This window comes from Primulina huaijiensis, chromosome 3, assembly GCF_012295235.1.
Source record: "Primulina huaijiensis isolate GDHJ02 chromosome 3, ASM1229523v2, whole genome shotgun sequence".
In the NCBI taxonomy this organism is placed as follows: domain Eukaryota; kingdom Viridiplantae; phylum Streptophyta; class Magnoliopsida; order Lamiales; family Gesneriaceae; genus Primulina; species Primulina huaijiensis.
Window position 1 is genome coordinate 20,642,280 of NC_133308.1, and position 69,747 is coordinate 20,712,026.

A 69,747-nucleotide genomic window follows, 5' to 3' on the forward strand; every position below is an offset into this window, starting at 1 on the left:
AAATTTGATGTATAAATGAGGTGTAAATTCTGAATGAGAGCTTCTCCTATTTATAGGAAGGTGGCTGCTATCTTGATCGTGTATTATCTTCGCGTTTGAACTTTGAATCAAACTTTAAATCTAGGATAATTATCATTCTTTATCCGTTATCTTGGATAATTTTTCGAAATCTAAATATTCATCCCTTGGATATTTCGAAATTTAGAGATCATATTATCCTCTGTTTAATCTCTATCCAGGTATATCAAATCTTAGATCTTTATCTGGTAAAAATCTTTCCAACTTTGAATTTTTATCTCCAACTTTATCTGCATATATCCAAATTCTTTATTTAATTATTGGATTGTGATAGACTTATTTATTATCTCAAGTTCAAAATATATGCACAATATTATCTTAAATCTTGAGCTTCAAAAATATTGTACACGATATAATTATCCCCCCAACTTTGGATAAACTGCAAATCTTACATCTCAAATAAAATAATGAGATAGATACTCAAATATTGACTAATCCTAGCACACTTAAATTACAAAAATATTATCACGATCACAAAAATCTTGGGTTTTACACAAACAGCCCACATTTTACTGGATCTAACAACGTGGTAATTGGCTAATGAAATGGTCAGACTCTACCTACATGTCCTAAATAATAGACGTTATTAACTGAATCAACTTTGACAACTTCAACAATAACTCTAATGACCCTAACAATTCCTTCCCTAAACTGATTGCAGTAATGCTTTCAGTTTATTCGTGGTACCACACATACACCCATTAACTCACGCAGCTTCAAGAACATATCCAGCTTAAGTGGTTTTGTCATGATGTCTGCAACTTGTTCTTGTGTGACACAGTGCTTCAGCTCAATAACTCCATCTCTGGTCAAATCACGCAAGAAATGAAACCTTACATCAATGTGTTTGCTGCGTCCATGCATAACTGGATTCTTGGATAGCTTAATGGTAGAATTGTTATCACATAACACAGTAGTACACTTGCCTTGAGAATGACCAAGCTTCTCCAATACTCTCCTCATCCACACCCCTTGACAAGCACAAGATTCAGCTGCCACAAACTCTGCTTCAGTAGTGGACAAAGTAACTACTGGTTGTTTTCTTGAGGACTAGGATACAGCTCTTTCACTGAGTAGAAACACATAACCAGATGTGCTTTTCCGGTCATCTACATCTCCTGCATAATCACTATCTGTATATGCCATCAATTCTCCACTACCTTCCTTTCGATAAAAGACTCCCAAGTCCATAGTACCTTTCAAGTATCTTAACACACTTTTTGCAGCTTGCAAATGCAACTCAGTTGGACTTGCCATGAATCTGCTAATGAGACACACCACATACATCAAGTCTGGCCTTGTCGCAGTTAGGTACATAAGACTTCCGACCAATTGTTTATACATGGTAGCATTCACCTTGGCTCCTTTTTCATTCTTCATTAGTCTAGCACCAGGAACAATGGGATTCTTCACACTGTTACTCTTCTCCATTTTAAACCTCTCCAAAACTTCTTTTGCATACTTTCTTTGACAGATATAAATGCCTTCAGGATTTTGTAACACTTCCACACCGAGAAAGTATTTCATCTTTCCCAAATCAGTCATATCAAATTCAAGTTTCATAGAATTCTTGAACTTAACAAACATGCTCTCATCATTACCAGTAAAAATTAGATCATCAACATATAAGCTAGCAATCAAAATTTTACCTTCATCTCCTGGTTTTATGAATAAGGTGTGTTCACAGCTGCACCTCTCAAATCCTTCTTTGACAAAGTATGCTTCAATCTGGCTGTACCATGCACGAGGGGCTTGTTTAAGGCCATACAATGCCTTTTTCAATTTGTACACCTTGTACTCTTCACCTTTCTTCTCATAACCATGTGGTTGCTCAACAAATAAAAGCTCATGTCTCTTTTTCAACAAGATTTTTGTAATTCTTGAAGATAGTAAAAGCTTCAAATTTTCCAGTAAGAAAATATATCCACACCTTACGACTGTAATCATCAATGAAGCTTATGAAATACCTCTTCTCACTATTGGAGACATGTTTGATGGGTCCGCATATGTCAGCATGTACCAACTGTAGTCTTTGTGATGCTCTCCATGAACTCCTCTTTGGAATTGCATCCCTGTGTTGCTTTCCCACCATGCAATCAGTGCATATTTTGGACGGTGCCTTCAACTGTGGTAACCCTCTCACCATTTGCTTATTTTGTAATGTTCTCAGACCCTTGAAACTTAGATGCCCATATCTGCAATGCCAAAGATGAGTGTTGTCTTCGAGAATTGTTTGAAAGCAAATGGGAGCTGTCGGTAGAATTCTTGCAAGCAGTATGAACATCCTATTTGCAGACATTGCTGTTTGCATAATAAGCCCTTTCTTGGGATGATAGATTCTACATACTCCATGTTGTATCAAAATAGCTACACATCTTTCTTGTAATTTTCCAATACTTAATAAGTTATTTTTCAACTTAAGTATATAGAAAACATCAGTGATTACTTGAATAACTCCAGCAATTTGCATTCTTATGTTACCCTTTCCCAACACAGCCATCTTGGAATTATTCCCGAGTGTTACAGATTGTTGAAATTCCTCATCAAGATCTGAGAACCACTGCTTATTTGCACACATATGATTGCTACACCCTGAGTCAAGGAACCAGATATATTCTCTCCTTGATTGATTAAGTTCCACATATGACGTCAACAACATTTCTTCTTTCTCCTCAAGCTCAGCATAATTCGCTTCCTTCTCCCATTTAGGACACTCATATTGAAAATGCCCTAATTGATGACACTTATAACACTCAACCATAGCCTTGTTGAATGCTTGTCTACCTCTTCCTCTGCCTCTTCCTCGAGAAGCTCCACGAGCTCGATCGCCACCTCTTCCACCAACTCTATTATCATATGTAACCTTTAATGCCTGCTCATCTCCTCCATGCCCGTTCATCCTCTGTTCATGTACTAGCAAGCTACTCTGCAACTCATCAATAGTTAAGATGTCTAAGTTATTAGACTCTTCAATTGAACACACAACATAGTCGAACCTTGATGTCATTGATCTTAGGATCTTTTCAATGATCACCACTTGCTCCATGTTTTAACCATGAATCTTCATCCTGTTTGCTATGATGAGTGTTCGAGAGAAGTACGCATCGACACTTTTACCCTTTTTCATCTGTAGAACCTCAAACTTCTTCCGAAGAGCTTGGAGCTGTGCTCTTTTGACTCTTGTAGAACCCTGGTACTTCTGCTTCATAGAGTCCCAATTAAATGTGCTTGGCAGTGTCTCTATTGAGGATCATCTCCATAATGGTTCGATCAATGGCTTGGAACAGATAGTTCTTGACCTTCAAGTCTTTCGGCTTCTGGTCTGTAATTGATTTTTGTTGTGCTTCAGTAAGTTCCACTCCTTTTGCTACAACAGGAATTCCAGTCTCCACCAAACTCCAATATTCCTTTGAGCGAAGAAAATTTTCCATAAGCATGGACCAATGATCGTAATGGCCATCAAACTTAGGAATTGCAGGTTGAACGAAGTTATTTTCAGCTGCAATGCTTGGATTCTCACTCTTTCTCTTCTCAAAAAACTGCGGTTTCTTTATAATCAGGCCCCACGATAGAGCTCTGATACCAGATTGTTGTAAACTCTAAGTACAAATCAATTCACAGAAGCATCTCACACAATTTATTAGACAAACAGTTTGCTTATATAAGCCTTACAATGAAACAAAATAGGAAACAAACAGCCCACATTTTACTGGATCTAACAACGTGGTAATTGGCTAATGAAATGGTCAGACTCTACCTACATGTCCTAAATAATAGGAGTTATTAACTGAATCAACTTTAACAACTTCAACAATAACTCTAATGACCCTAACAAAATTATTACTAAGTGCCGCAATAGCAAAGCTCTAATTTTGATTATCATGTATAATAAATCTAATATTCTATTAAAAATGGCGAGTTGAATTGTGTATTTTCCATATTGTTCTTGTATCCATATTGTGAGTTGTTATGTATTCACATTGTTGTGAATTATCTTTAATTTATTGTCCATTATTAGTTTTTATATAATTATTGTTATTATTATTATTTTTTAATAATCTATTCCATTATCTCCTATGCGAGGTCGGAAACGGTCATCGTTATCATGTGTTGATTGACAGTTTCCGTATGGACACAGTGATGTACTGTGAGGTTTAGGTTTGTGTTCAATTGTGTTTGATATATTTTATTTTAGATAATTAGAGTTGTCGAGGTTGATCTATTTTGAGTTGAATCAAATTTTTGTTTTATTACTCTCTGTGTTAAAATTATTGTTTTTTAATTTGTGAGTAGAATTGTGTATAATCCATTTCGTCTTTATAAGTGTTATTTAATTTATGCTATTGACGGAATGATATTCAGATCATTCGATACCAATCACGTAGCTAGGATTAATTATTACCAACTCGATGTCATTTTGATCTAATAATTATAAAGTAATTATATTTTTTGCACTATTAAAATGAAATGTCTAATAATATTCATAAAATAATTATTTATGTAAAATAAGTTAATAATATTACGATTAATGTTATAATATTTTTTTTATAAGTAATGCAAAAATAACTTTATTTAAAAATATATAAAATAAAAATTTGTAATTTATTTTTCGAGATTTTAAACTTAATTAAATGAAAAATAATTAATTATATAAAAATATTAATAAAATTACGACAATGTTATAAAATATTTTATTTAAAAATAAAAAAATATATTTATCAAAATATGTAAAAATTTAAAATTTAGTGGTGGACAGTAAAATTTATAAATAATCAGATACAAAATTATATTTTTTTACATTGTTCAAAATAAGACAAAATGTTATATAAGTAAATAAAACAACTAAAAAAGACAACTAATTTGTGAGATTTTTAACCAAAAAAGGGGGAAACGAGTTATTCATAAAAAAATGAACAGATACAAAACAACAAATGTTTACTACTATGAAGGAATATATTTTTTTTCCAGCGTGTCTATCCTCGTATATGACCACCAGACGTCTTTCACAATGGAATCCGATCAACTTTACTACATTCGGATGTTATCTGATCTCATGATCTCTCGATAGGTTGAGTTCATCCTGTGCATGATGAGAAAAAATAGTCAGAAATCAAAGATAACAGTCGAAAAAAGGTATCACATTAGAAGCCGACCATTTCATGCATGGATTCTCTATGTATGATGACTGACTTGATAATCGGAATAGACGGGGTAAAAATATTCTCATATTTTGACAAGCACGTCTTGAGATTCCGATTCTGTCTGGATGGTCCTTCGGTGCAGGATTCCAAACTAGGTATAGCACGTAAGGGTAGATTGGAAACCAGGAGCCATCTGCATTAACTCACCGAAGCTGAAATGCCTGATCCAGCCATCCAAATCCCGAGCTTGAACCATTGGAAAACTACATTTGTGCTAAAAATAAACATGAAGTCTACGTAGATGTTATAGTTATGATCAAACTTTCTTTTATTTTTAAGCACCAAATCAGTGGCGGAACCAAGAATATAGCTCTACCCGGGTTAGAATTTTAAATTCTAAAATATTTTAATATTTTAAATTGATATACCCGGACTAATATTATATTAATAAAAAATTTACATATAAATTTTTTTAAAAAATATTGGACCTCCCGGACAAGTCTTACTTACCACTAGAAAGCAATGTGATGGATCTCATTTGTTTCAGACCTGAAAAATCCATATCCCTAGTTCATTACAAATTTTATTTTCTTTAATATTTTATTAAGTATAATTATTTTTATATTATCTGAATAAAAACAAACCTAATTATATTGATAAAAGGAATAACAATAAAAATCATATGAAATAAACTAATAAAATAATGTTAATTTTTTAAAAAATTAACAAAATTAAAGCAACAACACTTTAAAAATTAGGGACAAATAAAATTTCGATTAAAACAAATGACCAAAAATATCTATTTAATTCGAAAATTAGGTTTGATTAATTCAGAAATCTTATTTTTATAAATTAGTTTTTTCGGTCTGATTTCTGTTAATTTTATAAAAAATATCTAATAAATCAAATAAATGGAGTTTTTAAATAAATTCGATTTTTTTAATTAAAATTTATAAGTTATATTTTAAAGTAAAATTATAATATTTTTATTTTTTTGAAAACGAAACAGAATGTTTTTACAAAACCGATACTTGCCAAAATTTTCCATAAGAAACCAAACAAACTAAAACAATTAAAATCAATTATTTCGGTTTATAGATTGAGTTATACAATTTCATCACATCCAATTGGAATGTCGGAAGGCTGGCTGCATAACAAAATTGTATATATATCTATTCGACTTTTAATAACGATGATGATGCTAAAAATATGATAATGATAATAATAATAATCAATCATAATAATAATTGTTTGAGCAAAGCTTTGGTTAAAAGGAAATATTGTCCACTTTTTATTGAAAACACTCCGTCTAAATTAAATAGAGAAGGTAAAATATACATATGATTATATATTATAATACAAAAAGTATGGACATAATTGACTTGTCTCACGAATAAAGATTTGTGAGACCGTCTCGCAAGAGACGTACTCTTATTATTATTAATAGATGAACCTGAAACAACGAAGTAATATATTTTTCGAAGCTATCAAATATTTTCGAAATAGAATATTGTTCATGGATTGAACAGCCATGTTTGGCACGTTTTGCTGAAGTGCCAAACTTGTGAAGTTAGTGTATCTATTTCATAACTCGTAGAAAAATATTATTTACATTCTATTTTTTGTTAAATATATTCAATATTATCTTTTTGTTACATAATATCTGTCGTACGTTATTATACTTAATTAGCTTCATAATTAATGTAATCAGAGTTCAAATATTGTTTTGGATTATATTCTCTTTATATAAATATATGCTAATATTAAAATTAATTTATTCATGCTTTGTTTTTAAATTGGTGGATATGTTTTGAAATTATGTTAAAAAAATTGATAATAACATTTTATTATAATTAACATTGTTGCTACTATTCATATTTCTATTCTAAGATATTGTGACTAATTTAAATTCTGACTAATTAAAGAAATTGAGTTTCTTTTTGAGTTAATTTTTTTTTTAAAAAAAATAGATAAATGACAGGAAAAAAAACGAAACATCATTCGACTTAATTTGAAAAACGTTGGAAATACAACATAAATAATAAATAAAAAAATCGAGAACTATTAATAAACATACTAAAAAACAATTGATAAAGATGAATATTGTGAATCTATACCCAAAAAAAAAATTTTAAATGGTGTATTTAACCAAATGTATGATACAAATAACGGTTGAGGACTTACTCTTGGAGTGCAACAATTATCAGTGCTGGTAGAGCGATGAAACTATGACGCTTGAGCTGTTGTACGGTTTAAAAGATTTGAGATGTACTATTACAATCGGTTATAACTTATGATAAAGCGGTATCCGCTTGGTCCTACATTTACAATAGTTAATAAAACAAATACTATATATATATATGTATACGTATATGCACAAAACATGTGAAGTCTTCTGTACATTTTTTGAAATCCATGCAAAGCTGAGTATTTAATATCTCTAACATTTTCATTAAAGTCCAATTCGGTTTGGTGATTCTTAGTTTGCTTTTTTGAAATGCATGCAAAGCTTCTAGGGAATATAAACAAATACACAAAGCCATTGCTCATCGTTAAGTATGAGTGAGCATGAACTGTGTTTTATTAGCACTCTCGAAAAGAAATATGTCTATCCAGTCACAACTAAGACGACTCAGAATCTTATATTTATTGCTCAATAAGAAAGTGAGTTGTCACATTGTGCTTTTTAGTTATAAAAATCTCAATATATACACTCACCCCCTCCTCTTATGTTTTCACCATTGCAAGAACTCGAATCGCAACAACTTGTGTCACAGTTTTACAACTCTCTCAAGCATTATTGGTATACATTTTTTCTGTAACCTAATTTACATTAATAAGAATGGCATCAGTTCTTTTGTGTAAAGATTCATTTTTTAAAAGTTCATTTTCAAGTGAAGCTGGATTGGAATTTTTAAGGAAATGGTGATCTTTGTTGTGTTCATAGATCATATAAAAAAATTTCAAATGGAGTAGAAATTAATGCTTACTCCGTTCCATTTATGCTTATGATCTATGCACGATCTATGGTTTTTTTCTTCTTTTTTTGGATGATTAGATTGAAGTATTGATCTCTATATTTTTGTTGTTGTTGTTGTCGCTCGAACCTTTATTGATCTGATATCGTCACCATTTTTTTTTGTCGATTTATGTCGGCCCTTGTTTTATCGATTTATTTTGTGTGTTTTTGTCGCTTTTTGTGTTATTATTTCTATCGTTATGCACAACGTGGTTAAAAGATTAGAAGAATATTTATTATTCAATTTTTTTTCCAATCTGATTTCATGATTCTTGGTTGCCATATCACTCATAGCATGATAACATTTTTTGAAGTATTTGTTCACAATAAATAAATAAATAACTTTAATTTTTTTATATATATTCTTCAAAACTTAGTAACCATGCATGTCAATTTAAAATTCATTTATCTGAATAAATTTAATTTGTATTCTTTATTTTAAGTAAAGTCAACACCAGAGTTATTTGCTACTCCAATTTTTTTTTCTGGGTGTATTTTTTACCTTTCCTTTTTTTTTTTTAACTGACCTTCATTTGAATAATCTCTATATATGCGTTGTCTTTGCTTGTTTTTAATACTTTTCTATTTGATTTCTATGTGGTACAATTTTGATATTCTCTCCATTAAAAAAATAAATAAATTCTCAACTGTTGTCACGTGTTTAATTGTTCTTGTCAATATTTCTAGTGTTATATTTTATTATTTTTTTTTAAAAAAATATTTCTTGTTTTATATATACGTTGTTGTGAACTGATATGTATCCTTAGAACATCAACCCAATAAATATATATTTATTTTCTTAAAATCTGATTTTATGATTTTTTTTGTGTATATATTTTTTATTGCTTCACATGATATTTTTACCCTTTATTTAATTTCTCTTAAAAATTTAAATTTCACAATCGATTTTTTAAGTTATTCTTCTGAAAATTATTCGATTCCAAAAAAGATCATTTTAAGTGCAACTAATGTGCAAAAATAATGCATTCTAATTTTAATGCAGGCTATTTCTCAATCATAACTGGAAGCAATGGAAAACAACAACGAGGCAAATAACAACATTGATCTTACTTTGAGATTGAGTCTGCCTTTCTACGATCGGCTAAGAATAGAAGAAAATAATAGGAGACAACAAGGCCAGGTAATACATATATAATATTAATTCTGTTTTTTTTATATAATAACAATTATTACACATAATATTTTATTTACAAACAGAAATAAACTAAAACAATTGTGTTGTTTAAGTGCAATGGTCACATATTATTCTCAGTTTAAATGTTGTTTCAATTAGGGAAATTTCCCCATCCAATTCGGAGCTCCTGTTGGACGAGCAGACCTTGCTCCCAACCACGATCTTCCGGCGGCAGCACCACTCATGGATGGGGTGAAAAGGTGCCAACTATGTGCCCGCACGACCACCTCGCTATGGAGAAGAGGACCAAACGGCCCACAGGTACGTAAGTACCGAAGATGGATTTTATTTGAGAAGTACTATGTTGCATGCATGCATGCATTTGAGTTATATCATAATTACTTGTTAGACGGATAAAAAAAATAAATTTGAAATACCTCCTAATTAAATTCATCCAGACAAGACAAATGAATTTGAAATCCACGATTTTAATTTCTTCTACCACAAAACATTTTAGAAAAAATCAATTATTTGCATTAGAACTCTGACTTTTATCTCTTATTTTATTTTTGCAGACTCTGTGCAATGCCTGTGGGCTACGTTATTCAAGAAATATGAGGAGAAATGTACAAGGATAGAGAAGGCCTCTTTGTATTTGAATATTATAAAGAACTTTGTAGTTTTATTATAATGCTAGCTTGTCGAAATTGAATTAGCTAGAATGAAAAATTATTCCCTTGAGTAAATTTGTCGAATTTTATTTTATATTTGTTTTGATCATAAAATTGTTTTAACATTATCTTGTGGTAGACTTACAAAAATTAATTGAGGAAGCATTAATTCTTAAATTAACATGAATGCGGGACATAGATGATATTATTTTTTTGAATTTTTTAATCTAATGTAATTAATTGCACGTACCATGCACGTCACATTATCATTAATATGATTGATGATATCATGAGGGAAAAGACCTCAGAGGGAGCTCATTTACGGGAGAAGGTCTAGAGGGAGCCTGTCTATGGGAGAAGGCCCCCGAGGGAGCCCGACGATCTTATTTCCATATAATGATGATAGGCCAAGGCTCAATTGACGGGTGAAAGTGTCGCTGATGTCCCCGCCGCCCAATACTGTGGTTACATGATAGATGGATCCATCGATCTTATGATGATACGAAAGTCACAATTAACGATCCAAATTCAATAAAAGGAGAATGTATATGCTTATGATATAATGAAAAAGGGAAAAGGGAAATGTTTATGATAAAATGATGAATAACATGGATTGATGAAAAGGAAAAATGTTATGTTATACATGATCATGGAAACGTTATTTTGAGTAAAAGTTTATGAAAATGTTTACGAAAATGTTTATGAAAATGTTTATGAAAAGTTTATGGAAATGTTTACGTTTAAAGTTGATTCATCATTATGAAAATGTTTTTGTTTAAAGTTATGCATAATTATGAAAATGATATTTTAAGTACAAGTATGTTCACTGTTGTATGTGATCTGTATATGTAGTACTTGTTATCAAGATTATGGTGTGTTGAGTCTTTAGACTCACTAGGTGTGATTGATGTAGGAGATTATGATAATAAAGATAATCGAGCTCTTGATAGTTGATCTGACTGGACTGAAGGTGCACATAACCTGAAGAGCAGCGCTAGTTTTCTGCACTAGTTATTATTTATGATTTTAAGTTATGTAAAAAAGATTTTTACGACTATGATTATGTTTAAGTGGTTTTTGATAGGTGGTTAGTTTTAGCAGTTTTGCTAATTTAATATATGCAAACGTTTAACGATTTTATGATGCAAACAGTTTCCTTTGATTTTTAAATGTTAGTTGGTTGTTTTATTTTAAAAATNATACATTTTAAGAAAACGAGTAGTGGAGGTTTCAATCTTTTTTCTTAAGCATGATTGGTCAAAAAGATCTTTTGATATAATCGAGTTGACAAATAAGATAGCTTTGGACTTATTGAAATCTGGCTCTAAAACCAAATGCATTGAAACGTGTAGAGTTCGGTTGCACTAGAAAATGTCTAGTTGTAGTACATAAGTGATTCGGTCCGATGATAGAATTGCAAGCAATGCGATTAGACTATTTGAACTCTGGTTCCAACACCTGTAAATACATTAAATGACGGTTGGAAATCATATAACAATTAGATGCAATTTATCATCACCAAAACTAAGAGATTATAGTTTAACATTGTTTGATTATTGGATTTGAAAGAGAACGGAAGTTTATTCCCTTGAGCTAAACAAATGGTTTGCTTGTAGTTTTATTTTTAAATCAGAAAATTGTTTAAAAACTTTTTTTTGGTAGATTTAAGAAAATAACCGATGAATAATTCTTAAGTAACAAAAATATTGAGGGCCAATATATATATAAAAATAGAACAATGTAGCTAACTAACCAAAAACGAAGCAACTGTAAAAGGCAGACACACAAAGCAAGAACAAAAAAAGAACAAACCCAAGATTGTAAGATAAGCTAAAAAAAAAAAGGTGGGAAACCAACGCTATAGAGGTGACACCGAGAAGCTGGAAGAAAAAGGACACGAACAACACACCAAGAAAACCTTTTATTGGGTTTTGGTCGCTGTAATGGAAGGAAGACAAAAAACAAGGCGACAAAGGAAGACGAGGGAAACGGAGAGACGAAGAAGCCTCAGTGCAACCGGCAGCTACATGATGCGGTGGAGAGAAGAGCACATCCCACGTGAGATTGTCCCTGAGCTATGATGTGGTGGAAGAGACACGTGTTGAGGATGTCACCTGACCCAGACTAAACTGGCCATTTAACCCATATTTACACTTTAAATATTATTAAAGATGAAATTAATTTGAGAGTTTTTGATTTAGTATAATTTGCACGCATCATGCACGCCACATTATCATTTAATATTATTATTTATTCTTACTTACTATTATTATTGTCAATATTATCATTCTTAATTTATTTTTCATTTCTTAATTAAAATAATTTTAATTTATTTGTTTGTCGGAATTGAATTATAATGAAATTTATTCCCCTGAGCAAAAAATTATTATGTTTGTCGAATTTTTTTATCACAAAATTGTTTAAAAAAAATATATTTTTGGTAGGTTTGAAATTATTAATTGACGAAGCATTCAATTAACACAATCCAGGGGCATATATGTATTTGAAAATCACGAAATTAAAGTTGTAATTATTTCGAGGATTTTTTTAATTTAGTCTTTTTTGCACGCTAAATTAATAAAAATAATAACTAACAACGAATACCCCAATTCATTGTTAAGAAAGGCAAGTATAATTTATTTTGTTATATTGAAAAAATAATAATAAATTATTTTCTAAACCTTCCACTCCCACCCCGAGTTATGCCAATTAAGTCCATGTGGCAGCTGCTATCCAAGCCATGAACATGTACAAACTGTGAACCAATGGATGGCTTGAATAAGTGAACTTGAAAGCAAAGACACTACAAAATTTTGGAAATACTGAAAGTAGAATTCAAGGCACTGATTTTGTTTGTTCTCAATTTCGTTTTAGGGGAGAAATTACATTTATGTTTTGTATACGCGTTTGTTTTAATCAAATATAATTCAATATTTAATATGTGTTTACAGATCTTCACCTCCAAGAATGACATAAAGAGAGCAAGTGCACGCTCGGGCTGGTAGCTCGGGACAAAATGTGTGTCTCCCGTCATAGTAACAAACGTCATGTTTTGATATTCAGCCACATAACCTGCAACCGTTCGTTAAAAACTGGTTAGAAATACGAAGTTTTGGGAAAAAACTAAATCGACTAGTATTAAACAGATCGACTTTCTTACCTTGCCTTGAGAGTACCAAGGATGCCATGTTGTCTTAACAGGTGAACTAAGTGTAGCCATCGAATACCCGGTTGCTTTGGCCGGTACGATGCTGTCTATCCGCTGCAGTCATTTTTCCTTGATCTTAAGAAATAAATGTACGCTGAATAAAGGGATTTAAACAATGGTGTAGTTTTAGTTACCTAAAGATCCAAATGCGAATGCCAGTGGTCATAAGTTCTTTTATGAGAGGCAGTACCGTATCAGGGTCTTGCCAACGCCAATTGCTATATAACACATTGCTGCATGAATATATAATATAGATTAGTTAATCAGAATGTATCTTGCAGAAAAAAATGGAAATATAATGTGCTAATTTGTGTGGAAATTGGAACAAAAGAACGTTTCTTGGATCCTATTACCTGCAGCTTCCATAGGGTCCAGGAGCTCTGGTGACATTGGTATGAAGAGCCTTTTGTACTTCAGGATAGTTCAAGTAGTTGAAGACAGATCTAACATGGATCAAAACCAAAGAACTGAATAGAACGAGTAAAAATTTTATCGAAAAAGGAGAATGATATGAATGTTATTGAGGTGTACATACCTACCGAGGGAGAATTTGAAGTGGAAAGGCAAAAGGGAGCATAAATTTCTTAAGAAAATATGTCACCTAAAGCTGAATATGCTTGATCAATGTATGCCTCACAAGTGTCTGATTCCAATGATCGCGATGAAAAGTCGCAGTTTCAGACTATTCCCTCATGTAATTCATCTGATATGAGGGCTCTTGTCCATAGGTAATTATATATTATTTTTCTCTGATCCGTGAAGTCTATGTAAGCATTTCCAATCTAGAATTCATGTAGAGATGAAGAATTTAAAGTTCATACATGTTAAAATATTTTTCTGTTTGTGTAGCATATTTTAACCGAATGAAAAACAAATGTATTTAAATATAAATATACCACTGTCAATTGTTAATTTCTATGTTTGTCATTTTCTATGTATTTAGCTTAGCAAGTTGTTTTCTCATACGAGTTAATTAATTATCTATCCGCTTACATGTCGAGGGGCGGAGCCACCCTTGGGCTAGGGTGGGCTCCAGCCCCACAATGCATGCTTATCTAGTTACCTCACTAAAATATACTGATACGAGAAAATCAACCAGAGATCTTATGTAGTTTGTTTGGCGGGCAGTACAACATCAAATCCTTTAACCCCCCTAACAATGCACTGCATATTTGGTTGCTCATCCGAATCGACTTTCAAACAATTTATTGCCAACTGATTGATTCCCATGGCAATGTACTCGTCGATATAAAAAGTGTCATCCACAGCTGGTTTGTTGTGAATCGCTAAGCTTGCTGTTAAAAAATTCTTCTCTCAACAATGTGGACATCTTAAACTTAGCATCCACGTTTTTGTTGATGAGCTCCAGAAGTAGAATACTATAAGCAAAAATGTCATTTATGTATCATCGACCAAGGAGGGCCTACAACAATTCCAAAAAATATTGCAATTGAAACAACATGATTGTTCATAAAATATCATTTCATTACTTTAAAAAGCTTCGAGAGATGTGGACAAATGTGAGACATAGATTATTTTCTTTGTCAAGAATTATTCAACTTCAGTATGTGGAGGGAGTGAAGATTACTCTAATAGTCATAAAAACATAAATGAGCAGGAAAAATGCTTCGTGCCCAACCACATCAAATTCTCTTAACATGCTATAGTGTTGAGGATATAATTATTGGATAAGACGAGCCAAGAAAACTCGAGGTTGAAACATAGAAGAAGACGTTCATGATCAATTTTAAGAATTTTGAATATAACAAACAAAATGTTAAGAGTTGACAATAAGGATGAATAATCAAACAGATAACACAGAGTTTCAACTACTTATGTTTCTTTTTAAGGCCAGCTTGACCATATTTACATTCCAAAATTTCTTGGATATGCAAGGAATATCAACAGAAGATAATCAGCAAGATTCATATATAACAAGCAAAGAACACAAAAAATGGATGCATAACATCCAGATGTTTGAATGAATATGGTAAAGCTTCGTAACATACTGTTCATACTCCTCCCGGTTTCGCAATATGAGAATAACCTAAAGTCAAACACCACCGGTCATTTCTCCTACCAAAAGACAAAAATGAGAAGGATCATAACAAACTCACTAAAAGAGCATTTGTAGAGGAAAAAAGAAATGATAAAAGCAATACAACCTTATCCACCATGATATATTTAGAATTGACACCACCGTGGACAAGTCCCTTGTCATGAAATACTCCCAACATTCTTGCAATATCGGTCAGCACCTTCATTATATCATCCCGACTAAAGGTATCTGGTAGAAAGCCATGGGGAAACGAGTTATTCATAAAAAATGAACAGATACAAAACTACACATGTTAACTACTATGAAGGATTAGCTAGCAGATCGGTAGGAATATTTTTTTCCAGCGTGTCTATCCTCATATATGACCGCTAGACATCTTTCACAGTGGAATCCGATCAACTTTGCTCCATTCGGATGTGATATGATCTCATGATCCCTCGATAGGTTGAGTTCATCCTGTGATGAGAAGCAATAGTCAAAAATCAAAGACAAAAGTCGAAAAAAGGTATCACATCAGAAGCCGACTATTTCACGCATGGATTTGCTGTGTATGATGACTGACTTGATAATCGGAATAGACGGGGTAAAAATATTCCCATATTTTGACAACCACGTCCTGAGATCCCGATTCTGTCTGGATGGTCCTTCGGTGCAGGGTTCCAAACTTGGTAAAGCATATAAGGGTAGACCGGAAACCAGGAGCCATCTTCATTAACTCATGGAAGCTGAAATGTCTCACCCAGCCATCCAAATCCCGAGCTTGAACCATTGGAAAACTACATTTGTGCTAAAAATAAACATGAAGTCTACAGTAGATGTTATAGTTAAGATCAAACTTTCTTTTTATTTTTAAGCACCAACTTAGTGGCGGAGTCAGAAATATAGCTCTACTTGAGTTAGAATTTTAAAATCTAGAATCTTTTAGTATTTTAAATTGATCCACCCAGACAAATATCATATTAATCCAAAATTTACATATAAATTTTTTTTAAAAAAATTGGGCCACCCGGACTTGTCTTACCATGTGGCTCCGCCACTAGCAAGCAATGTTATGGATCTCATTTGTTTCAGACCTGAAAAATCCATATCCCTAGAAACAGTTATGCAGTAGTTGTACACAGAAACAGGTAAGAGAAAAGATCAATGGGTATCGACAAGTCTAACCTTTGGTTTCCGTAGGAATCGGTACATCTTGTAAACAATATCACGACGGGCGAAAGGCGGTCGACATCGGATCATATCTTTCTGAAAGCAATAGCTAGCGCTTCCAATCAGCGGAATGCAACTTCTTCATAAACGACAATTCGTCTTCATTCTCTTCGCTTTTGGTCCTGATATTGTCGTACATCCAGCCACCGCCGCCGGCCGTCAAGTCATCTGCATTAATGGTATCCATTCATGCATGTGTTTACCCTTTTCATTTTTCGATCCTATTATGAAATTTTTCATTTTGATTCAGGAAGTTTAAAATCCGGCTCCTACAATGGCCCCTTGATTTCATTACAATATTTTATTATTATTTTTATATTATCTGAATAAAAACAAACCTACTTATATTGATAAAAGGAATAACAATAAAAACATATGAAATAAACTAATAAAATAATGTTAAATTTTTTAAAAATTAACAAAATTAAAGCAACAACACTTTAAAAATTAGGGACGGATAAAATTTCGATTAATATACTCCGTCTAAATTAAATAGAGAAGGTAATAATATTGTCTACTTTTTATTGAAACACACCGTCTAAATTTAATAGAGAACGTAAAATATACATATGATTATATATTATAATACAAAAAGTATTGACATAATTGGCTCGTCTCACGAATAAAGATCCATGAGACTGTCTCACAAGAGACAGTCTCTTATTATTATTAATAGATGACCCTAAAACAACAAAGTAATATATTTTTCGAAGCTATCAAATATTTTCGAAATAGAATGTTGTTCATGGATTGAACAACCATGTTTTGCTGAAGTGCCAAACATGTGAAGTTAGTGTATCTATTTCATAACTCGTAGAAAATTATTATTTATATTCTATTTTTTGTTAAATATATTCGATATTATCTTTTTATTACATAATATATGTCGTACGTTATTATGGTTAATTAGCTTCATAATTAATGTAATCAGAGTTCATATATTGTTTTGAATTATATTCTCTTTATATAAATATATGCTAACATTAAAATTAATTTATGCGTGCTTTGTTTTTCGAAGAATATTTATTATTCATTTTTTTTTTTCAAATCTGATTTCATGATTCTTGGTTGTCATATCACTCATAGCATGATAACATTTTTTGAAGTATTTGTTCACAAAAATAAATAAATAAATAACTTTAATTTTTTTATATATATTCTTCAAAACTAATTAGTAACCATGCATGTCAATTTAAAATTCATTTATCTGAATAAATTTAATTTGTATTCTTTATTTTAAGTAAAGTCAACACCAGAGTTATTTGCTACTCTAAATTTTTTTTTTTGGGTGTATTTTTTTACCTTTCCTTATTATTATTATTTTTTTTGCTGACCTTCATTTGAATAATCTCTATATATGCGTTGTCTTTGCTTGTTTTTAATACTTTTCTATTTAATTTCTATGTGGTACAATTTTGATATTCTCTCCATTAAAAAAATAAATAAGTTCTCAACTGTAATTGTCACTTGTTTAATTGTTTTTGTCAATATTTCTAGTGTTATATTTTATTTTATTTTTTTTAAAAAAATATTTCTTGTGTTATATATACGTTGCTGTGAACTGATATGTATCCTTAGAACATCAACCCAATAAATTTATATTTATTTTCTTGAAATCTGATTTTATGATTTTTTTTGTGTCTATATTTTTTATTGCTTCACATGATATTTTTACCCTTTATTTAATTTCTCTTAAAAATTTAAATTTCACAATCAATGTTTCAAGTGATCATTCTTATAAAAATTATTCGATTCCAAAGAAGATCATTTTAAGTGCAACTAATGTGCAAAAATAATGCATTCTAATTTTAATGCAGGCTATTTCTCAATCTTAACTGGAAGCAATGGAAAACAACAACGAGGCAAATAACAACGTTGATCTTACTTTGAGATTGGGTCTGCCTTTCTATGATCGGCTAAGAATAGAAGAAAATAATAGGAGACAACAAGGCCTGCAGGTACTACATATATAATATTAATTCTGTTTTTTTTACAAACAGAAATAAGCTAAAATAATTGTGTTGTTTCAGTGCAATTGTCACATATTATTCTCAGTTGAAATGTTGTTTCAATTAGGGAAATTTCCCCATCCAATTAGGAACTTCTGTTGGACCAGCAGACCTTGCTCCCAACCACGATCCTCCGGTGGCGGCACCACTCATGGATGGGGTGAAAAGGTGCCAAGTATGTGCCCGCACGACCACCTCGCTATGGAGAAGAGGACCAAACGGCCCACAGGTACGTAAGTACCGAAGATGGATTTTATTTGAGAAGTACTATGTTGCATGCATGCATGCATGCATTTGAGTTATATGATAATTACTTGTTAGACGGATAAAAAAAATAAATTTGAAATACCTCCGAATTAAATTCATCCAAACAAGACAAATGAATTTGAAATCCACGATTTTAATTTCTTCTACCACAAAACATTTTAGAAAAAATAAATTATTTGCATTAGAATTTTGACTTATCTTATTTTATTTTTGCAGACTCTGTGCAATGCCTGTGGGCTACGTTATGCAAGAAATATGAGGAGAAATGTACAGGGATAGAGAAGGCCTCTTTGTATTTTAATATTATAAAGAACTTACTAGTTTTATTATGCTAGCTTGTCGAAATTGAATTAAAATGAAAAATTGTTCCCTTAAGTAAAAAAAATTGTTTAGTTTGTCGAATTTTATTTTATATTTGTTTTGATATATAAAATTGTTTTAACAAATATTTTGTGGTTTAATTGAGGAAGAATTAATTCATAAATTAACATGAATGCGGGGCCATAGATGATATTATTTTTCCAATTTTTTTTAATCTAGTCTAATTAATTTGACGTACCATGCACGTCACATTATCATTAATATTGTTATTTATTTATTTCTTAATTACTATTATTTTTGTCGATATTATTATTCTTAATTTATTAATATTATTATTTTTATTTTGGATAATAATATTATTTCATTATTTCATATTATTTTGTATTATTCTTATTATTTAATTTAATTATTATCATTTTATTATTTATATAATAAAAAAATCTAAAAATTGGTAACATTGAATTCGCCAGTTCACTATTTTTTAAGAAAGGTAAGTATAATTTCTTTCGGTTATATTTCGATAAATGAAATTACTTTTGTAATATTTAAAAAATAAAAAAATAAATCTTATTTGGAAGTGATGGATAACAATGGACACCAAAATCCCGACAACAGTGAGGCAAATAACAACATTGACCTTACTTTTAGATTGGGTTTGCCTTTCTACATATATAATATTAATCATGTTTTTTAATATAATTATTATTTCATTATTTCGATAAATGAAATTATTTTTGTATTATTATTTGATATATTTAATCAAAAAAACTAAAATAATTGTGATGTTTCAGTTCATTGGCCACATATTACTCTCAGTTTAAATGTTGTTTCAGTTAGCTGAATTTCCCAATCCAGTTCAGAGCTGCTGTTGGAATGAGAAACGTTGGTGTGCACATGGACTCGACCCAACAAACCTTGCGCACCACCACGGTTATCTGGTGGATGGGGTGAAAAGGTGCCAAGTATGTGCACGAACGAGTAACAACCACCTCGCTATGGTTGGGAGGACCAAACGGTCCACGAATAAGTATCGAAGATTAATTAGGTTGCATGTATTTAGATGGATGAATTTGATAATTTCAAATGACGACTATGTGACTTGCATTTGAATTATCATAATAATAATTACTTGTTCAACTGCTTAAGTTGATAAAAGAGTGAATTTTAAATACATTTGAATTAAATTTATCCGAACAAGACAAATAAATTTGAAATCCACAATTTTAAATTCCTTTCTCAAACCTTTTAATTATATTTTTTTCTAATTACCATCAAATTATTTTCCCTTTCAACGTTAAAACAAACTAAATTTGCATTATAATTCTGACTTTTTGTCTTTTATTAATACTATTAGAGGGTATAACTTTGATTTTTCTATTATTTCTTATTTTGTATAGAATTTTATTTGTGCAGACACTGTGCATTTCATGTGGGCTACACCAGGCAAGAAATATGGGAAGAAATGTACGAGGATAGAGAAGGACAATTTGTATTTAATTTATTATAAAGAACTTATAGTTTTAATTTATTATGTTTCTTTGTTAGGATCGAGTTTGGAGTTTTGAAGAAGTGAATAAAATTAAAACTCTTTTTTCCGAAATATTTAAGTTTGAGATTATTATCAAACCGGATTCAACAGGACGTATGCGGATGGACCATTTAAAAACGATTTTCAACGTGCGGAAAGGTCCTGAAGATCTAGCTAATGATATAAACAAATGAATAAACTTTTAACAAAGTAAAAGAGACAATAGTAAATTCGGTAATGAAAGTAACACAATATATTTTGATGGAAGTTTGAAGGTTAAATCTTCCATGTCTTTTTTTCCTTTAGAAAAAAATTCACTATAAGACTTTAGTTTTACAATGTTTTTTACGAACTTACTTCAATTTAAGGTTTATCACTTGCCTAAATTGAAATGTTTAGTTTTGCTTAAACAACAATACAACAACTGTAAATGCAAATTAATCCTCAGATTCAAACAACTCTAGACATTGATTAAACAACAGTTTGAGAAATTGTGAGAACTCCAAGTTGATCCTCGATAATATGTAATAAACTTGAACGTGTGGGGGCCCATGCTCCTGATTAGCGTTTAATGACCAAACAACCAGGATTCGTTAATGTAAACAGCGAAAGCGATTAAAAATTTTGTTTTTGGGCCAATAGAAATTTCGGTATGACCTCCTCGTAAGTAGGACATCCCAAAAATTTCCAAACAACACAAACAACATTTATATACTCGAAATAAAGTCATAACATAAATTCACCAACCTACAGCCGCACTGGCCAGGACTAACACATACAAAGCTGACAAGGCTCGATCACACAAATATCAATCAAAAACATCGTAAAAATAACAGTACAGCTACACATGGCATTCCCTGGCACAAGTATGACCCGATGATATAATACACACACAGACACACACACATATATATATGGGAACTCTAAATCAACAACCCAACTACTGGGCACCGTTACCCGACAATTCACTAGACGCGTGAAAGCCTTCTGGATAACCTGCTATGACATAAAAAACATCCACAACATAAAAAGAAAAGAGGGTCAGGCCCCAGTACGACGAACAAGTGAAATTATGATAAATATAACTGACATGAAATAAAATCAAGTAAAATACAATGCAATGCGTGTCGGTAACAACGAAATAACGGATACCAAAACGGAGTCCAAATGAAACGCATTAGCAATAGGAACAGTGGCCACCCGTGTCAGGAATTGCAGCAACGAAACATCAAGCCGCCCCTCATCCATGCACATAGCATCGAGGGTCCGGTAGCGACCTGGTCAGTCATCGTGCAGTCATCAGGAGTGCGCTAATCCTATCACTCGCTCCATCGATGAGATGTCAGGAGTGATATAATCCTACCACTCGCTCAATAGATGACTCAACATCTCAATAGATCAATAATGATAACAATCAACAGAGTCAAGGCTCGAAATACTTTGCACTAATAGTATCAAATCAAATAAATGTGTGGATGCAATCACGTTATTCACATAAGCACATAAGGCACGCCATAACTTATTACAAAATACTTAACATTATTCCACATCATTATAGACGTCATAATAAAACAGTTCATGCGTACCTCAATTGATACTTAATTTACCATTGAAATATCCTAAGAATTTCTCGAAGAATCCAATCATGTGACAAATAATACATTTCATATCAAGTTCAAGTTATTTTTCCAATATTCACTAATTTAGGCTAAAATTCCAAAAATCCATAATTTAAGCTTTAATATTTCTAAATGATTGAACACTAAATTCGAAAACCCAATTATAAAATTCTGAATTTTTGAAATTATGTCTAAATAAATTCTGAAATTTTGTTAATATCTCCAGTTAGCTCCGATATAACACCTACAATCAATAATACACTATATATTAATTGTTGGAACTCAAATGAATTAAAATACCCAATATTCGAAATCCTAAAATCTGAATTATACCTTCGAAAGTTTCGAATCTTGTTCTAAGCTTCGAATTCAAGCTTCAAACTACCAAAACCAAGGTTTTCTCCTGATTTTCCGGCGAAAGTAGGTGGCGGTCTCCGATGGGTTTACGGGAGTAGCGATTTTTCCTGGCAAAAAAGGTATCACTGGATAGCCCTTGTCGAGAGGTTTCCGAAACTATGCTTACTTTCGAAAAATGATCACTGACGGCAAAGATACGGCTGATCAAAATTTGACAATCGTGTGGAATGTTTGAGACGGAGATTTACAGAAAGACGTGGAAAGGAAGATGGAATTGTTATTATTATTTTATTATTTTTATTTATATATATATATATTTTAAAACTTACTTAAAATTGGGCTGTCCTTGGGGAATTTGTTTGGGCTTTGGAGAAATAGGCTCTCATAGCTTGTGAGTAGTTGAATAATCATTTCAATAAGTGTGTTTGGAAATCTTGAGAAAATTGAGAGCTTGTAGACTTGTAAGTTGTTCGAGTGACCTCAAATTAATGGAGAGACTCTCAATTTATAATTACTTTTGATTCCAGCATTCGAATCCTTTTTGTTTTTTGAATGCAAAAACAACTTTATATTCATCATCTCTTAAATCATAGTACGTTGTATTTAATGATTTATTGACGCCTTACAAGAAATGGTAACCAATAGTTCTGAAAAGTTGATACTGATAAGAGAGAATGCCGCAACAACTTTCTATCCCATTGAGATGCATCATGATTTTCTGATGATCTTGTTTCTTATACATGATTGGTCAAAAAGATATTCTGATAGAATAGAGTTGACATGTAAGATAGCTTTGGACTTTTTAAAATCTGGCTCTAAAACCAAATTCATTGAAACATGCAGAGTTCGGTTGCGCTAGAAAATGTCTGGATGTAGTAAACAAATAGTTCGGTCCAATGAATGTACCCTTTGATCCAGCCTAGAAAAATAGGATTGCAAGCAATGCGATTAGACTACTTGAACTCTGGTTCCAACACCTGTAAATATATAAATGGCGGTTGGAAATCATATAACAATTAGGTGCTATTTATCATCACCAAAACTAAGAGATTATAGTTTAACATTGTTTGTTTGTCGGAATTGAAAAAGAACGGAAGTTTATTCCCTTGAGCTAAACAAATGGTTTGTTTGTAGTTTTTTTTTTAAATCAGAAAATTGTTTAAAAACATTTTTTTGGTAGATTTAAAAAAATAACTGATGAACAATTCTTAAAGTAACAAAAATATTGAGGTTCATTCAATTAACATAATCCAAGGTCATTTATATATTTGAAATCACGAAATTAAAGCTGTAATTATCTTGAGGATATTTTTTAAAAAAAAAAATTCAGTCTCTTTTGCACGCTAAATTAATAATAATAATAATAATAATAATAACTAACAATGAATACCCCAATTCATTATTAAGAAAGGCAAGCATAATAATAAATTATTTTCTAAACCCTCCACCTCCATCCCGAGTTATGCCAAGTCCATGTGGCAGCTGCTATCCAAGCCATGAATATGTACACACTATGAACCAATGGATGGTTTGAAGAAGTGAACTTGAGAGCAAAGACACTACAAGATTTTGGAAATACTGAAAGTAGAATCCAAGGCACTGATTTTGTTTGTTTTCAATTTCATGGAAAAATCGAGTTTTCGTTTTAGGGCCGAAACTACATTTATGTTTTGAATATGTGTTTATTTTAATCAAATATAATTCAATTCAATATTTAATTTGTGTTTACTATGGATCTTTCCCTCCAAGAACGACGTAAAGAGAGCAAGTGAATGCTCAGGCTGGTAGCTCGGGACAAAATGTCCAGCTCCCCTCACAGTAACAAACGTCATGTTTTGATATTCAGCCACATAACCTCCAACCTTTAAAAAAAACCGGTTAGAAATACGATGTTTTGGGAAGAAACTAAATCGAATAGTATTAAACATATCGACTTTCTTACCTCACCTTGAGAGTACCAAGGATGCTATGGAGTCTTAACAGGTGAACCAAGTGTAGCCATCGAATACCTGGTTTCTTTTGCCGGTACGACGCTGTCTAAGTCTCCGCTGCAGTCATTTTTCCTTGATCTTAAGAAATAAATGTATGCTAAATAAAGGGATTTAAACAATGATGTAGTAGTTACCTAAAGATCCAAATGCGAATGCTGGTGGTCATCAGTTCTTTAATGATAGTTAGTACCGTATCGGGGTCCTGCCAATGCCAACTGCTATGTTCCACATTGCTGCATGAATATATAACATAGATTAGTTAATCAGAATGGATCCTGCAGCAAAAAATTGAAATAAAAATGTACTAATTTGTGTGGAAATTGGAACAAAAGAACGTTTCTTGGATCATATTACATGCAGCTTCCCCAAGGTCCAGGAGCTTTGGTGACATTGGCATGAAGGGCCTTTTGTACTTTAGGATGTTGAAAGATAAGCAGCAGCAAAAAATGCAATATAAGTGGAGAGAATATATTTTATTTTGGATGAATCAATAGTTGGAAATGCTCTGTCTTTTATAGGCATACAATGAGAATCACGTAGCTTAATTTTCTCAACAGATTCCTAAAAACTAAGAAATAATCAAACACTAACCAAGTATTAGCTACAGACTTTGACCCACTAACATTTGACTTGCTAATAACCAAACTAATTACCATTTATTATGACTGAATAATTAAATAAATTTATTTAACAATCGATAATGCTGATGTTGTATTTTAATACTCTCCCTCAACATCAGCTTTCTTTCTTTATTTTATTCCAAGCTGCTGGCGAAATCTTTCAAACTTGTTTCCACTCAAGCCTTTGGTGAACAAATCTGCAACTTGATTTTCTGTGTTGATATGGTTCAAAACAATTTCCTCTTGCAGAACTTTTTCTCTGATAAAATGATAATGCACCTCCACATGTTTAGTTCTTGCATGAAAGATTGGATTTTCTGCCAAACGTATTGCCGACTGGTTGTCGCAATATAGCGGGATTGCATAATCTGTTGGTTGATGTAGATCCTTCAATAATTGCAGTAGCCAAGAGCTCTCTTGAGTTGCCATAGCTGCAGCTCGATACTCTGCTTCTATTGTTGATAAAGATACAATGGCTTGCTTTTTGCTACACCAAGAAATTGGTCATGTTCCAAGCATAAAAACATACTCGATCTGTAGTTGAACGCCGAGTGTCATGGTCACCGCCATAGTCGACATCACAGTAACCAACTAATTTGCAACTTTCATCTTTCTTGTACAGTACACTGTAGCCAATTGTATTCTTCACATATCTCAAAATTTGCCGAATTGCATCCAAGTGAGGCTTCTTTGGAATTTTCATGTATCGACTCATTACTCCAATTGCATAAGAAATATCAGGTCTACTTATAGTTAAATAAATCAAACTACCCACCAATTTTCTGTTCATCTTTGCATCTTCCAAATCTCTCCCTTCATGAGCACATATTTTTGTATTTGGATCTATCGGAGACGAAATTGATTTGCACTCGAGCATTCCAAATTTCTTCAACAAGTCTCTTGAATATTTTTGTTGACAAAGAAATATTCTCTCTTGAGTACGATCAATTTCTAGACCAAGGAAATGTTTGAGGTGTCCAAGTTCTTTCATTTGAAAACGAACGGATAAATTCTTCTTTGTTTCAAGAATTTCGTCTTTCCAATTTTCTGTTATATTTAAATCATCCACATATACTAGCACAATAGCTAGCTGCCTTCCATCATATTTGACAAACAAACTAGAGTCTGCAGATGTCATTGAATAACCATTATGAACAAAAAATTCTCCAATCTTATTGTACCAAGCCCTCGGTGCTTGCTTTAACCCATAAAGTGCCTTTTGTAGCTTACACACATATTCGGGATAAACTTGACTCTGAAAACCCAAAGGTTGATTCATGTAGATCTCTCGATCCAACTCACCATGTAAGAACGCATTCTTTACATCCATTTGCCACAAGTTTCAAACTTGACTTGCTGCAAGTGCAAGTAAAACTCGAACAATTGTAAGATTTGCAACTGGGCTAAATGTTTCATCGTAATCTAATCCATATTGCTGTGAAAACCCTCGAGCAACAAGTCGAGCCTTTTGCCTTTCAATTGAACCATCTGAGCGACACTTTATTTTAAACACCCATTTGCAAGAAATAGGATTCACATCTTTAGGATTTGGTACAAGCTGCCAAGTTTGATTTTGTCTTAATGTTACAATCTCCTCGTCCATTGCTTTTTGCCATTCCAGATTTGATGATGCTTCTTCAAACGTCTCTGGTTCTTTTTTATTTACTTCTATTATTGTAGCATTGGCATATTTAGCATTTGGTTTTATGACTCCTGTCGATCTTCTGAGAGAAGTTGATTCTTCTACTCCACTAGATTCACCTTCTATGCTTGGTTGTTCATACACACCTGTCCTCCAAGAATTTTGTCTTATGTCTTCATGGATATTATCTCCAAAATCTATTTCATCATTTTTATCTAATCCAAGTTGGATTTGAGTATGTGGCAGTTTATCTATAATAATATTGTCATTTTCTAACAACCACCATGAAGATGTTTCATCAAACACCACATTTCGAGATGTATAGCACTTTCCAGTTGTAGGATCACAACACCTCCACCCCTTTCTTTGATTGTCATATCCTACAAAGATACACGTAACATATTTCTTGTCCATTTTGCTACGTAAATGATCAGTTATAAAAACATAGCAGACACAACCAAAAACTCGAAAATAGCTGACTATAGGCTTCTTATTCCATAATAATTCAAAAGGTGAATGAAAACATAACTTTGTTGAGGAAGCCGATTGATTACAAGGGATGCAGTTCTCATTGCTTCTGCCCACAATCATTTAGGTACATTTCTTGCATGAAGCATACTTCGACATATTTCAGCTAGATGTCTATTCATCCTCTCTGCTACTCAGTTTTGCTATGGAGTGTTTGGACATGTGAATTGATGATATATTCGACATTATCGAAGGAAATTCCAGAACTCGTTTGAGGTAAATTCACCTCCATTGTCGGTGCGAAGACAATGAATTCTTTTACCAATTTCTGCTTCTGCATCCTTTTTGAACTCTTTCAACTTTGAAAAAGTTTCAGATTTTTCTTTCATAAAATAAACCCACAAGTACCTGGAGAAATCATCAATGAAAGTTACAATAAATTTCATCCCACCAATAGAGGCTTGCTTGATAGGTCCAAACACATCCGAGTGGATTAATTGTAACATCTTCTTTGCTTTGAATTTGGATTCTTCATATGGCAATTGATGTGCTTTTCCATATTGACACCCAGCACATATTGTTTTCGCTTTTACTTCAAGTTAGGGCAGCCCCTTCACCAACGATTTTTCCGTCATCTCATTTAGTTTGGAGTAACTAACGTGACTTAACCGCATATGCCATAAATCTGCTGTCTCATTTTTTCAACTTTTGTCAACGTATGCAGTTTCTGTAGACATCACATAAACTGAATCCAATTGTCTTCCCTTCATCACTTGCTCTTCAGTAATATCAAGATCACGATAAACCTTTACATCTTGTGGACCAAACAACACACAATGACCTGAAGATGTTAATTGTGATACTGAAATGAGATTCTTTTTCATATCTGGAACGTGATAAACATTTTGAAGTGGCAGTTCACTTGCATTATTTTGAGGAGCGACTATCGTATTACCGATATTGGCTATCGGTAATTTTGAATTGTTTTCTATCACCACCACTCGGCTTCCCTTATATTCTGATAAGTCTTGCAACTTTTCTTTATCACCGGTCATGTGATTTGACACCCCGAGTCAACAATCCAATCATTGTCATAATCAATTTGTTCCGAGGTTGTTGTTGTGAGACCTAGCTCATCTTATTCTACAACATATAACGCCTCATCATCCCATTCATCTTCACTTTTGGAAGCAGCAGCATTACTCTCCACCAGTTTTTTCTTCAAAGGACAAGCTTTTTCCATATGACCTTTCTTACCGCAATTGTAACACTTCCCTTCAAACTTCTTGCCATAACCGTGATTTTTTGAAGCTCCCCATGAGCATGTACTTCCTTTGCCTTGATGATCTTTTACTTTATCATCACTCTTTTTAGACCAACCGGCTGTGTGTTTCCTGGAGTTCTTTTTGCTTTTACCGGCGAAGAGTGCTTCCTCATCACCTTTATGCGAAACTCCTCCCATTTGCTTAGCTAGTGCTTCTTGTCCAGCAAGCAAATTTTCGAACTCTACTAGTGATGGCTGATTTTGCCATCCTTGTACAGCAGCAACAAAGCCCCTATATTCAGGTCTCAAACCATGGATAATTATTCTCTTCATCCTGGTTTCCCCAATTGAATCACTTGAATCCAACTCGGTAATTTCACGGCATAGAGTTTTCACCTCGTGGAAGTACCGAGAGATCGTCATGATGCGTTGAGCTATCGACAAAAGTTCACTCTCTAGAAGTTGATGCCTCGTGTCATTTTTCTTTGAGAATAGGGTGGCAAATGTATCCCAAGATTCTTTGGGAGTTTTGACATCCTTTATGTGCTCTAGCACATCTTCTTTGACCGTAGTCTTTAAAACAAACATTGCTTTGCATGCTTTTATCTTCCACTTTTTCAATGTACCCTGTACATCTTCTGCCTTCGGTTGAGTAACTTCACTTCCATTGACAACCTCCCACAAGTCTTGGCCTTGCATATAAGACAACATACATGTAGACCAAGTATTGTAATTTTGATTGTTAAGCTTCTTGATTCCACCAACAACTTGAAGATCGCTCATCTTGTCAACAGGAAGAGAAGAAGAAAAATAATATATTTTGTCGTCAGCAACCATCGGGCTCTGATACCACAATGTTGAAAGATAAGCAGCAGCAAAAAATGCAGTATAAGTGGAGAGAATATATTTTATTTGGGATGAATCAATAGTTGGAAATGCTTTGCCTTTTATAGGCATACAACGAGAATCACGTAGCTTAATTTTCTCAACAGATTCCTAACAAACTAAGAAATAATCAAACACTAACTAAGTATTAGCTTCAGACTTTGACCCACTAACATTGGACTTGGTTATAACCAAACTAGTTACCATTTATTATGACTGAAGAATTAAATAAATTTATTTAACAATCAATAATGTTGATGTTGTATTTTAATACAGGAGAGTTCAATTAGTTGAAAACATATCTAACATCGATCAAAACCAAAGAACTGAATAGAACGAGTAAATATTTTATCGAAAAAGAGTATGATATGAATGTTATTGAGGTGTATATATCTACCGAGGGAGAATTTTAGGTGGAAAGGCAAAAGGGAGCATAAATTTCGTAAGGGAATATGCATCTAAAGCTGTATATTCTTGATCAATGTATGCCTTATAAGTATCTGATTCCAATGATCGTGATGAGAAGTCCCAGTTTCAGACTATTCCCTCATGTAATTCATCTGATATGAGGGCGCTTGTCCATAGGTAATTATATATTCTTTTTCTCTGATCCGTGAAGTCTATGTAGGCATTTCCAATCTAGAATTCATGTAGAGAGGAAGAATTTAAATTTTATACATGTTAAAATAATTTTCTGTTTGTGTAGCATATTTTAACTGAATGAGAAGCAAATCTACTTGCATATAAATATACAACTTTCAATTGTTAATTTCTATGTTTGTCATTTTCTATTTATTTAGCTTAGCAAGTTGTTTTCTCATACGAGTTAATTAATTATCTATCTGCTTACATATCCAAGGGCGGAGCCACCCTTGGGCTAGGGTGGGCTCCAGCCCCACAATGCATGCTTACCTAGTTACCTCACTAAAATATACTGATACGAGAAAATAAACCAGAGATCTTCTGTAGTTTGTTTGGCGGGTAGTACAACATCAAGTCCTTTAACCCCCCTAACAATGCATTGCATATTTGTTGCTCATCCGAATCGACTTTCAAACAATTTATAGCCAACTGATTGATTCCCATGGCATTGTACTCGTCGATATAAAAAGAGTCATCCACAGTTGGTTTGTTGCAATGAATCGCAAAGCTTGCTGTTAAAAAATTCCTCTCTCGACAATGTGGGCATCTTAAACTTAGCGTCCACGTTTTTGTTGATGAGCTCCAGAAGTAGAATACTATAAGCAAAAATGTCATGTATCATCGACCAAGGAGGGCCTACAACAATGCCAAAAAATATTGCAATTGAAACAACATGATTGTGCATAAAATATCATTTCATTACTTTAAAAAACTGCGAGTGATGTGGAAAAATGTGACACAGAGATTAACATGATTTTCCTTGTCAAGAATTATTCAACTTAAGTGTGTGGAGGGAGTGAAGATTACTCTAATAGTTATAAAAAAAATTAAATGAGTAGGAAAAATGCTTCGTGCCCAACCTCATCAAATTCTCTTTACATGCGTTAGTGTTGAGGCCAAATATAATTATTGAATAAGGCGAGCCAAGAAAACTCGAGGTTGAAATATAGAAGAAGACGTTCATGATCAGTTAAGAATTTGGAATATAACAAACAAAATGTTAAGAGTTGACAATAGGGATGAATAATCAAAGACACATAACACAAAGTTTCAACTACTTATGTTTCTTTTTAAGGCCAGCTTGACCATATTTACATTCCAAAATTTCTTGGATATGCAAGGAATATCAACAGAAGATAATCAGCAAGATTCATATATAACAAGCAAAGAACACAAAAAATGGATGCATAACATCCAGATGTTTGAATGAATATGGTAAAGCTTCGTAACATACTGTTCATACTCCTCCCGGTTTCGCAATATGAGAATAACCTAAAGTCAAACACCACTGATCATTTTTCCTACCAAAAGACAAAGATAAGAAGGATCATAACAAGACTCACTAAAAGAGCATTTGTAGAGGAAAAAAGAAATGATAAAAGCAATACAACCTTATCCACCATGATTTATTTAGAATTGACACCACCATGGACAAGTCCTTTGTCATGAAATACTCCCAACATTCTTGCAATATCGGTCGACACCTTCATTATATCATCCCGACTAAAGGTATCTGGTAGAAAGCCATGGGAAAACGAGTTATTCATAAAAAATGAACAGATATAAAACAACACATGTTAACTACTATGAAGGATTAGCTAGCAGACCAGTAGGAATATTTTTTTCCCAGCGTGTCTATCCTCATATATGACAGCCAGACGTCTTTCACAATGGAATCCGATCAACTTTACTACATTCGGATGTGATCTGATCTCATGATCACTAGATAGGTTGAGTTCATCCTGTGATGAGAAACAATAGTCAGAAATCAAAGACAAAAGTCGAAAAAAGATATCACATCAGAAGCCGACCATTTCATGCATGGATTCTCTATGTATGATGACTGACTTGATAATCGGAATAGACAGGGTAAAAATATTCCCATATTTTGACAAGCACGTCCTGAGATCCCGATTCTGTCTTGATGGTCCTTCGATAAAGGGTTCCAAACTGGATATAGCATATAAGGGTAGACCAAAAACCAGGAGTCATCTACATTAACTCATCGAAGCTGAAATGTCTGACCCAGCCATCCAAATCCCGAGCACCATTGGAAAACTACATTTGTGCTAAAAATAAACATGAAGTCTACAGTAGATGTTATAGTTATGATCAAACTTTCTTTTATTTTTAAGCAACAACTCAGTGACGGAGCTAGGAGTATAGCTCTACCCACCCTTGATTTCATTACAAATTTTATTCTTTTTAATATTTTATTAAGTATAAATATTTTTATATTATCTGAATAAAAACAAACCTAATTATATTGATAAAAGGAATAACAATAAAAATCATATGAAATAAACTAAAAAAATAATGTTACATTTTTTAAAAATTAACAAAATTAAAGCAACACTACTTTAAAAATTAGGGACGAATAAAATTTCGATTAAAACAAATGACCAAAAATATCTATTTACTTCGAAAAATTCCGAAATTTTATTTTTCTAAATTAGTTTGTTCGGTCTGATTTCGATTAATTTTATAAAATATCTAATAAATCAAATAAATCGAGTTTCTAAATAAAGTCGATTTTTTTAATTCAAATTTATAAGTTATTTAAAATAAAATTATAGTAATTTTAATTTTTCTGAAAATGAAACATAATGTTTTTACAAAACCGATACTTGCCAAAATTTTTCCATTAGAAACCAAACAAACTAAACACAATTAAAATCAATTATTTTGGTTTATAGATTGAGTTAATCGAATTTTTAGGGATTTTTTTTAGAAGTATATATTAGTTTTGTATGTATATATATATATATATATATTAGTTTTGTTATGCTAGCTGCACACTTTCGGTGAGTACCGATGAGGTGATACATATCTATTGAATATACACTTTAAAATTTAAAAATGCCATGATTTGTTTTTTTTAANGTGATACATATCTATTGAATATACACTTTAAAATTTAAAAATGCCATGATTTGTTTTTTTTAAAAAAAAAATCAATCTAAGCTTATAATTTGGTGCCAATTCAAATTTCCTTTTTTTTTTTCTACACTTAATATCACCACATTTTACATATAGCATATCATTATATATTTATCCCTTGTTTATATATATACTGGAAAATTTTTGTTTGTGTATTTGTTTATATTCCCTAGAAGCATACTCACGAGTGGTCAAAAAGCAAACTAAGAATCACCAAACCAAATTGGACTTTAATGAAAATGTTAGAGATATATTAAATACACAGCTTTGCATGCATTTCAAAAAATGTACCGAAGACTTCACATGTTTTGTGCAATATATCACCAAAGCCATTGCTCATCGTTAAGTATGAGTGAGCATGAAATGTGTTTTATTAGTACTCTCAATATTCTCGAAAGGAAATATATCTATCTTGTCACAACTAAGACTCAGAATCTTATATTTATTGCTCAATAAGAAAGTGAGTTGTCACAGTGTGCTTTTTAGTTATAAAAATCTCAATATATACACTCACCTGCTCCTCATGTTTTCACCATTGCAAGAACTCGAATCGCAACAACTTCTGTCTCAGTTTTACAACACCTTGTGTCACAGTCTTACAACTCTCCACAAATTTCAAGCATTATTGGTAAACATTTTTTCTGTAACCTAATTTACATTAATAAGAATGGCATCAGTTCTTTTGTGTAAAGATTCATTTTTTAAAATTTCATTTTCAAGTGAAGGATTGGAATTTTTTTTGAAGGAAATGGTGATCTTGGTTGTGTTCATAGATCATATAAAAAAATTTCAAGTGGAGTAGAAATTAATGCTTACTCCGTTCCATTTATGCTCATGATCTATGCAAGATCTATGGTTTTTTTTTCTTTTTTTGGATGATTAGATTGAAGTATTGATCTCTATATTGTTTTGTTGTTGTCGTCGCTCGAAGCTATATTGATCTGATATCGTCACCATTTTTTTGTCGATTTATGTCGGCCCTTGTTTTATCGATTTATTATGTTAATTTTTTGTGTTTTCGTCGATTTTCGTGTTATTATTTCTATCGTTATGTACAACGCGTGGTTAAAAGATTCCAAGAATGTTTATTATTCATTTTTTTTCAAATCTGATTTTATGATTCTTGGTTGCCATATCACTCATAGCATGATAACATTTTTTTAAGTATCTGTTTACAAAAACAAATAAATAAATAACTTTAATTTTTTATATATATATATATTCTTCAAAACTTAGTAACCATGCATGTCAATTTAAAATTTATTCATCTGAATAAATTAATTTATATTCCTTATTTTAAATAAAGTCCACCAGAGTTATTTGCTACTATAAATTTTTTTTTTGGGGGTGTATTTTTTGTCTTTTCTTAATTTTTTTTTTGCTGACCTTCATTTGAATAATCTCTATATATGCGTTGTCTTTGCTTGTTTTTAATACTTTTCTATTTAATTTCTATGTGGTACGATTTTGATATTCTCTCCATTAAAAAAATAAATAAATTCTCAACTGTTGTCACTTGTTTAATTGTTATTGTCAATATTTCTAGTGTTATATTTTATTTTATTTTTTTTAAAAAAATATTTCTTGTGTTATAAATACGTTGCTGTGAACTGATATGTATCCTTAGAACATCAACCTAATAAATATATATTTATTTTCTTAAAATCCGATTTTATGATTTTTTTTTGTGCTATATTTTTTATTGCTTCACATTATATTTTTACCCTTTATTTAATTTCTCTTAAAAATTTAAATTTCACAATCGATTTTTCAAGTGATCATTCTTCTGAAAATTATTCGATTTCAAAGAAGATCATTTTAAGTGCAACTAATGTGCAAAAATAATGCATTCTAATTTTAATGCAGGCTATTTCTCAATCTTAACTGGAAGCAATGGAAAACAACAACGAGGCAAATAACAACGTTGATCTTACTTTGAGATTGGGTCTGCCTTTCTACGATCGGCTAAGAATAGAAGAAAATAATAGGAGACAACAAGGCCTGCAGGTACTACATATATAATATTAATTCTGTTTTTTTTTTTTACAAACAGAAATAAGCTAAAATAATTGTGCTGTTTCAGTGCAATGGTCACATATTATTCTTAGTTTAAATGTTGTTTCAATTAGGGAAATTTCCCCATCCAATTCGGAGCTCCTGTTGGACCAGCTGACCTTGCTCCCAACCATGATCCTCCGGCGGCGGCACCACTCATTGATGGGGTGAAAAGGTGCCAAGTATGTGCCCGCACGACCACCTCGCTATGGAGAAGAGGACCAAACGGCCCACAGGTACGTAAGTACCGAAGATGGATTTTATTTGAGAAGTACTATGTTGCATGCATGCATTTGAGTTATATGATAATTACTTGTTAGACGGATAAAAAAAATAAATTTGAAATACCTCCGAATTAAATTCATCCAAACAAGACAAATGAATTTGAAATCCACGATTTTAATTTCTTCTACCACAAAACATTTTAGAAAAAATAAATTATTTGCATTAGAACTCTGACTTTTATCTCTTATTTTATTTTTGCAGACTCTGTGCAATGCCTGTGGGCTACGTTATGCAAGAAATATGAGGAGAAATGTACAAGGATAGAGAAGGCTTCTTTGTATTTTAATAATATAAAGAACTTAATAGTTTTATTATGCTAGCTTGTCGAAATTGAATTAGCTAGAATGAAAAATTATTCCCTTGAGTAAGTTTGTCGAATTTTATTTTATATTTGTTTTGATCATAAAATTTTTTTAACAAATATTTTGTGGTAGACTTACAAAAATTAATTGAGGAAGCATTAATTCTTAAATTAACATGAATGCGGGACACAAATGATATTATTTTTTTCAATTTTTTAATCTAGTCTAATTAATTGCACGTATCATGCACGTCACATTATCATTAATATTGTTATTTATTTATTTCATAATTATTATTATTTTTGTTATTTAATTTAATTTAATTATTATCATTTTATTATTTATATAATACAAAATTTAAAAATTGGTAACATTGAATTCGCCAGTTCACTATTTTTTAAGAAAGGTAAGTATAATTTCTTTCGGTTATGTTTCGATAAATGAAATTATTTTTGTAATAATAAAAAAACAAAAAATTAAATCTTATTTGGAAGTGATGGATAACAATGGACACCAAATTCCCGACAACAGTTAGGCAAATAACAACATTGATCTTACTTTTAGATTGAGTTTGCCTTTCTACATATATAATATTAATCATGTTTTTTTTTATATATATAATTATTACACGTATTATTATTTGATATATTTAATCAAATAAACTAAAATAATTGTGCTGTTTCAGTGCATTGGCCACATATTATTCTCAGTTTAAATGCTGTTTCATTTAGGTTAATTTCCCCATACAGTTTAGAGCTCCTGTTGGGATGGGAAACGTTGGTGTCTACATAAACTCGACAAACCAAACCTTGCGCCCCACCACGGTTATCCGGTGGACGGGGTGAAAAGATGCCAAATATGTGCACGAACGAGTAACGACCACCTCGCTGTGGTTGGGAGGACCAAACTGTCCACGGGCAAGTACCGAATATTAATTAGGTTGTATGCATTTAGATGGATGAATTCGATTTCATGAGAACTGATTTAAGATATATACGCGTTTGAATTATCATAATAATAATTACTTGTTCAACTGCTTAATCTGATAAAGAGGGAATTTTAAACACAGTTGAATTAAATTTATTCAAACAAGACAAATAAATTTGAAATCCACAATTTTAAATTCCTCTTCCTCGAACCTTTTAATTATATACTCTCTTTTTTCTAATTACAAACAAATTATTTTCCCTTTAAACAGCTTTAAAACAAACTAAATTTGCATTAGAATTGTGACTTCTTGGATCTTTTATTAATACTATTAGAGGGTATAATTTTGATTTTTATATTATTTCTTATTTTGTATAGAATTTTATTTGTGCAGACACTGTGCAATTCATGCGGGCTACACTATGCAAGAAATATGGGGAGAAATGTACGAGGATAGAGAAGGCCAACTTGTATTTAATTAATTTATTATAAAGAACTTATACTTTTAATTTATCATGTTTGTTTGTTAAGATCGGGTTTGAAGTTTAGACGAAGTGAATAAACTTAGAACTTTTTCCGAAATATTTAAGTTTGAGATGATTCTCAAATCTGATTCAACAGCTGTTAACTGTGAAAGTTCTTTTCTCGATAAGACATATACGGATGGACCACTTAAAAGTGATTTTCAACGTGAAAATGTCCGGAAGATCTAGCTAATGATATAATCAAATGACTAAATTTTTAACAAAGTAAAATGGACAATAATAAATTTGGTAATGAAACTAACACAATATATTTTGTGGAAGTTTGAAAGTTAAATCTTTTATGTCATCTTTTTCACTTAGAAAGAATTCATTTTAAGACTTTAGTTTTACAATGTTTTTTTACAAACTTACTTCAATATAAGGTTGATCTCTTTCCCAAATTGAAACTTTTAGTTTTACTTAAACAACAATACAACAATAAAACAACTGTAAATGCAAATGAATCTTCGTATTCAAACAACTCTCGGCAGTGATTAAACAACGACTTGAGAAATTGTAGAAGTCCTAGTTGATCCTCGATAATATGTAATAAACTTGAATGTGTGGGCTTGTAAGCGGTTGAATAATCATTTCAATAAGTGTGCTCAGAAATCTTGAGAAAATTGAGAGTTTGTAGACTTGTAAGTTGTTCGAGTGACCTCAAATTAATGGAGACACTCTCAATTTATTATTACTTTTGATTCCATCATTCGAATCCTTGATATGTTTGACTTTTGTTTTTCTACCGCAAAAACAACTTTATATTCATCATCTCTTGAATCATAATATGCTCCATTTAATGATTTGCTGGCACCTTACCAGAAATGGTAATACTGATAAGAGAGAATGCCGCAACAACTTTCTATATCATTGACAGACTTTTTGGTTTTCTAATGATTTTGTTTCTTGAGTATGATTGATCAAAAAAAAAATTTATAATATAGTCGAGTTGACATGTGAGATAGCTTTAGACTATGTGAAATCTGGCTCTAAAACCAAATGCATAGAAACATGAAGAGTCCGGTTGGGCTGAATAATTTCTGGTTGTAGTACTTAAGTAGTTCGGTCCGTTAGAAGAAAAATCCGATTGCAAGCAATGCGGTTGAACTACTTGATATATGGTACCAACACCTGTAAATACATTAAATGACGGTTGGAAATCATATAACAATTAATTGCTATTTATCATCACCAAAACTAAGAGACTGTAGTTTAAGATTGTTTGTCGGAATTGAAAAAGAATTGAAAGTTTATGCCCTTGAGCTAAATAAATGGTTTGTTTGTAGTTTTTTTTAAAAAAATCAGAAAATTATTTAAAAACCTTTTTTTGGTAGATTTATAAAATAACCGAAGAATATAATATATGTTATGACGCTCAATATTCCTCAGTTATTTTTTAAAATCTACCAAAAAAGGTTTTTAGACAATTTTCTGATTTAAAAAAAACTACAAACACACCATTTTTATATATAAATTAAATATTATAAAAAAAAGATATTAAATTTAAGAATTTTTTAATCTAGTCTAATTTGCACGAATCATGCACGCCACACTATCATTAATGTTATTATTTATTTATTTATTCTTACTTACTATTATTATTGTCAATATTATCATTCTTAATTTATTTTTCATTACTTAATTAAAATATTTTTTAATTTGTTTGTTTGTTGGAATTGAATTAGAATAAAATTTATTCCCTTGAGCAAAAAATTATTATGTTTGTCGAATTTTTTTTATCACAAAATTGTTTAAAAAATATATATATTTGGCAGGTTTCAAATTATTAATTGACGAAGCATTCAATTAACATAATCCAGGGGCATATATATATTTGAAAATCACGAAATTAAATATGTAATTATTTCGAGGATTTTTTTCAAAATGCAGTCTTTTTTGCACGCTAAATTAATAGTAATAATAACTAACAATGAATTCGTGTTTATTTTAATCAAATATAATTCAATTCAATATTTAATGTGTGTTTACTATTTTATGTAAATTGGTTGCTAATCATGTGGGAACGTACGACTCGGACTCGGACTCGCATCCGATTATACTAATAACTGGACTAGTATTACTTGCTAGTCCAGTTGGTAATACTAGTCCAGTTGTTTTAAGTCAATCATCTATTGAGAGACTGAAACCCAACTTTTCGAGCAATGAAGTTTCAAGGTTGATGCATTTGCTTATAGAAAATACAATCTTGGCAACAGTCAGCATCAAGGAAATGGACATTCACTTCCAAAAAGATCAAACTTGATGCTCGAAATCATTCTTCAAATTCACCTTCGATCATCTCCATTTTCAGCTGCGGCCGGGCGGCAGCTTTCCCTCCAAGAACGACGTAAAGGGAGCAAGTGCACGTTCAGGCTGGTAGCTCGGGACAAAATGTCCATCTCCCCTCACAGTAGCAAACGTCATGTTTTGATATTCAGACACATAACCTTCAACCTTTCATTAAAAACCGGTTAGAAATACTAAGTTTTGGGAAGAAACTAAATCGACTAGTATTAAACAGATCGACTTTCTTACTTCACCTTTAGAGTATCAAGGATGCCATGGAGTCTTAACAGGTGAACTAAGTTTAGCCATTGAATGCCTGGTTGCTTTCGCAGGTACGATGCTGTCTAGTCTCCGCTGCAGTCATTTTTCCTTGTTTTTTAAGAAATAAATGTATGCTAAATAAATGGATTTAAACAATGGTGTAGTTTTAGTTACCTAAAGATCCAAATGCGAATGCCAGTGGTCATCAGTTCTTTGATGAGAGGTAGTACCGTATTGGGGTCTTGCCAACGCCAATTGCTATATAACACATTGCTGCATGAATATATAATATAGATTAGTTAATCAGAATGAATCTTGCAGAAAAAAATGGAAATATAATGTGCTAATTTGTGAGGAAATTGGAACAAAAGAACGTTTCTTGGATCCTATTATCTGCAGCTTCCCCAGGGTCCAGGAGCTCTGGTGACATTGATATGAAGGGCCTTTTGTACTTCAGGAAAGTTCAAGTAGTTGAAGACATATCTACCAGAGCATGGATCAAAACCAAAGAACTGAATAGAACGAAACACGAGTAAAAATTTTACCGAAAAAAGAGTATGATATGAATGTTATTGAGGTGTATATACCTACCGAGGGAGAATTTGAAGTATAAAGGCAAAAGGGAGCATAAATTCCGTAAGGGAATATGTCACCTAAAGTTGTATATTCTTGATCAATGTATGCCTTGCAAGTATCTGATTCCAATGATCGTGATGAGAAGTTGCAGTTTCGGACTATTGCCTCGTGTAATTCATCTGATACGAGGGCGCTTGTCCATAGGTAATTATATATTCCTTCTCTCTGATCCGTGAAGTCTATGTAGGCATTTCCAATCTAGAATTCATGTAGTGATGAAGAATTTAAAGTTCATACATGTTAAAATATTTTTCCGTTTGTATAGCATATTTTAACCGAATGAAAAGCAAAATCAAGAAAATGTATCATTCACGGCAATCCCTTTTAAGTTTATGACAGTTTGATTACTGATCTTGTTGTTTCCAAGGATTAGATCAGCAAGCTGAGGCGCGTAATGACCCGCGTAACTCTCTCCCGCTATGTAGACATCTCTAGTTTTGTACTCTAGAAATATCTCCAACCAGTAAAAAGGTGTAGGAATCCGCTGCAGTGCTTTTGTCATCAGTAATGTAATCTGATATTGTGTTTGAGTTTGAGTATGAAAATCCAACGCCTGCCGGGGATTCCAAGAAGAGGATATTCGCAACTGCAGCGATTTAAATTCGAACTTTAGTTAATGTTGTTCTTCAAAGTATAAATATGCCCTGTTTTAAGAATACTTGTTCCATTGATACTCACCAGTATTCCAATAATATTTGTTATACCAGAGTTTTACCGCTGGGATTCACCCGAAATGGTCCAAGTTAGGTCATTGTTCCATTGCCTACTGAAATGCAGCCAGGCCCAGTAGTTTCAAATATTTGATGAATGCGAGTTACCTTGAAGTATACGATCTTGTAATTTCGTCTTAAACTGCAAACTTTAGCGGTTTGTTAGTGTAATGCTATAACACGAAAAGGGTTAGAATCAAAACGGGCTGCCAAACAGTAATATTATCATAGATTTACCTCCATTTAGCCATAGCACCAGACGCTTGCTTGAAGAATCTTCAGCCTCATTTAACCAATAAAACAGAGCTCGGCCAGAATTAGGATCAACTGTTACTTAACCCGAATATTGATCAAAATTCACCAATGGTTGCCCTGGCAACATCAAGATTCTGTCCTTTTCCCTCAATCCATCTTGACTTTCTACATAGACAGGCAAGTACTCGATCGAGGCATCCTCAGCAACATCTTTGACAGATTCTTTTTGGCTTCGTGCCTCGAGAAATTCCCCTAGACGGTTAAATCCTCTACCTTCACTAGAATGTACTAAAACCACGAGGCATGAGAGAGTCAGACACAAAAACCTTACACACTCCATGTAGTGCTCTGCATCAAAAGTATCGTCCCTTTTTGTAGATTTTTATTTTTTTAGTTACACTGATGTTGTCCATATGTTCTTGTTGCATTTTCAGCTGGATCCTTGGTCTTGTTAGTATTCAGTTCAGCCGGACACGTTTAGCGACGATGCAGCTCGCTAGTTTGTCCCATGTCTTTAATGTGTTTCTTAATCTAAGCCTGCAATGTCTCTACTTGTGGATCTATTCTCACGGACTAAAATACAAATGATTGAATTCAAAAGGATATGCTTGATTGATAATTCATTTGTCTTTTTGTAGTGTTCATTTGGAATTAATTTAAGAAGTTATAACATGAAAAGTTTGGGAGAGAAAGAGGCACAGATGGCCTTTAATTGCGTTTATATATAGAACAAAGGATTTATGTGAAACAAAGTTATATTGGAATAACTTTTTCCTCTCTAATTTCGTGTGTGAGTTTTATTTTATTATGTTTTTGCTCAAAATACTAATAATGGTGTGATGAAAATAGTGTTTCTAAAAGAAATTTGGTGTGTGTGGAGACCAAAATTAGTTGTTAAAGAACTCTCTTAATAATATAGTATTAAATGCTCTAGCATAACTAATTTTCCGTATATTGGTGAAACCTTTTTTTTTTTTTTATAATTTTGATTAATAAAAAAATTTAGAAAATTTATAAACTTAGAGCTAGAAATTTTTTTTATATTTATTTGTTTGTCGATTTTTTAAATAGAACAAAGAAACAGAAAAAAGATGTCCTCCAACAAAATTAATTCAAACACTATGCATTCGATGCATTTAATTTTAAACAAAAGCAATTTGTGATCACTCTTTTTCTAAGAGCACATCACTACATGTTAATAGCATATAACATAACAAGTTTTTTATCTCAAGAAAAAGAAAAAAAGAACAGGATTTCAAGATATTTTCTGGATGATCTGTTTAGCTCCGACTTGGAGGAAGCTTTCCAGCTAAAAACGATGAGAAGAAGGTAAGTGCGCGTTCGGGCTGGTAACTCGGAACAAAATGACCTGCTCCTCTTATCGTTACGAAGGTCACGTTTTGATATTCGACTGCATAACCTCCAACCTTAAAAATAAAAAAAAATCATTAGAAACAAATTCTCTGATCAAAACTAAGTGTTTATTCCTAAGAATAACACGAACCTCGCCTTGTGTGTACCAGGGGTACCATGATGTTTTTACCGATGATACAATCTTGTTCATTGAATATCTAGTGGTTGTCACTGGCACTCTTCCATCTGTGTCACCACTGTTTCATTTGGAAACAAGAAATATTTAGCAAGAACAATAGTATATCAGTGATAAGATTTAAGTAAAGAGAGTCAAAAACCTGTAAATCCAAACACTGATGCCACTAGTCATCAGCTCCTTGATCACTGGTAAAACCGTCTCCGGCTGATCGTTCCAGTTGGAAAATATGAAATCACTTCATAGAAACAGAATTGTTAATCAAAACAGTGCATAGAAAAATAGCCGTTGCCTTATTTTATGACAAAAACTAAAGATTATTTTGAAGAAAAATGGATAGCTATAGTACTTGCAACCCTCCCATGGTCCTGGAATCCCAGAAACGTTTGCGTGAAGCGCAATCTGCACTTCTGGTGAGTTTAAGTAGGCATCGACATAGTCATCGGAGCAAGGATCGAATCCAGATATCTATTTTTAATGAAGAATGAACAATAAAGATACTGGCTAATGTTTAAGGTTGTGATAAAGAAACTGAATCTTGCTTTCATACCGATGGATCCGTGGAGTTAGAGTCGCACCAAGGTTCATAAATGCCATAGATGAAAATGTCGCGTACGTCGTTATCAGCAGCATCAGTCGATTCTTGGCACTTTTCTGTCACTGTCGCCTGCGAAGAGAAGTTGCAATTCGCCAGAACATCCTGGTGATGTTCATCAGAGACGAGGGCATGTGACCAGAAATAATCATACGTGCCACTCATTTCATCTTCATAATCAATATATGCATTCCCAATCTGTAAATCATGAGTCCCGTAGCAAAATATATGTGAACTTTTAGACCAAATTTTCCAAGAAGTAAATGTAAGTTAGTTAATACTCACAGCAATTCCTTTCAAGTTGATGACAGTTTGATTTGTTATTTTGTTGTTTTTAAGGATCAGTTGAGCCAGCTGAGGCACGTAGTGACCAGCATAACTCTCTCCTGTCATGTAGAAATCGCGGGATTTGTATTCGGGAAATCTCTCCAACCAGTTTAGTAAAAAGGTATAAGAATCTGCTGCCGTTCTCGTGTCCCCAGTGACATAATCTGATGTTGTGTTCGAATAAGAAAATCCAACACCAGCCGGAGATTCCAAGAACAAGATATTTGCAACTGCATCAATTTCAGAATCATAATTGAATCCATTAGTACTTTTTTTTTTTGTAAATGTTTTTTTCTAAATTCTAAGCGGCTTTTAATGTCACCTGTATTCCAGGCATTTTTGTTGTACCATAATGTTTTTCCATCAGGATTCACCCTAAACGGCCCAAGTTCAGTCATAGCTCCACTTCCTATAGAAGAACAGCCGGGACCTGCATCTCAATTTTTTTCTACATCAAGTTTCGTGTTACAAATTGTCACATTCTAAATAAAAAATATGTAAACTTACTAGTTATAAATAATAATTACCTCCATTTAGCCAGAGAACCAGAGGCTTATCCGACGAGTCCTCAGCCTCGGTAAGCCAATAAAAGAGTGCTCGTCCCGCTTTAGGATCAACTGTAACATAGCCCGAATACTGAGAAAAGTTCACACTTGGTTGTCCAGGCAAATTCAAAATCTTGTCACAGTCCTTTAATCCATCCTGTTGTGGTATGTAAACCGGAGAATATTTAGTTGACGCATCTTCTGTGACATAGTTTTCTGATTTTTTTGCCCTTTTGGCCTTGAGAAGTTTCCCAAGAGGGTCGTGTCCTCTCCCACCATAACATTGTACTGAAGCCACCAGGCACAAAACAGAAAGAAACACAAAAGACCCTTTCATTTTCTGTAAGAAACAACCACAGGATTCAGGAGAGATCGTTTTTTCAAGAATAGGAGCATTGCGTTTATATATAGGTTCATCGTGACACTTAAACAAGAAATCATTGTATGTATCAACGTTACGCTTGTTTTTTTTTTATTGACTTGATCTTCATTGGCATTCTCTATGATGATCTTGGAAAGTAGTCCTTTTACTGAGTATATGATCCCTTCAAAATTATATTTATTTATGAGAAAGTACAAGGAGATATTAAATGTTTATATTTTCATAACGGGACGAAAGAAAGATGTTGATATAAAAGAGACAAGTGAACAATACTGGACTAGTAGACGCGCCGGCCAGTTTCCCCTTTCTCAACTGATAGTTTGTATTTGTTTGTATTGTTTCATTGAGGGAATTTTCGAAAGTTGAAAGTATTCATAACCAAGGAGCCATGAGGCACAACGGAATTAAATTTGGTTATCTTTGACAGGAAAAAATGTTGCAATGCTAAATCAAGAATAACCACTGGATGTGTACCAAGAGGGATCACTTGAAGAACCACATATACATATTGGGGCATAAATGTCGTAAATGTAGATCCCGCCTATCTCATCCGAAACCTTATCCCGATACCAAGCGCAATCTTTTGGCACATGGCTCCTTGTTGATGAAAACTTGCAACTTTCGAAAATTCCCTCGTGTGTTTCATCTGGCACAAGGGCACTAGTCCAAAAATGTTCATAAAAGCTGAACAACTCGCTTTTTTATCGGTATCAGCATTTCGTTTAGAGGTTATTATTTCAGCAATAGTATCTATCCGTGTAATCTATCAATGCGTTCCCTATCTGAAATTACCATGATCATTTCCATGTTACAGGTCTTGTTTTTAAGACAACACATAAATTAATGCGCGCAGCGATTCTGTTTAAAATAATGACAGTTTGATTTGTGATTTTGTTCTTTCTGAGGATTATATCAGCGCATGCAATGATTGGCATAACTCTCTCCAGTTATTTAGAAATCTTGAGTTTTGTACTTCGGAAAACTTTTCAATCTGTTAACCAAAAAGGTGTAAGAATCTTCGAAAGATCTTCCGTTACTATTAGCATAATGTGTTGTTCTATTCAAGTAAGAAAATCCAACAACAGCAGGAGAATCCAAGAACAGCATATTTGCAACTACAATAAATTTCAAGAAATAGAATAAATGGAAGTAGATTGTTTCAAGAAACCAAGTGCCTACCATTGTTCCAAGCATTGTTGTTGTAACATAATGTTTCTCCTCTAGGATTCATTTGAAACGGCCCAAGTTCCATCAATGCCACGGCCCCAATTGAAGAACAGCCTAAAATCCAAAAACACGTAACAAATAATCGCTTAAAAACGAGAAAAACCTTCCTATTTCAAATCCCTTTCCCCCATTCAACCGCAGCACCGGTCGCTCATTTGAAGGATCCTCAGACTCAATAAACCAATAAAACAGTGCTCACCCTGCTTTAGGATCAACTGTTACATAACCAAATAGTGACAAAAGTTCACTTCTTGTTGACCAAGCAACCTCGATATTTTAACAGATTCTTTAAGTCCCTTCTGAGATTCAATAAAAACCGGGGAATACTCAGGTTAACAAGGAAACTGTATGTTTCATAAACCTCGTAGCTGAAAACTTGGCTTTATAATTGGTGTTGAATCCCACCTAATCTGTTTTACTAACGGTAATCAATCATTAACCGTTGCTAAACTGGAGCTCAGTCTCAACCGTTATGAATGGTTTTTGGTCTTTGCTAGTTGCTTGGTGTTTAGTAGTAACTACTCACTTCTACATACCACCTTCGTGTCATGAATTTTTTTTGGTCGTTGCTAGTTGCTTAGTGTTCTACATACCACCCTCATGTAGTCGTGGTGTTAGTCGGGCTGCGTGCTTGTTTCTACAGCATAACTTAGGCCTGCTGGCTCTTCAAGGACTTAGATGTCAAATCTAATTTTTATGTGTTTTCTACTTTATTTCATTGGCAATTTATTGTTTTATGATTGCAGCAAATTCTAGCGTCTCTTTTGACCTTATTTGTGCTGTATATGTAAATTTCAAATTGGTCGATATTTATTGTTTCACGGGCTAAAAAAATTTCTCAATGCTTTCGATATTTTAATGTATCATTTGACTCATGACATAAAATAACAAAGAGTAGTTATTTACATTCCACTTTTCTCTTAACACTTTATGTATCCATGTTCTTATATAAATATCGGGATGGTAAAGAAGAATTATTTAAGTTTCATTTTTTTAATTTACACTCTACTTTATAAATAAATTTTATGCACTAAATGAAGATTCAATCGTCAAAATACCTCACACAGCTAGATCATAGCACAAGTATCGGTTCCCAAAAAGTCATTTGATTCATATACCCATATCCCAGATATTCAAGCGATAAAGTACACAAGTTAGAAAATAGCTCATTATGAAAAGTAAAAGAGTGAAAAAAATATAGACTCGAAACCATATCACGAAGGAAAAATCTCACCAAGGTTACAAAATTTGGCTTGTAAAGGAACGCCACGAAAAAAGTAAAAAGGTAGTCTCACGTGATATTTAATCCAGCTACAAAATTCATGAAACATTCTATGATTTTCAGTTCGTTCGACAATATATATGCACGTCTCAGTACATGCGAGGGCATCATATTAATGCTACAAAATCCTCCATAGGAGACTTCGTTTTTCCGAGTACATTTGACGATAACTCAGCTAAATCTCAGAACAATTGCAGAATATATTAGTTCACTGGCTGCTGATGGTTAGCGTAACCATTTGAAGCCGCCCCATAAGATGTAGTCTTGGTGTGTCCATATCCATTGTTAACTTATTTGACATAGTATGTGCCATTATTAGAATCCATTCTCATCTGCAAAGCGAAAAGGGTGTACAGAGAAGGCAATATTACAGGGTGAATTTGATAGGAAACATGCAAAAAAGAAACAACAACTCTCTTTCTAGTGCAGCATATTGTTGATACAATTTGAGGTGCTAAATTCTGCACTTACAGTCTTCAGTATATATTTTGAATATTTGATGCATGGGCATTTTGACATTGGTGAAGAACTATATCTATATTTCCCTCGTTTAATTATCAGAAGAATTGTCACAGAAAATATTAAAAAAGATGGGTCTTGTGTAAACAGAAAATATTTAAAAAGATGGTGAAAGTGTACCTTTTCTACTTCTCCATTCAACATAAGCTTAAAGAAGTGACTGAGCAGAAAATATAGAGATACATGAATAGTCATGTTTCAGCCAAATGTTTCGTTTCGAAGAAACAAAAGTCAAATTTCAATTTCAAGCCGTTAAAAGGTATTGAGTTTCAAAGGATGTAATGACTAATGAGGACAACTACACTTATGAACTTTGTTTTCTTATCTGTGTATTGAATGGTAATTTGACATGTGGGTTCAAGTGGTGAACACTTTACAGTTAAATGGGAAAGGAATAAGATTCTCCAAGGTGGAAATATCCCAATCACTCAAAATGAAATAAAATGGAAGATTTACCTGTTTGTTTAGCACATTTCGACCCCAAGAAAGACGAAATGTCTGCTTGCCAATAACCATGCCGCTTAATCCTCTGCCTCGCTTCTGTTCAAATGGTATTTTAAAAGGGTCAAGCCATGCTAATGTATGTGAGAACCCAGAATTTCCGAAACAAATCATGTAATAAATAAAAACTCGAAACTAAGCTTAAACTAAGCTCAAAACTATAAAACTCAAATATGAACTTAAATTTTCAGCTAACTTGACTCGAGGAAGTAGCTCCGAAGCTCGGGGATTAGCTCAACGGGAAGCTATGCTATAAGAAACCGCATCAATCGAAGAGTCGTCATCGGAGAAGTAAACCCCCAGCTCAAAGACTTAATCTTTCATATCAATGAATGCTCTCTCCCTCCTTGAGCCCTAATCCACTCGGGTTCTTCTTCCGACCACCCAGATTCTTAACCGTCTGAGTTTTATCGACTACGTTTTCTACCGTTACCGGCGCCGGCCGCCGGCCATCGGCGGGCCCTTTTCAAATTTCAAATCTCCATTGTCGTTCTCTAAATGTTGATAAACAGGCTAGGATTCACGAGCTCTTCGGATCCGGTATCTTTCACTGGTGGTCGACATTCATTCTCAATTATAGTATCTCCAAGCTTGCAAGTCAGGACCAGAGAACTAATGGCAAGCAGACTCAAGCAACTGGATAGAGAGGAAACAGTCAAGATTGAGTTTAAAGTGTTCTCGTTTAGGATGGTTAACGGAGGCTCTTCAATTCGGTGCTTGGAAAAACAAGGAATGCAAGCTATTTACTGGATTTAGATCGGGAGGAGGCTGGTTGGTTCAACTCAAAAATCAAGAAGTTCATACTTAATTCCCAATCATGCTCGGACTTCTCTCGGTACAGAGGAAGAAATGCGCTAGTCACTCTACAGAGATTTGCTAATAGGAGAGGCCGATTCCTAGAGATCTCAAGGTTTAATTTGCTGGGGAGGAAACTGATCATCATTGTGCCAAGCGGGTTAAACTCTCAAGGGTGTCTAAGAATCTCAAATATTTTTAATAAATTATTGGTAGGGAATGCTCAGAGTATGGACCAAGCAACTCGTGATCACAGAAAAGGCCCAATCAGAGTTGATCGTGCAGTTTGGAATGAAGAAGGGAAGTACTGCCGAGGTTTGAAGAAGATCGCTCAGGACAGTGGAAGGAATAGCATCGAAAGGAACTGGAAAGAGGCCATGATTGTCACTAAAGGAAGAGCTAACGTCTCATGGGAACAGATTGCAAAGGTATTAGGCAAGGATGTCAAGAGAAGGATCGAAATTTATCCGTACCAAGATAACAAAGCAGTATGGTGGCCGGCAAGTCTGAAGGAATTCTCCTATTTTGTTCATTTGAAACGAGGATTCTTTGATAGCGAAATTTCCTTAGTTTTTGAGGAATGGAGTCCTAATATCAACTCAGCTGATACGGCTTATAAGTGCTGCAATAGTTGGATCAGGATCTCTGGATTATCTTGGAATTTATGGTCGCTAGATAACTTCAAAGCTATTGGGGATCGATGCGGGGGATTGGTGGAGATCAGCAATGATACGTTATCCTTCCGACAACTAGGGGCAGCCAAGATAAAGGTCAAAGGAACTAGAGAAGGGTTTATTCAGAACAGAATGTCTATACTCTTAAAAGGGAAATGCTCGAACCTTACAATTACAGTTGATTCCTTCGATCTTAAGGCATACGAATCTTACACTAAACAAACCTACGCCCAAGTACTGATTAATGGCAAGCCTACAGTGGCAAGGTGAGGGAATTCCAATATTCCTAGGACCATCGAAGATAAGGGGGAGTCTACTTGCTGTCACAAGGGTAAGATGGGGGAAGAGCAAAGGATTTCGCCTTCAAGTTCAGCAAAAGCAGGGTTATCAGAAAATTCATTGTCGGCTAATCAGCGGATGGGAAGGAAGGTAGAGAAAATACTAATAAGAATTGTACCAAAAAATATAGAGGACTTCAGACATTCTCCAATTCAATCAGTTTCCATCAAAGAAAATGAGGACATAAACTTACATAAGCCTGTCACCGATCCAAACAAGCTACTGCCACCTTATGGACAAACTTACGGCAGAAGAAATAACAAATCAATAACGAGGATGTGGTGTTCAATGAAGACATAGGGGGGTTGAACGTGGATGAACTGAACGGGGAGGATTTTAGCAAGATAGGGGAAATTGATCTTGATGATGAAAAGGATTATAATTTTGATGATCAACAAGACGACCTTAGGGACAACAATTTTTATTATTCGGAAGCTGGAAGCGAAATATCGTCTCAAGCAGAACTCAAGGCTAATACCGATACAGATGAAGTGGAGATTCATGAAATGTTCACACAGGAAGAAGAAAAAACGCCTATCTCAGAGCCATCTCTTCTTGAAAACACTAAACCTCTAGTGGGTAAGGTACTTTCTTGTTTACATTCACCAAGTCTTAATCATTCCTTCAAACTTCACGCTCTTTTTCCCACGTCTTTCTATGCTCTGGGGTTTTCTAGTGGGTTGTTGTTAGGAGGAGTGCAATCAAACATACTTGACAAGTCGGGTTCCGAGAGTGAAGCTTCCAAAAGAAAGGTAGTGGAGGTCAGTTTTAGGGATGAAAGGGAAATTAGGGATGTGGGAATAGAGTACACTTCGAAGAAAGAATACAAAAAGACTTCGGGCAGCTTAAGCAAAGAATTGAGCAGGCTTAAATGGGGGATCAATTATGAGAAAGGTTCGAGTTCGATGGGAGCAAACCGGTTGATATGAAGATATGCTCGTGGAACATTAGGGGTGGAGGGTCCTCGAGAAGAAGGGAACTAGTACAAAGGGTTATTAGAAAGGAAAATCCAGACATCGTTGTGGTTTTAGAGACTAAGAAAATTGTGGTTGATCGTTGTTTCGTTGCAAGTTTGTGGAAATCAAGATTCGTCGATTGGGTCAGTTTACCAGCGGAATAAAGATCAGGGGGAATTCTAGTTATGTGGGATCCTAGAGTGGTCTTAGTAACTGACAATTTGATCGGGAATTTCTCAGTGTCTATTGAAATCAAGTGGAAAGATGACATCAATTGGTGGTTCACAGCAGTGTACGGCCCATACAAGTCAAGACAAAGAGATTTATTTTGGGATGAATTAGCGGGTTTGAATTCCATTTGTGGAGAAAGGTGGTGCGTAGGAGGAGACTTTAATGTGGTTTGAAACTTGAGTGAAAAAAAGAATAGCAATTCATATACCACAAGTATGTACTGCTTTCACAATCTAATAGAGGAATTGGATCTGCACGACCCTCCTCTACTGAATGCTAAGTTTACTTGTTCAAATTTCCGGGCTAATCCAATCTGTTGCAGACTAGATAGGTTTTTCATATCAGGGGGTTGGAAGGACATCTTCCCTTCGTTCAGACAGACGGTGCTACCAAGAATTACATCGGATCACTACCCCATTTTGTTGGACACTGCGAAATTGAGATGGGGTCCTTCACCGTTCAGGTTCGAGAATGCTTGGTTGTTGCACCACAAATTCAAAGAAGAAGTCGCAACATGGTGGAATACAGGTAGCACGCAGGGGTAGGTTCATGAGTAAACTCAAAGAAATAAAAATAAAAGTCAAAAAATGGAACATTGAGGTCTTCGGTGATGTGAATGTCAGAATTTTGGAGTTGCAAAATAAGATTTCGCAATTGGACGCAAGAGAAGAGGGGGGAAATTGGTCTGCCAACTTACAAGAGCACCAAAGAGAGGCAAGATGTGAGCTGGAAACTTTATACATATGAAGATTTCAAATGGAGAGTCAAAAAGCTAAAGTGAAATGGCTCAAATAAGGGGACCAAAACAGTAAGTTTTTCCACTCATTGTTGACTGGCCGAAGAATAGAGCAATGATCGATAAGATATAGTTGGAGGATGGGTCGGTGGTTTCAGAAGAAGAAGAGATTGAGAACAAAATCGTTGGTTTTTACAAACATCTATATAGGACATCGGAAGGCAACGGAACGGGTATTGAGGAGTGGAGGCCAATAGATTCAGTCGAGGCAGAACAATTGGAGGTGAATTTTTCGGAGGATGAGATCAGAGGAGCGGTGTTTGATTGCGATGGATTCAAAGCACCGGGGCCGTATGGTTTTACATTGGCTTTCTATCAGAGGAATTGGGAAACAGTTAAAACGGATCTTATGAAAGTATTCGCTGAATTTTTTGAGGGAGGAATTGTCAATGGATCTACGAATGAAAACTATATCTGCCTTATACCAAAGAAACAAGAAGAGATGAAGATTAAAGACTTTAGACCAATCAGTCTGACAACGAGTTTATACAAAATTTTGGCAAAAGTATTGACAAACAGATTGAAGGTAGTAATGAAAAACACAATAGCGGAAAATCAATGCGCATTCATAAAAGGAAGACAGATAACTGATTGTTGCCTAATCGCCAACGAAGTTGTGGAGGAGTATAGAAGGAAAAAGAAAAAAGGTTGGATATTGAAAGTTGATATGGAAAAAGCTTATGATAATGTAGACTAGAGATTTGTTGATTTTGTGCTTAAAAAGAAAGGGTTTGGAGAAAAGTGGAGGAAGTGGATTAAGGAATGCATCTCTAATGTCTCGTTCTCGATATTTATCAACGGAAGAACACGGGGGAAGTTTAAAGGAGAAAGAGGACTCAGACAAGGAGACCCTTTATCTCCTTTCCTATTTAATCTAGTGATTGATGGATTGGGGCGGTTGGTAGATAAGGCCAAGGCGGATAATGTTGTAAGAGGACTTGTGGTTGGGAGGGATAAAATCGAAATTTCAAACATCCAGTTTGCAGATGATACGCTCTTCCTTGTACAATTTGAAAGCCACTTGACGGAAGCGGTGGAAATATTGAAAGTGTTTTGCAGGAAATAAGGACTCAAAATTAACTTCGAAAAAAGCTCAGTTTTGGGTTTGAACTACTCGGATGAGGATGTTGACAAGATGGCAAGAACAATTGGGTGCAAGAAAGAGCAATGGCCGATTAAGTATCTTGGGGCACCTTTGAGAAGTAATCCTATGAAAATGGAATTATGGGAACCCGTGGTTTCTAAAATGGCAAAAAAATTGGCGAGTTGGAAAAATTCATTTCTATCAAGAGGAGGTCGGTTGACATTGATTAAATCAGTACTAAGTGCCATGCCAACTTATTTTATGTCTCTTTTCAAGGTATCTAATCAAGTGGCACAGCTTATGGAAAAATTGATGAGGGACTTTTTGTGGGATGGACCCGATGGGGAGACGTACTCCCATGTTGTTAGTTGGGAACAAGTGTGCAAGCCGAAAGAGAGGGGAGGTCTTGGTTTGGGTAACATACGGTTGAGAAATTAGGCCCTTTTAGGTAAATGGTGGTGGAGATGCGCATTGGAACAAGAATCTATGTGGAAAAAAGTTTTGGCAAGCATTTACGGGATTCAAGAAAATGGAAGCGACGTAAGGTTGGCGAAGAACTCCACTTTGAGAAGCCCATGAAAGTTTATCTCTCGTTCTTACTCAACTTGTCATCAGCTGATTGGCACGGTTCTTAAGGAGGGGAATTTCCTCCGTTTTTGGGAGGATAGGTGGGTGGGGGTGTTGTCCTTCAAAGAGTGTTTTCCTAATCTTTTCCGTCTTTCATTGTCGACTAACAAGCCAATCAATCACTTTTATTCTGTCGACGACTCTCAAGGTGTATCTAACTTTCAGTGGGATGTGAGGTTCAGAAGAGGGTTAAACAATATAGAGTTGGTAGAGTTCAGTGATCTTTTAGGTGTCTTAGACTCAGTTAGGTTGTGCGTTGGGTTAGTGGACGTTCCAAACTGAGGAAAATCAAGATCATATTTTGTTGCATTGTTCATATACGAATAGAATCTGGATCAAAGTTATGCATCAATTGGGATTCGAGTGGACTTTCCCGAGAGGATCGAAAGACATGTTTCTCATGGAACCGGGATTTCTAAAGAGGAAGGGACTTCAAAAGTTTTGGTACATAGTTGTCCATTGCATCTTTTGGTCTATCTGAATGGAGCGCAACAGTAGAATTTTCAGGGATAGAGATGACTCGTGGGAAGATTTATGGGAGAAGATCAAATTCAGAGTGGCGAGCTGGACGATCGTTATACCACAGTTTTAGCATATGACGGTCTCGGAACTTGTTAGAGATTGGAGTTTTATTTATTGTTAGCAAATTTGTGATAAAGTGCTATAGGTTATCTACTGTGGAATTTGGATTTTGATGTTGTGTGGACTACTCATCCACTAAAGTTGTAAACTCGTTTTATATTATAATAAATCTTAGTTTTTGATCAAAAAAATCATGCTTGTCCTAAAAAGACCAAAAAGAGAGCTAAAGGAAGAGCTAAGGGAAAGGACAAATTTATGATGTAAGGAATAACCTTGGAGTTGATCAAAATGACCTTTGGTGCTTGGATAGCCTTGACCACATTGATGGCTTGTTTGGGCTCCAAGTTTTCGGCCAAAAAAGAGCTCAAAGGGCATGAATTTCATCTATAAATACACATCAATATGCTGAACAAATCACACCAAAAAAAGCCTTCAAAATTTCGGTCCTCACCCCATTCAAAAAGTGCTCGGCCGCCGCTAGGAAAAGGAGAGGAAGGAAAGCTCGTGCCGGCATTCTCGTGTTGTAATCTGACTTCCATACTGTCGTGAAGAGCATGTCCAGGTTCGGTCATCACTTGGCCGAAATTCAGGAAGTTCGTGCAACTAAGTTCTACATACTTCAAACCGTACCTTCGAATTCGGTAATTAGATTTTTGTTACGTACTTTTCTTGTATTTTAAACTTGAGTATATATATCATGACATGCATGTGTGTGTGTCCACTTTTTCGAAAATACAGTCTGTTCTTTTAAAAATTCGATCGATGATATGTTCTTCAGTTTTCGATATTCTTTGCTTCCGCTGTATTCGCTCAAAATTCTGATAAACTCTGTTCGATAAAAATCTGAATTTTGTGATGCACTGTTACAAATCAATTCGAAATGGAACGATAATTGTGATTCTGTCTGGCCCCAATCATTGGGTATAAAACTGTGTTCTGTCTGACCTCCATCAATGGGTATAAAACTGTGTTCTGGCCGCGCCCCTTAGAGGACTAATATATTGGGAACAATTTGACCATAGAAATGAAATGCGTAATAGTGTTGTGTTTGTTTCTAATTTGCCTATTATCTGCTCTAAATCGTCTGATAAGCTTTGTTTCATATTTGATTTGGTTCCGTTATAATAAGTCGATATAATAAGTTTTGAAATTTTGTTAAAAAAATGCTTTAAAGAGTAAGTTCTATATGTATTTTTGGAAATCGATCAACCCCCACTTGCTGAGTATTTCCCAAAACACGCACCCCTTGCAAATTTCAGATAAGAATGAAGAGCAACTGAATGAGGAGGAACAAGAAGCTTTCCGGGAATGGTGATCGATCTACAAGTTCAAAAATCAAGATTTTTACCTCCTTTTGTTTAGTTCCGCAAACTCTGGTGTAATTTTTATTCGATTGGTCATTGTAAAGACAATATTTTATTATATGAAAAAGACAGGTCTTGGCCATTTGATACGAGGCTTAATTGTTTTCAAGTAATTGTTAAACAATATCGGATGTCACCGACGCTTCGGTCTCGGGGCGTGACATTTAAATGGTATCAGAGCCGTCGAGTTCATAATTCCGCTGGGATTTTAACAGTCCAAAAGCCTATTGCATGCCAACTTGAAACGAACCTTCATCCTTGTCTCTAAATTTTTCTTCCAAGAAAATTGAATCCTATCTCCTTCAACCACTTCGTAAAATTCTCAGTATCGAAATTTCCACGACAACTTTGTTTCTATATTTGTGCCTTCTTATCCTTTGTTACTGTTCTGATATTCTACCTCGATTTATGTCAAGAAATGGCTGCTGCACGTACTCGTGCTCAGGCTGCCCTTCGTATGCGCCAACTCATGATAGATAATCAGGCTATGGAGATTGCGACTTTGAAAACACAACTGGCTAGGGAGAAACTAGAGAAACTGTAGTACCCGAAAAAACCAACATGCATATATATGTGCATAATTTTTATTATTTAATTTTAAATGGTTATTATTTTAAGAAATTGTTGATTTAATTGCATTTAAATCATTTACGTAATTTTTAAGAATTTTTAAATCGCGTATTTCAAATTTTAGCTTTTAAGATATATACGCGAGACCGGACCGGAGATAGGAAATCAGAGATGAATTTTATGATCCAAAAATATTCCTAAATTTATTCCAAGCTAAGAAATAATTTATTTTAATGAAATCATGTGGATTTAAGTCTACTTTAATTAATTAATCACCAATTTAATTGTATGCTTCTTAATTCATCAAGATTATGCTTAATTAACCTTTTAATCAAGCTTATCTAACATAGGATTCTACTTAGCAAAACTTAAACAAATCCTACACCAATTTGGGAAGACAAGTCTCGGTCATCTCCACTCCACACAATCCCAACTTGACACCATTTAAATCCCCCAACAAGAAAACAAAGGCCACCCATTCATCATGCATGTTCCCCNTATTATTTCTTTGCTCTTCAATCAAGTTATATATCTATTTTTAAACCATTACATGTGCTTGATCTATGACAAAACCGAAATCATGTCAAGAACTTTCGAAAAACATTGTGCAGATTTTTCTACTCTTCACTTGTGCACCTCATGGATTTGATGTTTTTGTGGTTTCAGGGTTGACTCGATTTCCAGGGGCTCAAGACTGCTTATAGACATGATATAGGGTGTGCTAGGAAGGTGTTAGTCTGTTGGATAAAGCCCTTGCCCCCCCTCCCCCCAGCAACACGAATGGACAGCAACTCGTCCATGGTGCATTTTGTGTCTCAAAATTCTGGTTTTCGGTTTGTACAGGTAGGTTTGAATCTTGGTTGGCTTTTGGGCCTGTAACCATGGTTAGAATCCCTCCTTGACATGTCTAGGACGTGACCAAGATGCCCTTTCATGGCTTGGTTCATGTCCCCATCGATTTTTAAAACAAACAAAGAACAGCGCCCCTTCGGTTTTAAAATTCTGGTATTGTTGAGTGTGTTGAGTTTCGGTTTTGGGGTGTAAGGTGGGTTGTGGTTGGCTTCTAGCCCTTAGCCATGACTCATACAACACCTTAGCATGTCTAGCATGGACCATGGTTAACCTCATAACCATTGGATCCTTCATTTGACAGCAAGCGATCCAAACAATCGCATGGTACAGAATTTTCTTGTGTTCTCGGTTTGAGCTTTGTGTTGTCCTAGGTGTTTGGGTTGATCTTGGTTGGCTTCTAGCCCTTAGCCATGGTTAACACAATACCTCATGATGTTTATATCATGCCATGGTTGATCATATTGTCACTGGAATGATACATGACAGCAAGAACAAGCAACACTCCCCACGGTACAGCATATGTGTTCTCGGGTGAAGCTTTGGATGGTTTTGGGTGGTTGCTTGGATTGTGGTTGGCTTTTAGCCCTTATCCATGGTCTGAGCCACTCCTTAGAATGTTGGTAAGAGGCTCTGGTCGGTGGTGCAAGCACCCAATGGCCAAAGCCTTGAAAGCGAAGCCAAGGAATCACAGCAGCCGCTGCTGCATTTTCTGGAAAGCAGCTTTGAGCTTCGGTTCAGAGGGCTGTTTCGAGTTCTTGGTTGGCTTTTAGCCTATGGCCTTGGACTGGACAGTACCTCAATGAGTTAGGAAGGTCATGTTTTTGGTCGTTTGTGATTTTGTTAAGTTTAGAGGTCGTACGAGAATTTACGGTGCAATGTACAAAAGTGACTCTCGAAAGAGCGTTTCACGATTTTTGGCCTCCATTCACATTTTTCATGTATTACAGCCCTAGGGTTATGTTTTCTAGTATTTTAGGTGTATTTTAATCATGACTAAACAATGGTTCGATGTTGGTTCGGGTTAGTACGGAGTCATGGTTAGATACTAAGTTTGTTGGGCGTAATTGTCTCGTTTTTAGTACGATTATGAAGTGTTGGTCAAGTTGAGATTATTTGCATGTGTCTCATGTTAGAATTAGGTTGCAGCGAGCCTGAGAATGATCCAACTCAATTGGTAAATTAAACAGGATAATAATTATATTACGTGCATAAAAATAGAAAATGTTTATTTTTGAGATATATGCGATATGTCTTGTGGCCACCTTACGCTTATGGGATTACTTCACCCGGTGACTTACGACCGGTTTACGATTATGTATGGTACGGATATCCAGTCCAAGGGCTGTGATGATATCTACCGCCCAGTATACTGTGGTTTAGTCTGATCATACGTGCATGTTATGTTATGGGCCACTTGCGTAGAACATTATCTCTACAGAAAAAAATTACGATATAATATGTTATGACAGAGCTCTATCTAGCAAAGCTTTTACGTATGATTTTCAGATATGCACGTATTTATAATTCCTCATGATACGATTTTCACGTTACGCTTTACGATACGATATTTTTACGTTGCATGCGATTTTATGATATATTTACTTGTTATTCACGATATATGCATGCTGAGTCTTTAGACTCACTAGACTTGATTGATGTAGGTACTGACGATGCAGAGGCTGAGGGTGGGGACCAGTGAGTTAGCTCGGATTGGCGGTAGTAAAAACCCGAGGACCTCACGTTTAGTTATTCAGTTTTATGTTCAAACTCTTGTTATAACTTTTATATATTTTAAGTTATTGTTTAAAACATTATTCAGTTTCCGCTGCTATGTTTATGTTAAACCGTTGGGTTATTTTACGAAAGTTTTTATACGTTGCAAGTTTATTTATTTAAAGAGAAAATTTTTAATAATTCCGCAAAATTATGAATACGAAAATATGGGCGTCACAGTTGGTATTAGAGCGATGTTTCTTGTAAAGGGTTGTACTTACTACTGATCTCGAGAAGCTCACGAAGTCACGTCTTCAGTCTGTAAGTCATACTTTCACGTATTACATTTTTTTGAGCATGAAATAGTTTACCAGCATGTTCTTATGAAATATTTTATCAGTATGTTCTCATGAAAAATATTTTATGTCAAGATTATGTTTTAGCAAATATATATTTAAATTTAAAGAAAAATAGTACCCAGATGATGGCGGGTATGACTCAGTTCTTCGCACAGTTCGCGGGGAACAATGCTGCAGCGGTGGCTAGGCCGCCTAGACCCGAGGCTATTTGTGAGCGGTTCATGAGGATCAACCCGAAGGAGTTCTCTGGGACGTCTGATCCCATGGTTGCTGAGGGATGGATTAAGTCCCTAAAGGTTACTTTCAGATTTATGGAGCTGGAGGATGTTGACAGGGTCCGCTGTGCAACCTATCTTTTTGGAGAAGACGCCCGTCTATGGTGGGAGAGCGCATCTGTAGCTCTGGATCTAGCTACTCTCAGTTGGACGCGCTTTAGAGAGGTGTTCTTCTCTAAGTATTTTACTGATGACGTACATTCGAGGTTAACCAGGGATTTTATGACCCTGAGACAGGGTGACATGACTGTTACGGAGTTTATCCGTAAGTTCGAGAGGGGTTGTCACTTTGTACCTCTGATAGCGAACGACGAGGGTGCCAGGCTTAGGCAATTCATGGATGGATTGCGGCCGATCTTGCGCCGTGATGTTAGGGTTGCTGGCCCTATGACATATGAGGTCGCTGTCTCTAGAGCTCTTACTGCAGAGCAGGATCAGAGAGATATCGAGAATGACCGCCAGGGTAAGCGGCCATTTCAGGCGCCCCACCGCCCTCCTCAGCAGCAGCAGCATAAGAAGCATTTCCATGGCCCATCGAGGAGAATAAGGCAGCAGCAGCAGCAGCAGGGACGTGTGGTCCCGAGGAGGCAGGAGTACCCGGTCTGTGCCAGGTGCACACGCCGCCATACCGGAACTTGCATGTATGGCTCTGGGAAGTGTTTCAAGTGTGACGGTACATGCCATTTGCTAAAGGATTGTCCTCAGGGGACATTGCCTACTCAGGGCAGAGTGTTTGCACTCCATGCAGCGGAGGCGAACCCAGGGACTATGCTCTTGACAGGTATCTTAAATCTTTAAGTTTTTATTTGGGAAAATTTTAGCATATTTAATTCAGCATTTTGGGATTAATTGCTTTGAATTATTGGGTTATAAGATTTGAACTTAGAAATTGTGATAAGATTGCATGTTCTATTCGGGTTGTTTTGGGAATCTAAGTTAGAAGAACTTTGATCTTTGCATGTCTATAGGATTAATTTTGGTAAATTATTGGATTTAGATAGATGTTCCAACCTTTCAGGAAGAATATTTATAGGCGGAGCTTCTACGAACGCCTTGATTGATTCAGGGGCCACTCATTCATTCATATCTGAGACCTTTGCGAATTCCATCGAGGTCAAGACGATTGGATTGGATTTGGCGTATTCTGTGGTTATTCCATCTGGCGAGGAGATGGCAGCGACTAGCGTAGTACGAGACATAGACCTCGAGCTTCATGGAAATCTTGTCTATGCGGATTTGATCGTGCTGCCAATGCCAGAGTTCGATATTATCCTTGGGATGGATTGGCTGCACAAGAACAGAGTACTTATTGATTTTCAGCGGAGATCTGTTCTAGTCCGACCGCTTGGAAGGGAGCAGTTCCTATTTGAACCTGACCGGTACTTTAATTTTCCTATCATGATATCTTGTATTCAGGCTAGGAAGCTCATGCATAGGGGTTGTCGAGCATTCATTGCGACCATTATATCTGTTCCCGAGGTCTCCAGCCAGTCAGTTGCAGATGTCCCAGTTGTCAGGGACTTTTCAGACGTTTTTCCCGATGACGTCTCTGGTAGACCACCGGTACGAGAGGTAGAGTTTTCGATCGATCTTATGCCAGGTACCGCGCCTATCTCTAAGGCGCCATACAGATTAGCACCGTCAGAGATGGTTGAGCTCAAGAAACAGATTCAGGAGCTTCTTGACAAGGAGTTTATTCGCCCAAGTTTCTCTCCATGGGGCGCGCCTGTCTTATTCGTGAAGAAGAAAGACGGATCTATGAGGCGTGGCATTGACTACCGGGAGTTGAACAAGGTTACAGTGAAGAATAAATACCCACTTCCGAGGATCGAGGATTTGTTTGATCAGTTGCAGGGAGCCTCAGTATTCTCAAAGATAGATATGCGATCCGGATATCACCAGTTGAGGGTGAAAGACGCCGATACTTTTAAGACTGCTTTTAGGACTCGTTATGGGCACTTCGAGTTCCTTGTGATGTCGTTCGGTTTGACGAATGCGCCGAAGATCTTCATGGATCTCATGAATCGTGTATTTTAGCCGTATCTTGATCAGTTCGTTATTGTATTCATAGACGACATTCTAGTCTACTCAAAGAGTCAAGAGGATCACAACAGGCATCTGACCGCAGTATTGCAGACGTTGTAGAGGCACAAGCTGTTCGCTAAGTTCAGCAAGTGCGAGTTCTGGTTGGAGAAAGTAGCGTTCCTAGGCCACATCATATCTAGCAGTGGCATTGAGGTAGACCCAGCGAAGGTTGCGACCGTCAGAGATTGGGAGGTGCCACAGAGTGCATCAGAGATCCGTAGTTTCCTTGGTCTAGCAGGATACTATCGGAAGTTTATTCAGGGTTTCTCCTCTATCGCAGTTTCACTCACGTCATTGACTAAGAAGAATGCTAAGTACGTGTGGAGCGATGAGTGCTAGAAGAGCTTCGATTCTTTGAAGCAAGCTCTTATTTCAGCGCCGATCTTGTCAATGCCTTCTGGGCCCGGAGATTTTGTATTGTATACCGATGCTTCGAAGCTCGGTCTAGGCGCAGTGTTGATGCAGCATGGGAAAGTAATAGCGTATGCTTCTCGTCAGTTGAAGATCCACGAGAAGAACTACCCTACTCATGATCTTGAGTTACCTGCTGTAGTATTTGCCTTGAAGATTTGGAGGCATTATCTATACGGAGAGAAGTGTCAGATCTTTACCGACCACAAGAGACTCAAGTACTTCTTTACGCAGAAAGAGTTGAATATGCGTCAGAGGCGTTGGTTGGAGTTAGTCAAGGATTATGACTGTGACATTAGCTAACATCCTGGTAAAGCTAATGTAGTAGCGGATGCTTTGAGCCGGAAATTTGCAGTGATGGCTCATTTGACAGTTCAGAGACCTCTTCAGAGTGAGATTCAGAGGTTTGATCTAGATATTTATACTCGAGATAGAGTTCTCCGTCTATCTACCTTGATGATTCAGTCTTCTTTATTAGATCGTATTCGCAGCGGTCAATCATCTGATGAGCAGTTGGCGAAGTGGAGGCAGAGAAATGAAGTGAAGGGCAGTGTTTTGTACACAGTGAGTGATGGCATTGTTCGTTATCGAGACAGGATGTGGGTTTCTATCAGCGATTATATTCGAACAGACATATTAGTTGAGGCCCATATGTCTCCGTACTCTATTCATCCTGGGAGTACAAAGATGTATAAAGATTTGCAGATGTTATATTGGTGGCCCGATATGAAGAGAGAGATCCGGAGATTTGTATCCGAGTGTTTGACTTGTCAGCTTGTGAAAGCTAAACATCAGAGACAGGCCGGCTTACTGAAGCCACTTCCCATTCCCAAGTGGAAGTGGGAGAACATTAACATGGATTTCGTGGTTGGTTTACCGAAGTCGGCTAGAGGTTCAAATGCTATATGGGTGATTGTTGATTGTCTTACCAAGTCAGCGCATTTCTTGCCTATTAAGACGACTTTCTCCATGATTCAGTATGCCGAGTTATATATCCGTGAGATAGTCCGATTGCACGGTATCCCAGTCTCTATTGTTTCTGACAGAGATCCGAGATTCACTTCCTCATTTTGGAAGAGTCTGCATTCAGCGATGGGTACGAAGTTGTTGTTTAGCACAGCTTTTCACCCTCAGACAGATGGTCAATCAGATAGAGTTATTCAGATCTTGGAGGATTTTCTCCGTGCTTGTGTCATCGATTTCTCAGGGAGCTGGGAATCGAAGTTGCCATTAGTGGAGTTTACCTATAACAACAGCTTTCAGTCGTCTATAGGTATGGCTCCTTATGAAGCATTGTACGGAAGGAAGTGTAGATCGCCTATTCATTGGGATGAAGTAGGCGAGAGATCGGAGTTAGGTCCAGAGATCGTTCAGCAGACTGCTGATCTAGTAGTCGTAATCCGTGACAGGATTAGGACTGCTCAGAGTCGACAGAAGAGTTATGCCGACCGGAGGAGGAGAGATCTAGAGTTTGCCATTGGCGACCATGTTTTCGTGAAGATAGCACCGATGAAGGGTGTCATGAGATTCGGAAAGAAGGGAAAGCTTAGTCCGAGGTTCATCGAACCATTTGAGATCCTCGACAGAGTTGGGACATTAGCATATCGTGTTGCTCCTCCACCGAATCTGACCGGAGTACACAATGTGTTCCATGTGTCGATGTTGAGGAAGTATTTAGCGAACCCTTCTCATGTGTTGAACTTTGAGCCGTTGCAGCTTTCTCCGAACTTGTCATATGAAGAGAGACCAGTGCAGATCTTAGACCGTAAGGAGAAGAAGCTTCGGAACAAGGTGATCAAATCAGTAAAGGTCAAGTGGCTTAATCATTCCGATGAGGATGCTACTTGGGAGTCAGAGTCAGAGATGCGGAGTCGCGTTCCAGATTTATTTGGTGAGTTCTAATTTCGAGGACGAAATTTTTTTAAGAGGGAGAGTGTTGTAGTACCCGAAAAAACCAACATGCGTATATACGTGCATAATTTTTATTATTTAATTTTAAATTGTTATTATTTTAAGAAATTGTTGATTTAATTGCATTTAAATCATTTACGTAATTTTTAAGGATTTTTAAATCTCGTATTTCAAATTTTAGCTTTTTAGATATATACGCGAGACCGGACCGGAGATAGGAAATCAGAGATGAATTTTATGATCAAAAAATATTCCTAAATTTATTCCAAGCTAAGAAATAATTTATTTTAATGAAATCAAGTTGATTTAAGTCTACTTTAATTAATTAATCACCAATTTAATTGTATGCTTCTTAATTCATCAAGATTATGCTTAATTAACCTTTTAATCAAACTTATCTAACATAGGATTCTACTTAGCAAAACTTAAACAAATCCTACACCAATTTGGGAAGACAAGTCTTGGTCATCTTCACTCCACACAATCCCAACTTGACACCATTTAACTCCCCCAACAAGAAAACAAAGGCCACTCATTCATCATGCATGTTCCCCCCCCCCCAACTTGGTATCATTTACTCCCCCATGCACCACCTTATTTGACCACAACCCTTCACCACTTTCTTCGTTCTCCCTAGCACAAAAATTAGGAGATTTGGCAGCTCCCATTCTTGGCCAAGACAACAACAATAGCAAGGTGTCTTCATTTCCGTTGCCGTGTCTCCCGATCCGACGTATTGTGTTGTTTATTGTAAAAACAACTTAAGGCATGTCTATATTATTTCTTTGCTCTTCAATCAAGTTATATATCTATTTTTAAACCATTACATGTGCTTGATCTATGACAAAACCGAAATCATGTCAAGAACTTTCGAAAAACATTGTGCAGATTTTTCGACTCTTCACTTGTGCACCTCATGGATTTGATGTTTTTGTGGTTTCAGGGTTGACTCGATTTCCAGGGGCTCAAGACTGCTTATAGACATGATATAGGGTGTGCTAGGAAGGTGTTAGTCCGTTGGATAAAGCCCTTGCCCCCCCTCCCTCCAGCAACACGAATGGACAGCAACTCGTCCATGGTGCATTTTGTGTCTCAAAATTCTGGTTTTCGCTTTGTACAGGTAGGTTCGAATCTTGGTTGGCTTTTGGGCCTGTAACCATGGTTAAAATCCCTCCTTGACATGTCTAGGACGTGACTAAGATGCCCTTTCCTGGCTTGGTTCATGTCCCCATCGATTTTTAAAACAAACAAAGAACAGCGCCCCTTCGGTTTTAAAATTCTGGTATTGTTGAGTGTGTTGAGTTTCGATTTTGGGGTGTAAGGTGGGTTGTGGTTGGCTTCTAGCCCTTAGCCATGACTCATAAAACACCTTAGCATGTCTAGCATGGACCATGGTTAACCTCATAACCATTGGATCCTCCATTTGACAGCAAGCGATCCAAACAATCGCATGGTACAGAATTTTCTTGTGTTCTCGGTTTGAGCTTTGTGTTGTCCTAGGTGTTTGGGTTGATCTTGGTTGGCTTATAGCCCTTAGCCATGGTTAACACAATACCTCATGATGTTTATATCATGCCATGGTTGATCATATTGTCACTGGAATGATACATGACAGCAAGAACAAGCAACACTCCCCACGGTACAGCATATGTGTTCTCGGATGAAGCTTTGGATGGTTTTGGGTGGTTGCTTGGATTGTGGTTGGCTTTTAGCCCTTATCCATGGTCTGAGCCACTCCTTAGAATGTTGGTAAGAGGCTCTAGTTGGTGGTTCAAGCCCCCAATGGCCAAAGCCTTGAAAGTGAAGCCAAGGAATCACAGCAGCCGCTGCTGCATTTTCTGGACAGCAGCTTTGAGCTTCGGTTCAGAGGGCTGTTTCGAATTCTTGGTTGGCTTTTAGCCTATGGCCTTGGACTGGACAGTACTTCAATGAGTTAGAAAGGTCATGTTTTTGGCCGTTTGTGATTTTGTTAAGTTTAGAGGTCGTACGAGAATTTACGGTGCAATGTGCAAAAGTGACTCTCGGAAGAGCGTTTCACGATTTTTGGCCTCCATTCACATTTTTCGTGTATTACAGCCCTAGGGTTATGTTTTCCAGTATTTTAGGTGTATTTTAATCATGACTAAATGATGGTTCGATGTTGGTTCGGGTTGGTACGGAGTCATGGTTAGATACTAAGTTTGTTGGGCGTAATTGTCTCGTTTTTAGTACGATTATGAAGTGTTGGTCAAGTTGAGATTATTTGCATGTGTCTCATGTTAGAATTAGGTCGCAGCGAGCTTGGGAACGATCCAACTCAATTGGTAAATTAAAACAGGATAATAATTATATTACGTGCATAAAAATAGAAAATATTTATTTTTGAGATATATGCGATATGTCTTGTGGCCACCTTACGCTTATGGGATTGCTTCACCCGGTGACTTACAACCGGTTTACGATTATGTTTGGTACGGATATCCAGTCCAAGGGCTGTGATGATCTCTACCGCCCAGTATACTTTGGTTTAGTCTGATCAGACGTGTATGTTATGTTATGGGCCACTTGCGTAGAACATTATCTCTACAGAAAAAAATTACGATATAATATGTTATGACAGAGCTCTATCGAGCAAAGCTTTTACGTATGATTTTCAGATATGCACGTATTTATAATTACTCATGATACGATTTTCACGTTACGCTTTACGATACGATATTTTTACGTTGCATGCGATTTTATGATATATTTACTTGTTATTCACGATATATGCATGCTGAGTCTTTAGACTCACTAGACTTGATTGATGTAGGTACTGACGATGCAGAGGCTGAGGGCGAGGACCAGTGAGTTAGCTCGGATCGGCGGTAGTACGAACCCGAGGACCTCACGTTTAGTTATTCAGTTTTATGTTCAAACTCTTGTTATAACTTTTATATATTTTAAGTTATTGTTTAAGACATTCAGTTTCCGCTGCTATGTTTATGTTAAACCATTGGGTTATTTTACGAAAGTTTTTATACGTTGCAAGTTTATTTATTTAAAGAGAAAATTTTTAATAATTCCGCAAAATTATGAATACGAAAATACGGGCCGTCACAGAAACAGGAGCTTAGCGAGATTAGGAACATACTCGAGACGGACGTACATCGACTTACTCATCATCTGGACTTGGCTGAGATCCAACTTCTTCAGATATCTACTGATTCAGCTTGCATCGCGCGTCTAGCTTCACTGAACAGGGACTTGCTAGAGAGAGTAGAGACAGAGAGAGGACGTGCTACTCGAGCTTGTCATTGTCAAGAAGAGTTCAACACCAAGCAAGAACGATACATTTCCAAGCTCCACAGCACCATGGATAGACTTCAGGATCATAATAACTACTTGCATCTGATGATAGAAAACATGGAAGAAGAAGAGGAAGCACCGATGGATAGACTTAGTCTACAATCAATGATGAAAGAAAATGGATTGAATATTTTTATTACAGTCAATTTCTAACGACTTAGTCTATAACTTCTCTCAATCCTAATTCTATGAGATCCTTCTTGGGTCCTTCTTCAGGGTCTTCTTTGGGATTTTCTTCAGCTTTCTCTTCTGCATTGATGGAAATCACCATTTGTAGTTGTTCAACTTGATTATGCAGAACATCATTTTGGTCACTGAGAACCTCAACAATGTTATGCAGCTCTTGAATTTGAGTATTAGTCTGCTCACGATAGTGAGTAAGTTGGCTTATGAACCAGTCTTTTTGATCTCTAAGTGTTTGGATCTGCATAACCAAGTTGTCTTGCATGTCGGTGAGTTCGGTGACAGCCTCTTGAGAAGCTTCCAATTCATCCTTAGTCTTTTTATGATTCTCTTCTGCCTCATGTAGGTAGTAAGTAAAGGGTTCAACGTCATCTTTTAAATGCTCTTCTCTACACAGAAGTTCATCATTGTCAAGTTCTAAGCATAAGTTGCGTCCCTTTAGTAGCTTTATCTTCTTCTCTAGGCTCTTAACGTAGTTGGCTTGGTCAGTTATATCATACATCCAAAACATGAGAAGAAATATTCAGCACAAGGTTATAAATGTCTAAATCACACTAAGGACAATTAATGATATAATTAAAATCAATCGCTGTAGGTAATGTTTGATGGAAAACAGTGAGTTTGGAAAAATAGCACAAAATTAAAATATCTCATAATTGGATGAAATTTTTTCTAAAATTTATCTCAATCATGAACATGAAGTGTACCAAATTTGATGCAAAAATATTAAGTGGTTTGAAAATGAAAATTCCTCTAAATTTTGGAAAAATGGAAAATTTTAGAAATTTGATTATATCTCTACGAAAACGAAAGAATTTAGGGTTCGTTGGTGGTGCTAGTACAGTTAAACTAGTACTCGTTTAGGTTCATCTCGGAAAGAAATTTTCATGGGTATATTATAATAGTCAAAATTCCTCTTTGATCAAAATTTATGGTCGTTTGAAGTTTGTGTGAAAATCACCTCAACTTCTATTAGATAGCTTAACTTAGTTAGGTCTACTAGACAACGCTGTTGGAATTCACCTTTGCTGAATTCTATTTCTGCTGAAATCAAGATCATTGTATCCAGTTCTACTGAACCAGGTCTACTACATTCCAGATCTAGTGGACAATGGTTTAAGACTAGTGATTTAGGCTACTGGTTCCAGTCTAATGTTTTATGATCTACTGGTTTCGGTCTACTGAATTCAGGCTACTAATTTTGGAATACTGAATTCAGGCTACTGATTTCAGAATACTAAATTCGGGCTAGTAAATTCAATCTTCAAACATGCTACTGAAATAAGCAACGCTCTACTGAATTCATGTACAATTTTCCCTATTGATTTTCCCAATTTTAGTGGTGTATAAAAACTTGTAATACGTTAAATGTTCGAATTTCCTCCTAGCTAGATTATGAACCTGGTTTTCTCTGATATCACTTCAACGCCACACCCCTGAACCGAGGTGATCGACAACGACATTGCTTTCAAATATAGTTTTGAAAATAACAAGCTTCAGAAGTACAAATTTCAGAACTTCAAAACCATGTATCATTTTATGCACCAAATAGATTATGAATTTCATTACTAACTGATATCAGTCTCTTATATTTTAATCCTCTAAAGGGAGAGACAAAAATAAAGAATAACATGAATCAGGCATATTCGAAATATATATTCATAACATTAGTTCAAAATTTACATTGCTTCAGAAATACAAATTTCAAAACTCATACATACATATATGCTGGTTAGATTTAAAACGATTATCAAGAGTTAAAACATAAGCACACTTACTAGAATTTGCTAAAATAATTTCGGTTGACTGTTGGGAAAAATCTGTTCTAGCTACTGGTCTGCTGCTCGAACTAAGGAAGATTCTTGCTTAGAATTTTAAATGGTATGCTCAGGATTTGTGTAACACTTACTTAGAATTTTGTGTGTTATTTATAAACAATAATTTTATTATTAGCCTCCTATTTATTGGTCATTATATGTCATGATTTCGAGTTAAAGCTTCAGTTACGAGTTTGGATCCGAATCAACAGCTGACTCTTGAGTGGTTTGCTGGAATCTCGCCTGATGAATTTTCGGTTGCTGAACTTTGACTGCAGAAATCCATCCACTGGAAATGATCAACTGCTCAGTTTTGTTGGCTGCTGAAAAATATGATAGCTGGTGCTGCTCAATTTATCCATTGATACTGAAATTTCTGGGTTCTAAAAAAAAAGAATTTAAAAACTAAATAATTATATACTTATATTCAAAATATCAATTATAGTTATATGTTTTTTAAAAAAAAAACTTAAACAATATATTAAATAAACTCTAGTACTACTAAAAAACTATTTTTAACTGTCCAAATTTCAAATAATCATGTGTGTGTGTATA

At 34.9% G+C, this 69,747-nt stretch overlaps 3 protein-coding genes, 1 long non-coding RNA gene and 1 pseudogene across 4 annotated transcripts; 1 reads left to right on the forward strand and 4 right to left on the reverse strand.

Annotated features, from left to right (window-relative positions):
• Window positions 1–1,128: 1,128 nt before the first annotated feature.
• Window positions 1,129–3,124, reverse strand: LOC140972549 (uncharacterized). The gene is made up of 2 exons (XM_073434960.1): window positions 2,046–3,124; window positions 1,129–1,957 (listed from the first exon to the last, which is right to left on the reverse strand). The coding sequence occupies exons 1-2, from the start codon at window positions 3,122–3,124 to the stop codon at window positions 1,129–1,131; spliced, it is 1,908 nt and encodes a 635-aa protein (XP_073291061.1).
• A 6,144-nt stretch (window positions 3,125–9,268) lies between these two features.
• On the forward strand, window positions 9,269–10,011 carry LOC140972550 (GATA transcription factor 20-like). The gene is made up of 3 exons (XM_073434961.1): window positions 9,269–9,379; window positions 9,533–9,694; window positions 9,949–10,011. The coding sequence occupies exons 1-3, from the start codon at window positions 9,269–9,271 to the stop codon at window positions 10,009–10,011; spliced, it is 336 nt and encodes a 111-aa protein (XP_073291062.1).
• Window positions 10,012–21,585: 11,574 nt separating this feature from the next.
• On the reverse strand, window positions 21,586–41,700 carry LOC140972551 (serine carboxypeptidase 1-like; annotated as a pseudogene).
• Window positions 41,701–42,589: 889 nt separating this feature from the next.
• LOC140972227 (serine carboxypeptidase 1-like) lies at window positions 42,590–44,681 on the reverse strand. The gene is made up of 8 exons (XM_073434676.1): window positions 44,313–44,681; window positions 44,108–44,215; window positions 43,744–44,015; window positions 43,414–43,656; window positions 43,213–43,331; window positions 43,006–43,101; window positions 42,819–42,924; window positions 42,590–42,741 (listed from the first exon to the last, which is right to left on the reverse strand). The coding sequence occupies exons 1-8, from the start codon at window positions 44,665–44,667 to the stop codon at window positions 42,595–42,597; spliced, it is 1,446 nt and encodes a 481-aa protein (XP_073290777.1). The 5' UTR covers window positions 44,668–44,681; the 3' UTR covers window positions 42,590–42,594.
• Window positions 44,682–47,211: 2,530 nt separating this feature from the next.
• Window positions 47,212–48,267, reverse strand: LOC140972228 (uncharacterized). Its single transcript, XR_012174475.1, has 2 exons — window positions 48,197–48,267; window positions 47,212–47,553 (listed from the first exon to the last, which is right to left on the reverse strand). It is a non-coding gene; the product is annotated as an uncharacterized lncRNA (long non-coding RNA).
• Between the last annotated feature and the right edge of the window lie 21,480 nt (window positions 48,268–69,747).

Excerpts from the sequence above, each read along its gene's own strand:
- LOC140972549 (XM_073434960.1), bottom strand. The coding sequence starts at position 3,124 with ATGGAGCAAGTGGTGATCATTGAAAAGATCCTAAGATCAATGACATCA. Across the intron at positions 1,958-2,045 it reads GTCTCCAATAGTGAGAAGAG|AATTACAAAAATCTTGTTGA; the intron begins GTATTTCATAAG and ends ACTATCTTCAAG.
- LOC140972550 (XM_073434961.1), top strand. The coding sequence starts at position 9,269 with ATGGAAAACAACAACGAGGCAAATAACAACATTGATCTTACTTTGAGA. Across the intron at positions 9,380-9,532 it reads ATAGGAGACAACAAGGCCAG|GGAAATTTCCCCATCCAATT; the intron begins GTAATACATATA and ends TGTTTCAATTAG. Across the intron at positions 9,695-9,948 it reads GAGGACCAAACGGCCCACAG|ACTCTGTGCAATGCCTGTGG; the intron begins GTACGTAAGTAC and ends TTATTTTTGCAG.
- LOC140972227 (XM_073434676.1), bottom strand. The coding sequence starts at position 44,667 with ATGAAAGGGTCTTTTGTGTTTCTTTCTGTTTTGTGCCTGGTGGCTTCA. Across the intron at positions 44,016-44,107 it reads CAAAAATGCCTGGAATACAG|TTGCAAATATCTTGTTCTTG; the intron begins GTGACATTAAAA and ends AAATTGATGCAG. Across the intron at positions 43,332-43,413 it reads CTAACTCCACGGATCCATCG|ATATCTGGATTCGATCCTTG; the intron begins GTATGAAAGCAA and ends CATTAAAAATAG.